The 72,089-nt window shown below is 33.7% G+C and overlaps 1 protein-coding gene across 2 annotated transcripts; it reads left to right on the top strand.

Moving 5' to 3' along the window:
• The first annotated feature begins 18,131 nt into the window (after positions 1 to 18,131).
• Positions 18,132 to 32,019, top strand: LOC113874694 (ATP synthase subunit gamma, mitochondrial). 2 transcript variants are annotated; one of them, XM_027512911.1, is made up of 9 exons: positions 18,132 to 18,337; positions 18,482 to 18,525; positions 18,644 to 18,796; positions 18,991 to 19,104; positions 26,141 to 26,268; positions 27,058 to 27,180; positions 27,394 to 27,513; positions 31,379 to 31,500; positions 31,675 to 32,019. In XM_027512911.1, exons 1-9 carry the CDS (start codon positions 18,255 to 18,257, stop codon positions 31,742 to 31,744), a joined length of 957 nt encoding a protein of 318 aa, XP_027368712.1. In that variant the 5' UTR covers positions 18,132 to 18,254; the 3' UTR covers positions 31,745 to 32,019. The 2 variants fall into 2 exon arrangements, with proteins under 2 accessions (XP_027368712.1, XP_027368720.1); XM_027512919.1 differs by having other exon boundaries at positions 18,644 to 18,784.
• Positions 32,020 to 72,089: the final 40,070 nt, after the last annotated feature.

Here is a 72,089-nt window from a genome sequence, read left to right on the forward strand (position 1 = left end):
TAATCTAAATAAAAATTTAAAATTTATTAAATAAAACTAACCTGATTTTCTTTGGCTTGCTATTCTCCAATGTAAAATTAGTCTTGGTAAGGATGGTTATTTATATAGATCAAGTTTTGCCATATCATTTGCGTAATATTTCAACGAGGGGGCACGTGTCAGGTTCCTAGTGGTTTCGCAGAATGAATGGTGAAATAGGAACAAAATTTCGCTACTGCAAATGCAAAATTATCCAGATTTAGACACATGGCAGGGCCCTTTTGTTTTGCTAATTTTGTGGCAAAAATAGATGAAAATTTCGCCATTACTTTTGCAAAATTTACCATAACGTGATATGTGTCAATATATAATTAATTTTACTATTCTGTTGGCAAAATTTATTTTAAAATAAAAAAAAATATTTCACCAGCTGTTTTGATAAAACCTTTTTGCCACGTTGGCAAAATCACCCCAAACAGAAAAATTGTTTTAGAAACAGCATAATTTAATAAATTAATTTTTAATTAACAATATTTAAATAAAAATACCCCATTGTTGCATTACTTTTCAAATATATCAACTAAATAATTTTTATTTAGTCATTCAACTAAAATTTAGGTAAATTATGTGGCACCCTTAAAAATTTTCAAGGTACCGTACATAAAAAATTTTAATCAATAATATTTAGACAGGTGTTTAAATAATAAATTATTATATTTGTTATAACTAAATTATATTTAAACAATTAAAAACTAAATAAATTAAAAATTAAAAATTAAATAATAATATTATATTAATATATTTTTTATATTCTTAATTATATTATTATCTTAATATATTATGTTATAACTTTGTTTATTTATAATTAATAGATATTATATTATATTCCAAACTAAAAATATTCATATACGTGTTTAAATTATAAATTTATTTAATAATAAATTATTATATTTGTTACATTTAAATAAGTTGAAGAACAGTTAAGTCTTTGAACAGGAATATGACGTAATCAAAATTAAACGAACTAAAATTTAAAAATAAAATAATAATATTATATTAATATATTTTTTATATTCTTAATTCTACTATTATTAATTTTTAATTATTTAATTATTATATTAGTATATTATGTTATAATTCTTTTTATTATAATAAATAGAAATTACTTAAATATTATTATATTTTATTCAAAACTAAAAATTTATAAATAAAATAAGAAATTCAATATAAAATATATTATAATAATAATAATAATAATAATAATATGACTATGTACTAAATAATATAAATAATGTAATTGTAAATAAATTATATATAATAATATTTTTTTTAACTTGTCATGTATTTCTTTTTTTTGGTATAAATTTTTTAGGTATGATACTAAAAAAAAATTAAGATTTAAATTAAACTATTAATATTGAGTTGTCAATCATACTAAATTAATATTAATTCTCATTCATTTTATTGTTGCATGATTTTTTAAACATATAAACTCACTAATTCTTATTTATTCATTCTATTATTTCTCATTAATCAGACGCTAATTACTAGTTTCTAATAATAAAATTTAAAATAAATCATTATTAAAATTCAAAATTGTCTTAAACTTTACAAGAATAAATGTATTAAAATATTAATATTAAAGTTAAGAAGAACGTATAAATATGTTAATATATATATATATATACACACACACTAAATAGAATACAATTTCTTTCTTTATATTAAATATTTTACGTCTGTTCATATAGCTCTCATTTGATTATTCATAATAGATTCAAATGTAAAATACATGACCTTTTAAATATATAAACTCATTAATTCTTATTCATTCATTAAACTATTCATCATTAATCATATATCAATTATCAGTTTATAAGAAAATTTAAAGTAAACCATTAATATTAAAATTTAAAATTGTCTTAAACTTTGCAAGAATAAATGCATTAATATGTTAATATTAAAGTTACAAAAAAATAGGTAAATATATTAATTGGACTAATATAACCTGACTAATATAAGGAATGCATTTCATAATGACAATGAAGGACTTAAATTAAGATGTGCTAAGAATTTTTTTAAAAGAACTTAAAAGTTGAATTTATATATTCAAAAACTTGTTCACTCACATAACATTGATAGAGAATACCATGATTCAGATATATTAAAATATTAGCAAATAACACTAAACTTCAAAATAAAAAAAAAAGTAACATAAACATATAACTAAAAAGGAAAAAAAAACCTATTTGCAAAGAACATCTTAATGAATCAAATCTATGAAAATTACACATTTAACTCCTTCTTAATGATGACTTTCTTAAAGTCTTTGTCACGACCTTTTCTTGGAAAGGATCCATGACATAATAATACAATTTACCCATGTATAAAATTTTCGCATTTTAGAAAGATCCGAGACTTATTTCACAATAATCACCGAAAAATAAAAGGTCATTGTCTCAATAATGAAATAGGGCTTCAAGGTATCATTACATAATGATAAACATATGCATACAGAATTGTTCTGTAATAATATTTACATAAGAGTTACTCAATATAGAGCTCAAATACAGATTATAAACAAAATTGCATGTCTCAAAAATTATGGCTAAGTAGTTTAGACTCGCTGTGCAAGGCCTACACTAACAAAATAAGTAAGGTTATAACTCTTCCAAAAAGGCATGTTAAACTTCAGATATCCCTCAGGCAGACCTTCCAGCATCAAGAGTAAATGCATCACTTGTCACATTTGCTTAGGTACCACCGTACGGTCATCGTAATACACATGCTAGTACAAACGAAATTGTAAGGGTGAACTTATATAATCAATAATCATAACTACAAATTATAAAAATATCAGAAGTATTTATAAAAATTTTACAGATCTCAACAAGTTACACAACAATCACAGCCAATTAATGCAGCATGTTCAACCCATTTCCAACCTATCTAATGCAAATGTAGTAATTCAACTCCAACTGGTTTCACAACTCAAATATTCTAGGGGAACTATTTTCAGTTTGGGAGCGACCCATCCCAGTATCTGGATCTAGACATAGCACAACTTAACCTTTCTATCGTTACATGTCTAACCACCTAAACATGTAACTCAACTCTAGAATGATGAAAATTAGCATGATACAACATAACTTATATATGTATTCAGACTCAGCAATACAGCTTTTAGGTATTTACTAAGCTAATATCAGCACTTCAAAGTTTTATCACAACTACAGCCAGCATAGAATATCAGCATTTACCAACTAATTTTAGCACATCATATTACAAATTTCAAATATAAGCAATTCCACAAGACAGTAGAAAACCCATCACACACATCAAGCTTATTACATCCACCAAACAACAATCAATCCATTTAGCCATGCTTATTCATGGGTTCTATCCTAAGGTTTGTTTATACATCAACTTATCCTCAGCTAGAATAAGATTCACATATGGTACTTCACAGCCAAAGAACAATAAAGGTCATCTAATGTCAGGCCTGTGTTGGGTGTATTCCTATTTTCTTTAGAACTGATGATATATTCATTTAACTGCGGCATCTCTATGTTTTAAAATGTGATGTGGTGTGTTGGTTGGGGTGTGTAATTGCTTGAAATTATGTAGGTATAAGTTGTGTGGTTGATGTGTAAAAATTTGATGCATGTTGTGTGAGTTGGAGGGTTTTAGTTAAAGTTGAGTTGTAGGATATCTCGATGTAGGGAGATATCTCTCACTGTAGTGACAATGTGTTGTCTAATATAAGGCATTATGGAGCTCTCTTGCTATAGCGAGGAGGTTCTCGCTACAGCGAAAATGATAGACAGCCCAAGGGTTCCACTGTTTGGTATATTTGGCTGTAGCGAGAGATGCTCCCTATAGCGAGAATATAGTAAGCTGAGGGGTATTTAAGGAGTTTTTGAGCGAAAAATCTTTATTTCTCACTAACCCACTATTCTCTCTCACTTTCTCTCCATTCTCTCACCCTCTTCACTCAAAGAAAACCCTCTTGAGGTCAAACTTCTTCCAGATCCAAGTGAGAACTTCCACCTAGTGCAGATATAGGTGAATTTTAGAGTGTGGTTGCCCTATTTCATCCCTCTTTTCTTGATTTCCTTTCTCAATGGGTCTATATTTCGTGGTAATAGGGAGATTTAAGGATTTAAAGCCTTATTTTCTCTTGGAAACTCGTGAAAGCTTTGATTTACAAAATCTCATTCTAGGTAAGGGGAGTTTACCTGAATTGGCCTTTTTCATTTACTAGGTATTGAGATATTTGTATATGAATAGCTTCGTTTAAATGAGTTTGAGCTGATGTAGAGACAAACCCCAAGATAAAACACCAAATATAGAAGTGTTTGGCTGTGAAAGTTAGATTGTTGTGCTGAGACAAGTAGACTGAACTATTTATTTAATAAAATAGATAACACATGCTGTGAACATGTGTGTTGAAATGAATGAATGAGTACTGGTATGATACTATAATAAAAGCTATAAGTGTATTACTGTGTGATATATGTATTATTATTGCTAAGTGCTTTTTGAGCTATAAAATACATAATTGTGGCTGAGCTGTATTATCATGTTGATATTAATCATTCTAAAGCCTAGTTGCATATTATATAGGGTAGGCATGTATCGATTAGATAACATGCTGAGCTATACTGTGCTGTACATCTGGATCCAAGTACTGGGATAGGTCGCTCCCAAACCGAAGAATTATAGGTTCCTTCTGGATTAGTAAGGCTGGAAAACCAATTGGAACTGAGCTGTTACATTTGGCATTGGACGAGTTGCATTGATGTGCTGAGTGCTGAAAATGTTGAGATAATTAACTGTATGAATTCTTATATTCACATCTTACTTCTATAACTACAAATTTTACTTCGTAAGTGATGATGCGAGATTTTGCTACTCGTTATGTACAAAGATTGTCGTTAATCCTCATCAAATATGCAAAGAAATGTATGCAATACTAGGGTGTTGTCCTAGGTTGTCTCCAAGGAATTTTTGGTTGGGAACATACATCGAACAAGTGTAAACATATATTTTAAAGCAAGTAAATTGGGGGGAGGTTTGTCAATTTCCAGATTTTAATCAAGATCAAAATGTAAACTAGTAAAATTCAATCAATTAAGAAGAGTAATCCCTAGTCAATCAATGAGTTCTATCACTATTCTTCCAAATGATTCAATAATCCCCTATTTTTCCCTTGAATTAAGTTAATCTAACAAACGAAAATTAACTTTAGCATCCCAATTAAAATCAAGCATCTTAATGGGCTCTAATCTCTATCCCTAAGATTAAGCAATCTTAAAGATTAATCAAAAGCAATTTTGGATTAGAATTTCGTTTGGGTAATTTAGGGTTCATTAAGCAATGTTCCCATGCAAATTTCATTTTATTCAAAGATTGGGGTTAATAAATCCAGGGAAATAAAGAGTAATATTGCCATTAAACCCAAAAATTCAAGAACCATGTGAGTTGACTAGGAATTACAAGAGAATTCAGCCCTCCATATGGATGGGCTTCACAAATGAAAGAAGGAAATGCAGAAACGTAAGCAATATTAATGTAAAATCAATAAGAATCAAAGGGAAATTAGAAATTAAAACCTATAATGGACCCCTGGCTGTCACCCAAAGATCCTAAGCTCTGCAAAATGCTCCAAAAGTGGCAAAAGAATCTAAGGAAATGTAAAAAGTTGTGTACCCTAATTTCTCAAATTCTATTTATAGTGCAGAAATTTTCGCCCAAAGTGACAACTATGGTTTCATAGTGATAACGCGCAGCGTTCCAAAGTGATTACGCACATTCCATAGTGATAACGCGCAAGTCCTGTGTTTTTTCCCTCTCTGGAGTTGTCACTTTGGCATCAGAGTGATAACTTTGGCTGCTCCAGAGTGTCTACTATGGTTCCATAGTAGCTACGCGCAGGATCTTGTACTTTTTGGCCTTTCTGGAGTTGTCACTATGGGTTCATAGTGATCACTCTAGTCTACCTTTCTGGAACAAGCTTGCTGTAGTGTTCACTATGGACTCCAAAGTGATGATTTTCACCTCAAACTTTCTCAAAAGCTAAAAATCCATGGAAAAAGTCTAGAAACTCCTGCACAATTATTCAAATGATCAAAATTACAAACTATATCTATGTAAATCAATGTAAATTAACCTAAAATTAAGAAATCTATTATAAATTGACCAAAATGATATTTTTATGTTATTTACAACCCTAAGTTTACTTTTTTCTATTAAGAAACATTAAAATAACAAGTAAAAATCCAATAAAATGTGGATTCATCAGTAAGCTCACCCTTGCCCTTCTGTCTATGTTGGTGTGTGTGTCTTGTAATGATCGTACTGTGGTACATAAGTAGATGTGATGGTACTGTAGTCACTTCTCAAGTTGGAAGGTCTGGCTGAGAAACGTCAAAGTTAACTTACTTTTGAGAAAAAATTGTAGCTTTAATTGTTTTGTCAGTCTAGGTTTTAGTGATTGGTCTAGATTGTTTAGCTACAACTTTCAAGAAATGTATTTATTATTCGAATACTTGTATTTTGTATTTTGAGATCTTCGCAGAGTAATTGTTGTAAATATATATATATATATATATATATATATGTGTGTGTGTGTGTGTGTGTGTGTGTGTGTAAATTTATGGATTATATAAAGATGCCCTTCAGGGCTTTGTTATTTTGTTAAGTGAGATGTTGAAGTTCAAATTCTGAAAAATTATATTCCCTATTCTATGCATGTATTATCTTACAAATGATAATTGAAATAGGAATGGTAATGCAAGATGGCATTGATCCTTTATAAAAAAGGGTTGTGACATTTAGTGGTATCAGAGCATGGTCTAGGTAAACCTATCAGGTGAGGTTACTAGGCTTTAGTTGTGTGGGCGAGGTTCAAACGAGGAAAGGCTTATGGTGGATACCTAGGCACCCAGAGATGAGGAGGGCCGTAGTCTGAGCAGGGAGTCTTAGCTACGAACCATAAGCCAAAGTTTTCTAATTGACTGATTATGTGGGAAAACGAGCTTGATCACCTTTGTTCTCTAACATGATAGATGTAAGAAATTTTGGCGTATAAGGCTTTGGTGGAGCTTTAGGGGAGTCATGTTATTTAGTAATATGATGTTGATTTGAGCTGTAATGTACTGTTGAGGCAGTGTGCCTATTAACTATTTGCTTGTGAATGTTGATATTGTGCTAAATAAGTTGAACTGCTATAATATGTTTTGTTTTAACGCACTGCTCTATGTTGAAATAGTGCATGAGCTGTGTTGCTATTATCAAATTATGATGATTTATATGTATGTTTTGATTGGTAGATTGCCTGTGTAGCCAAATAAGTAATTTAAGATAGAGCTGGCTATTAATATTCTAAGGTAATTTTTGTTGTGTTAAGATGGCGAGACCACCTAGGAGACCTACTTCATATCCCCTTCCATCTTACGTGAGCCAGATGGCTCACCCTATGGAGGCTATGTCAGTAGCTATAAGACAAAGCTTAGACATTGTTTAGCAGCAACGAGCTGCATATCAAGCAGCTCTGCCTCCTGAGTACCAGGGGCTATTTGAGTTTAGGAAGAGTGACCCTCATCAGTTTACTGGAGTTGATGGACCAGATGCAGCTGAGCTCTGGATCTGAGAGATTGAGAAGATCTTCCTCACCATGGGCTGTGCTGAGGAAAGGAAGGTTGTATATATGGCATACCTACTAACAGGGGATGCAAAAATATGGTGGCAGGGAACCCGTGATATGCTAAAGGCCATTACTTAGGACGTATTCAAAAGTAGCTTTCTGGAAAAATTCTTCCCACCCCATGTTCGTGTCGCGAAAGAAAGTGAATTCCTAAGTCTGGTGTAGGGGAACTCATCTGTATAAGAGTATGCAATCCAATTTGAGTATCTTTACCGATTTTATTCCCACCCAACTTCTGGGGAGTGGAGATGCCAAAGGTTTTTGGATGGACAAAGGACAAAGTTTAAGAGAATCTGATTCCATTTAGAATCACCAAGTTTGCTGACTTGGTGGACCAGGTTACCATTATAGAAAGTATTAATCAAGAGGATATTGCTGGAGTGGGAAAGGCTCAATCTAGCAAATAGAGCAATGATTTTGGGGGAGGTAAGGGTGCCAGGAAAGGCCCCTATAATAGACCGTATTGTCAACAACAACCGCAACCTTTTCACTCTGGGGGAGTAACATCATCATCTTCTTGACCATTGGAAACTGTCACTTCTACCCTCCAGTTGAGAGGGGCGAGTGTACCAGTGTTTAGATCTTCAGCACCTTCCACGGTTAGATGCTTCAGGTGTAAAGGACCCCATTACTTGAGCCAGTGCCCTTAGGCTAATAGTAAAGTTTGCTTTTCTTGCTAACAACCAGGACACCTAGTTAGGGATTATCCTAGCTCGTAGAATATAGCAGCGTTATCCTCCACCAGTGCCTTGCATGTAGTACGACCCACAGCGGTTAAGGCTCCACAGATGACTACGCCTAAAGCAAAGGCACGAGTTTTTACCACTTTGGTGATGGAGGCAACTTAAGTACAGGACCTTGTTCAGGGAACAAGAGTGGTGGCAAGTACCTTCATTTCCATACTCTTTGATTCTGGAGCTATGCACTCCTTCATTGCAAATGCTTGTGTGAAGGACTTAAAATTTCCTGTAAGTAACTTGAAGTGTGAATTGGTGGTGGCGACTCCCACTTCAAGTTTGATAACGATGTCAATAGTTTGCGTTGGATGTCCCATAATAGTTGAAGGGCAAAAGTATAAGGTTAATCTCATTTGTATTCCTATGTTGGGCTTAGACGTAATCTTGGGCATAGACTGGTTGACCGCCAATCATGTTTTGATTGATTACGCACTGTGACACTTGATCTTTTCCAAGTAACAAGAGTTAGCAAGAGTGACTTATACACGTTAAGTACAGACATTTATCAGTGAAGGAGCTTTATGCTTTGTTCTTTTAGTTGTGATAAATCTAGAGCGGGAGCAGAAGCTTCAGTCGATACTAGTGGTGTGAGAATTTTTTGAAATATTTTCAGATGATATCCTTGGAATACCCCCACCCATGGAGGTGGAGTTTGGCATAGATTTAGTCCTCGAAGTTAAACCAGTATCGGTAGCACCTTACCAGATGGCATTAAAAGAACTAATGGAGTTAAAGGATCAGATTGAGGATCAAATGGAGAAAAAGATAATTAGACTGAGTGTATCACCATGGGGAGTACCAGTTCTTTTAGTAAAGAATAAAGACGGAAGTTCTAGACTTTGCCTGGATTACCGCCAGCTGAATAAGCTAACTATTAAGAATAAATACAGTTGTCGTGAATTGATAACTTGATGGACCAACTGACAGGTGCTAAAATATTCTCCAAGATTGATCTGAAGTCTGGATATCACCAACTTTGGGTTAAAGATGATGACATTCCAAAAATTGCTTTTCGCGCTTGGTATGGACACTATGAATATGTAGTGCCTTTTGGAGTTACAAATGCCCCAACAATATTTATGATCTACATGAATCGAATCTTTAAGCTTTTTCTAGATAGGTTCGTGGTAGTGTTCATTGATGACATCCTTATCTATTCCAGTTCAAATGAGGAGTATGCTGAACATTTGAGGATTGTTCTTGGGATTTTGAGAGAAAAGCAGTTGTATGCTAAACTGACCAAATGCGAATTTTGGTTTGAGGAAAGTTCCTTGGTCATGTGCTCTCAGCTGAAGGGATTGCAATTGACCCTTCAAAGGTAGAGTCGGTGTTGCAATGGGAAAGACCAAAGACAGTCACAGAGATTTGCAATTTTGTGGACTTAGCAACTACTACCAAAGGTTCATAGAGGGTTTGCAAAGATTGTCTCACCTTTGACCTAATTAACTCACTGAGATCAACCTTTCATATGGACAACAGATTGCGAAAGAAGCTTCAATGAGCTGGAGAAAAGGCTGAAATCCTCTTCGGTGTTGGTTCTTCCCGACACTAACAGACCTTTTGAGGTGTATTGCAATGCTTTGCATCAAGGTTTGGGATATGTGCTAATACAGGGCAAGAGAGTAATAGCTTATGCTTCACACCAATTACAAACCCATGAGCGGAATCACCCTACACACGACCTCGAACAAGCTACAATAGTTTTTGCTTTGAAGATCTAGAGGCACTACTTGTGTAGGGCACAGTTTGATGTGTACAGTGATCATAAAAGCCTTAAGTATTTGTTCGATTAGCATGAGTTGAATATGAGGCAAAGGCGTTGGATGAAATTTCTTAAAGATTACGAGTTCCAACTTTAGTACCATTCAGACAAGACTAATAGTAGCAGATGCTCTGAGTAGGAGTGTAGTTTAGGCTTCCTCCCTGAGAGTTAGTGAGTCTCTTTTGGTAGACCAATTCCGGGACCTGAACTTGCACATGGACTTATTGCTTAGGGAGATTAGTTGTAGCAAGATTGTAGTGACCAGGGGATTCCTACAAGAGATTAAAGATAAACAGTTGTGGGATCCTAGGCTATGTCGAATCGTGTTTCTCTTGGGCTTACGTGACATGAACCAGAAGGCTCACCCTATGGAGGCTGTGGCAGCAGTTGTAAGACAAAGCTTAGACGTTGTTCAGCAGCAGCAAGCTGTATATCAAGTAGCCTCGCCTCTTGAGTACCAACGGCTATTTGAGTTTAGGAAGAGTGACCCTCATCAGTTTATTGAAATTGATGGACTAGATGCAGCTGAACTTTGGATCTGAGAGATTGAGAAAATCTTCCTTACCATGAGTTGTGCTAAGGAAAGGAAGGTTGTATATGCGGTGTACATGCTGACAGGGCTTTCTTATTTTGTTGAGTGAGATGTTGAAGTTCAAATTCTGAAAAATTATATTCCCTATTCTATGCATGCATTATCTCATAAATGATAATTGAATTAGAAATGGTAATGCAAGATGTCATTGATCCTTTATAAAAAGGGGTTATGACATCTAAGATAAGCTCCCCTTACCTGCAATAAACTTTCTTAGATCGAATTCTACGTGAGTTCCAAAGAAGTAAGAAGTAGAGTTAGATAACAAGATCCCAGGAGCTCACCTAGATCTACATTAAATGGAGGTTTCCACTTGGATTAGGAAGAAGTTCAGCCTTGAGAAGGTTTTTTCTAAGGGATGAAGGTGATAGAACATAGAGAAAATAAGAGAGAAAGACTATCTGGTGAAAAATGAAGATTTTTCTGTTCTGAGTTTCTTAAATACCTCTCCAAGTTCGCGCCCTCTCACTTGAGCGAGCCCTGCTTTCGTCTGGGAGAGCTCATCCTTATTTAGGTGAGAAAACTAGATAGTGAAACTACCTTGAGGGACATCTCGCCTAAGTAAGCTGCATCTTCCCTGAGCGAGATTGGGTCTAGAGAGCTATCCATTTTTCCTATGACTCCTTGCCCGAGTGAGGTCGTTTCTCACCTGAGCGAGGTGACAGTTAGGGAGGTCTTATCTTGCCTCGCTTGAGCAAGATCGCTCCAGAACGCTCAAATCAACACAAATCAATCTCGCTTGAGCGAGACACTCTACACCTAAAACTTCTTATTTTTCAAAGAATGAAAGTTTCACAAATCTTCTGCTACATCCCTGTGTTTTCACACACACACAACACCTAATGGTTAATCACAACCTCATTACTAATTATATCAAACACAACAATCACTCGACATTACAAATGCACAACTTTTATTTAGCAGCTATACAACTTACACATATATAACTCTAAGCCATTTCATACCATTATCAACATACAAGAGCATCATAGTAAAATGATTATAACATTGTCTTTAAAAGAAAATATGCATACATACAACACAGGCTTAGTCCTTGAACTTTGTGTTTGTGGTTCCTCAATAATTGATGGACTCATTTCATCATCATTCATTACTATCTTGAAGGGTTGCTTAGCCGTAGGAGTTACTTCAATAGAAACTATTTGGGAATCCTAACATAATTTAAATAATAATTAACATTTAAACTAACACTTTTTAAAATATTGTTACTCATTTGAAATCAATTCATTTACAACCTTTGTAATATCAATTGTTTGCTCATCTTCAACATTGCTCATGGTTAAGCCAACACCTTCATTCAAAGTCTTCATGCATCAAACATAATACAAATTTTTTTTTAGAGATTTGACTGTAAGTAAATTTATCAATTGAAATGGAATTTCAATTTAAAGACTATTGAATTTATTCAAAACAAATTATAACCTCCATTAATATGCAAGATTTAGTGGTTCTATTTTGAAAACAAAATTTGACACCTTAATTTCAATCATTAATAATTTTAAAAATATACCTTAATACCATGCAACGACTTAAATTGGTCATTTAGATCAAAATTATTAGTAAGTCTTTTAACATTGTATGAAACCCAATTGACATCTAAATTTGCTTGAGTAATTTCAACTTTGAATAGAAAGAACTTAAATAACATTGCATCAATCTCAAGAGGAAATCCATTACTCACATTTGTCTATAAGAGCAAAAAAACTATTTTAAAAATATTATTGATTAAAACAAATATAAAAAATTAAATGAAACCAATATCAACACAATCCACCTTAGTCATCTCTGTTTTCAATTGTTTTATAGACTTTCCAATGAACTGTGATAGCGGATTTTCAAATATTGTAGAAGAAGGATATCTAGTGAAATCCATAACATTAACATGCAGCTTAAACCTAGAAAAAAATTAGTGATAAATTCACTAAAATTTTTACTAAATTAGTTTTAAATTGCATAGTTTATAAGTAATAATGTTTATACCTACGAGTAGGAATGATATACCTTTAACAATTTTCACAAAAAAATTTATATCGATTTTCGTTCAGCTTCTTGAAACACTTGTTACATGAGTCATATTGCCATCCTTCGCATATTCAATTTCAATAACTTGGGCAAGAACAACAGCAAATCCAACCTTTGCAAAGCGAAACTTTAAATTATGATTTTTATAGATTTTAGAAAGAATTATCTGCATTTCACTTCATTATTTAATTACAAAACATACTTTCTAAATAAATAAATAAAAGAATAAAATAATATTATTTCTAATTCAAGCAAAAATTTCTCACTCAAGTGAAAAATGATCAAATTTTCTCACATATATTCTTGCTCAAGCGAGAAATATGTTGCTCGAGCAAAAATTCACGATAGAAAAGTAGCATTTTTTGTCTAGTTTTCTCGCTCAAGCGAGAATCCTTAAGAAAAATGGGTATTTAAGTGATTTAGACATTCTAAAAACACATATCTCAAAGAAAGAAACCATTCTCATCGTTTTCTCTGTTCTCTCACTTCTCCTTCTCAGAGAAAACATCTTTGAACTCTAAAATTTCTTTCAAATCCAAACTTTGACGTCTCTTCCTCTTAATTCCAAATAAGTTTGTTAGAGATTGATCTTGAAATCTTACTTCTATTCCTTCATTTTCTTATGCTTAGGAAGATCTTGGTCTTTTTGACAACATCTTCCATCGCAACCTTGTAGCTTTTCCTTTGGATCTTAAGATGAACCATATCATAGAGACATCAACCTCCATCTCTCTATTGTGAAAGACTCATTTCCAGGTCAGGTGAGTTGATCCCAAACCTTAAGTTCTATTTTTATGTTTTAGCTTAAAAAAACCCAAAATACCCTATTTTGAATAGTAGATTTGAAGTATTTTCTTAAAAGTATGATGTTAAAAATGGATCTTTGGCACGAAAAACCTATGGTTTGATCTAACAATCTCTTAAACAAAATTTTATTGTCATAATTATGAACAAACAATGTTTTAAGAAGTTCTATGATTTGGCTATTAATTATCATCTATATGAATAATATATGTATTGGAGAATGAAAATTGTATTTGCAATAGTCAAAACTCGCATTTCGAGAACTTTGTGTACAACTGTATTCACTTAAGATATGCAGGACAATCCTTAAGTACTCAGCGTGTTCTTCATTATTCTTTGAATAGATCAAGATATCGTCGATGAATACCACCGAAATTTGGTCCAGATATTAATGAAAGATATGATTCATGTAATCCATGAATATCGTTGGAGCATTAGTCACACTAAAGGGCCTAACTAAGTACTCATAATGGCCATAACTAGTCCTGAAAGATGTCTTGGGAATATCTTCATTCTTCACTCAAATCTAATGGTAGCCAAATCGTAAATCAATCTTTGAGAACACTAAAGCTCCTCGTAATTGATCCATTAGATCATGTAATAAATCCAAATTTTGTTGGATTTATAGTTAGTTTTCTAGGAACTTTTTGATAGAAAATTGTAGTTTGGAAGATGAAAACCTCATAAAAAATATAATTATTTAATAAATTCTATTTTTATTTTTAGTAATTCATAGAATTCTTAATTAAATTTTGTTGTTGAATTAGTTATATAGAAAATTCTAAGGAAAAACACATGAGCTAGAAGCATTAAGAGGTCAAATAGGTTGAATGTAGTCACTTTGAATACAGATAGTGAACAGTATAAAGGCTTGGAAGTTACTGGAGGCTTGGCGTAATCACTACTAGCAAAGAAAGTCAACATTTCAGAGACTTAGAGAGTAAAATATAATGAGCATAGTCACTTTCACCACCAAAAGTGAGCATTGTAGAGGTTTTAAAGAGGGTATATGGTATGCATAAGCACTCTTATCACTTAAAATGAGTCTTCCAAAGACTTAGGATAAGAAATATCCTGTGTGTGTAACTCTTGGTGCCAAAAGTGAGCTTTCTTGAGCTTTAGTTAGAGAAAACCCTGTGCATGATCACTATTACCATCAAAAGTGCAAGTTCTAAAAGTTGTCATGAGAAAGAATCTGCGCGTAACTAGTCTAGGTATTAGAAGTAATTACGCCAGAAGCATAGGAAACTTATAAATAGCCTTAAACTTGGAGTTTAAAGAACTTTTCTCAATTTTTTCTTTTCCACACTCTTAGAGAGATAGATAAAGAGGTTTGGGGACGAATTTCAAGGCTTAGTTCTTGAGGAATCAACCTTAAGACTTCGATTCATTGAGATCTTCTGTACCTTCTTTTCTATTATTTCTTTTTCTCGTTTTTTTAGAATCATGTTTTGAATTTATTTTGTTAGGGATTGATGGATCCTATTTGAAAATTATAAATTGATTATGGATCTGAGTTTTAGATTCTTGATTGTATTGAACATTCATTTCTTTCCTTAATGCAATTCTTGAATTAGCTATTCAATTGAATTGAACTTAGAGATTTTACATCAATGGAAGTTGAGTAAGCATCTCAGATCTAAATTGAATGTCAAGATTTATGATATCTTAGGAAAAATTATTCATTATCTTGTAGTCTCTTAATTTATCATTTTAATGCAATATTTGATTGATTCACACCTAAGAAATTAGGGAGATTAAGAAGATATTAAGATAATTGAGTCAAGAAATTGAACTTCGATTAACCTGGTGAAATTGATCATCAACCAATTAAGGACTTAGGAATTCATATCGCAATTAATTTTGCAATTGAAGAATAGGTGAAATTAACCCTAACTTTATTTGAATAATAACTTCCTTTTGAAACCCTTCACTCTATTTGTTATTTCTTTCTAGTTTACTGCAATTTTATGTTATTGTCTCAAATATTCAAACCTTCTCAAAATTTGATTAATCACAAATTTTTAATCTTGCAAATTGGTAATTGATTGTTTCAATTCCAGAGAATGATATTCAAAACTCACTATTCTAATTTTATTACTTGCTACAACTACGTAGTACACTTTGTAAATAGAATGTTAAAGCGAATAAGTTTTTAGCCCTGTTACAGTGATTAATTTACATTTCAATATCATTAGTAGTAGAGAAATTACTATATTGAACATTTTTTTGGTTGTTTTATTTCCTAATTTTTTTGCATAATTTTCTCCATAATTTATTTTTACTTTTGAATAATTTTTTAGTTTTATTTAATTTTTTTTTTACTTTGTTGTTGTATGAAAGGAAAAATAAAGAACAAATTTACTCTATTGTTTGACCCTGATATCGACAAGAAGAGGCTTAACCTTCTAGGATTTCTAAATCGTTTCTATGGTAGAAGAGTTTGAGCAAATTTTGAATTTATCTTTACAAGAGAGAAAGTTGTATGAATATACAATAATAAATCATGCTTAAATCTTTACAATAGCTAGTGTTTGGGTAACCCAAAATAAGCATAGAGTTATAGGGTTCTCTAAACAATACTTAACACAACAATTAACTTAATTAGTTGATGAAGTATATTAAAATATATTCATGGATGTATTTGCTTTCACTATCTATGATATAATTCTGTTTCCTAATATTGATAATATGATTGATATGAGTGCAATTAATGTGTTCTTATAAAATTTAAAAATCAGGTCAAAACCTCAATCACAATCATCTTAAGAAATGTCGATAAAATCCTACATTTTTACCGTATAAAATATGTGGTTCATGTATTCGAGAAGTCAATTCAAATCAAATAAAATATTCAATCACATATTTATTAGGCAAATTAAATATTAAAAATGGAAAAACAGTGCCATTAGCTTGCGTCAACTAATATCTAAATCGTGTGAAAATTATAATTAATATTATAACATGAATAAATATTATAATTATTATATTTAATTCTTTATATCTAAATTATACGAACAAATATTTATAAAATTGAGTTACTTATAATTAATATTTACTTTAGATTAATTTTCTTTTATCTTTATATTTAATTTCATTCAAGATGATATGGTTTTATAATTTATTTATAAATTTTTGCACATTCCTACCATAATTATTTTACACCTCCAATCATGATTACTATCTTATGTAGATAAAAAATTCAAATATTAAAAAATATATTTTTATATGTAATATTCTAAATTATATATATATATATATAAATGTTTTTTTTAACATTAATAGTAAAGCTTTTCTTCACTTATATTATTTTTTTATATTTAAAAATTACATAAAATATAAAGGTAAATTCTATGGTGCTCTAGAAAATGAGAAAATATTTTATGCTTTTATATATGTGAAACAATCATAATCATAACTGTAATTGTTGATTCCAGTGATAGAATTAATAGTATTTTTGAAAAAAAATGTAAATATCTTAATATAATATATAAGTCTCTGCAATTGTACAACTAATTACCCTTCTCCTTCTTCATTTCTTTCTTTTTCTCTCTTTCTATATATATATATATATATATATATATATATATATATATCAATATCTATTAACACTTTAGAAAATTTATATAATTTAATAACTTTTTATAAAATATAAGATTAATCAATTTACTCAACTTAAAAGTTCTTAATTAATTTAATACAATTTTTATATAAAAACAACATAAATTGATATTTTATTTCAATGTGTAATATTTTTCTTAAAATATAAGTAAATATTTAATTTTAAATATCATATTACAAAAATTAAGATTTATTGACACTTAATGTTAAATTTAGACACACACTTTTTAATAATGTTTATAAAATGCAAAATTGACAAATCAATCTTTAAATTATTTTATGTCATGTATACTAAATTTTACATAATTTAGACATTTGTAGGCGTGTTATTTGTAATTTAATATTTTTTATATTTTAAAAATAATTTTTTTAATAGATTTTTGTAATGTTGATTTGCTTAATAGGAACTTCAAAATAACGGTTGAATTGATTAATATCATTTTAAAAAAATTATTAAATAATGTAAACGTCTAAATTTGACATCTAGTGTAATAGATTCTGACTTTACCTACAAGTATCAAAATTATGTGAAATTTAATATTTATAATTATAAATATAATATAAAAAATTAATAAATAAATTAGTTAATCTTATACTTTGTAAAAGATTATCAAAAGATGTTCAAGTTTAAGTTTCACATTCTAACTCTCCCTTTATATATTTTATGCGTATCTTGTTTTAATAATTTAGCTATTTTTTCTTTATGTTTTAAAACCTTATTTTGCTACTATTCAAATTAAAATCCAAGTAATCACCAGCAAAAATCCAACACGAAACAATTCTTTTAATTTTCAATTTATTAATTACTAATTTTTACATAGCTAATTTTTTTTTTACCCAGTAAAACAGTAATAGAAAAGTGCGTGGGGTGGTGACAACACACAACACAGCTCAAACCTCTTCCTATAGTGAGAAAAAGCGAAGGCAGTGTGTTTCGTTCCTCAACCAAACAAATAAACTTGGGTTGAAGCGCTAGGGTTTCAGAAGTGCGATCTGATCAAGGAATCCATGGCCATGGCTGCTGCTCTGCGTCGCGAAGGGAGGCGTTTGGCCCATCCCATCAACGCTCTCAATTCTTCTCTCATTTCTCCGTAAGTTCCGTTCCCTCTCTCATTTCTCAAATCTCAAAATCACTCTTTGGTTTCCTTCATTTCCCTTCAATGTAACATAGATCGGACTAATTGCTCACTTTTCTTTTTCCTCCACTGATCCCTCCAATTTCTCTTTGTTTTCAGAGACCTTGCTCCCAATGGGGCGCGTTCTATTTCCACTCAAATAGGTACGATCCATTTTCTTCTCTCATTCGCCGTCTCTAAGTTTTGTTCCAGGTAAGTTTTATTTATTAATTGTGTTACTGTTGGATTTGAATGAATGTGGATTTGTGTAATGAAACGCAGTGAGAAACCGAATGAAGAGTGTGAAGAATATCCAGAAGATCACCAAGGCAATGAAGATGGTTGCCGCTTCAAAGCTACGTGCTGTTCAAACCAGAGCCGAAAATTCACGTGGCCTCTGGCAACCATTCACCGCTCTTCTAGGTGACAATCCCGGTATGTATGTATGTATATATTTATGTATGTATTATTATTATTATTGTGTCTTTGCGCCGTAGGATCAGAACACGTTCAACTGCTTTATTAGATTTCTATGAATTAGCTGTGTGGTACATTAGTATGTATATTGTGTGTGGATTTTGTTTTTGTGATGCCCTGACCTTGTTTTTCGGTTTTGTTTTTGTTCTAAGGTGCTTCTGTCAAGAAGAGCGTTGTTGTTACTGTTTCTTCTGACAAAGGTCTTTGCGGTGGGATTAATTCCACATCCGTCAAGATAAGCAGGGCTTTGCACAAGTTGAATTCTGGTAATTTTATTGTTTTTTTATTTTTGTGATGTTAGATTCAGCTTTTGTTTAGGTGAATTGTTTTTGGATATTAAAAGTGAAATGTATGGAAATGGAAATTTGTGTTGGATGGTTTTATAAGCTGAAATCTTGATCATAATCTTGAATGTTTTGTATATTGGTAACTGTAGAATGGGAGAAACGAGAAAATTTGTAATCTGATGAAGCAAGATATTTTTTCAGATTGAGTTTCAACTTTAGTGACTAAAATTTTTGGATCCTTTTATCCAAACAATGGACTTATCCACTGTGCAGAACCCTTTTGCCATACCTTTGTGATTGTCAGCAACTCTCTAGACTTTTGCACAAATGAGACAGAAAGGGAAGAAGATCCTTTGATGCTTGCACCCAAAGTATTATTTCGTTAGATAATTGGCATATAATGATATGTTTATGCTACTTATTCAGTGGTGCATTTGAATGTAACATGTGTGATGTATCTAAAATCTCGTAACAAGTAATATTAAAGCTAAATATAATAGACATTTGGGTGAATATGAAAAAAACTACAAGAATGGTTAAAAGGACTAAATGTATAGTGATGCAATACAGAAGTAGTATTTTTTTGTTATAAATAACTATAATTGAGATGTTCATTAGGAAGCTGTATAATTGTTTTATTGTGGTCTTAATCATTTTTTTAAAAAATTCTGTTCTCTTGTGACAGCCATGGTTTGATTTTGCTTGGTTCTAATAAAAATTGCTTGGTTCTCTAGTGGCATCATGATGTCTTGTGGCCTTTGGTTGCTATGGAATCCAATCTCAGAGCATATTGGCTTTGTGGATGTTGTACCTGCCATTACAACAGAAATTCCAGATATTTGCAGCTTTTGTGGCTGCAATTGTGAATCAGTGGCTATAACCTGGAGCCCACCTTTTTCTATGTTGCCCTACCATTTGTAGGGTTATTTATTGTGATTTCATACTTTTCATTAGTAATGTAATGGGTATGGAGAATCCTTGCTTGTAACTTGTTGGGTCCAAGCTAAATGGGCCTCCATTAAAAACATACCAGAGAAAGAGGGGTAAAATAGACAGAGAGGCCGAGGCTGTTAGGGAAGATTCTAACAGAATATCAAACTGAATGACGTGGATGAGTGAGGTAGCAGCTGAGGGGAATATAGGGTGAATTACCAGAGGTGTGAGGTAGGAAATATTTGGGAGGTCATTGGGGGTAGCTGAGGCTATAGGAGAATTGCTCTTGCTAATTACTAGCTCGTTAGATTGCTGTACTTTGTTCCATTTTTACTGCTTGTAATCTCAGGGAATTTCCCTGTGTTGGTTCTGTTATTTTAATACAATCTCAGTTCCTATCAAGTGGTATTAGAGCTCCTGATCCTTGGAGCGCTTGATGGTAACTACTAGAATGGAGAATAGGTTGGAGAACGTCGAACGTAGGTTGGAAGGCATGCAGGTCGCTATGCAGGAGGAGTTTAGAAGGCAAATGGAAGAAATGATGATGAAAATGACGACCAGGTTAGAGTTGGCTTTACAAGTTGTGAGGGCAGAAAGGGAGGGTACGAACAGTAACCAAGAGGGTGACACTTGGAGAAGGGAGGAAAGGGTGAGGCGAGCTGAAATGCCCTATTTCTCGGGGGAAGATCCTTATGGGTGGGTGCAGGGCAGAGAGATATTTCGAAGTAAATGGTATTCTAGAAGCGAGAAAGTAGATACGACGGTGGTGTGTTTGGAAGGGAAGGCACTCAACTGGTACCAATGGTGGGAACTGCAGGTCCCGACGCCCTCATGGCCTACGTTCCGACAAGCATTGTTGGGGCATTTTAGGTCCTCTTCCTCGTAGAACCCCTACGAAGCCTTCATGGGGTTAAAACAGAGGGGAACGGTCTTGGAATATAGGGAACAATTTGAGTTATTTTCTGCCCTGCTGCGTTTTGCTGATGAGGAGTTTATGATCGGAGCTTTTCTCAATGATCTGAAGGAAGAAGTCAAGGCCAAGGTAAGGATGAGAGACTCTGGGAACTTGAGCACAATGATGGAGTTGGCTTAGAGGGTTGAAGAGAAGAATAAGGTATTGGGCCTGTCATTTGGGCTATCCTCTAAAGGGAGCAGGTCAACAAGTCTTAAGCCATATTGAGCTGAAACAAGCGGAGTCCAATACACACCTAGACAAGGCTGGACCAGAAGGAACAAGCCCACTTCTCCTTACGGGCCTAGGGTTTCTAACTTACCCAGTGGCAGTCGGGTTGTGCCGCAAAGGAGTCCAAATGCTTCTCGTGATCTGTCGCCTCCTCACACTACAGAGGCCTCAACTTCAAACGATTGTTTGAGGAAGAGGAGAATGAGAAGCGACGAAGGGGGCTCTTCTTCCACTGCGACGAGAAGTATTCACCCGCCACGTGTGTCGCAATAAACAGCTCCATGTCATCCTATTGGGAGAAGATGACGCGACTCAGGATGACGTCTCCGGGGAGGAGGAAATAGGGGATGTAGTCTCCAGCTAAATGCAAGTAGTATCGCAGGTATGACCTCAAAGAATTCCTTGAAAATGTGGGGAACAATCGCTGGGAAGAGGGTAATCGTGATGGTGGACTCGGGAGCCTCATAATTTTCTGTCACCGAGTCTTGTGGAAGAGTTAAAAATTCCCACCGAGGCCTTTTGTGGAGGTAGGAGATGGTCAAATGTTGGGCAGCCAAGGTGTTTGTAGGGGAGTGGTGTTGGAACTACCCAACTTGTAAGTCATTTAGGACATTTTCTTATTTGAGTTGGTAGGGGTGGAGGTGATACTGGGATATGAGTGGCTCAAGAGCTTGGGGAATTCACTGCTGATTTGTGCCAACACTTGATCGAGGTGCACAAAGACGAGAAAATTATTGAGGTGAAAGGGGACGTAGGGCTGTCTCGAACAGTGGCTTCATTAAAGGCCATCAAGAAGGAGCTTAAAGGGGAGGCTGAGGCTTATTATGTAGAACTGGGTATGATTATAGTGGGGTTTACAGAATTGCCCACTCAGGTGACACTGACAGCTCCAGAGGCAATGAAGGAACTCCTGAGGGAGTTTGGTGAGTTGTTTAAGGAGGGAACAACCCTTCCTCCTCCACAGGAATGTGAACATGCCATCGTTTTAAAGGAAGGAGTTACCATTCCTAATATTCGTCCTTATCGGCACCCTCAGCGCCATAAGAGATCGACAGGTTTGTGGGGGATATGTTGGCAGCAGGCTTGATCAGACCCAGTACCAGCTCTTACTTGAGCCCATTTATTCTAGTCAAGAAAAAAGATGGTAGCTGGCGCTTCTTTGTGGATTACCGAGCCCTTAATAGTATTACCATCCCAAACAAGTTCCCAATTCCGGTCATTGAAGAACTGCAGTTTGAGGGATTTCTTGGGTTTAACTGGGTACTACTGCTGCTTAGTTAGAAATTATGGTGTTATTGCCAAACCTCTCACTCAGCTGCTTCAGTTTCAAATGGATAGAGGAGTCACAAATGGCTTTTGAACAACTCAAACAAGAGATGGAGGTTCTGCCTACTCTTGCTATGCCTAACTTTGATCTTCCTTTTGTGATTGGGACAGATGCATCAGGGTATGGAATAGGGGCAGTTTTGATGCAACAAGGTCGACCTCTAGCCCTCATTAGTCAAGCTCTATCAGACATAAATAAGGTGAAATCTGTCTATGAACGTGAACCAATGGCAATCGTGTTCGCTGTTCAGAAATGGTGCCAATACCTGCTGGGCAATCATTTTGTTATCCGAAACGATCAAAAGAGCTTGAAGTTCCTATTGGAACGTGTTTTGGCAAGAGAGCAGCTGAAATGGGTAACCAAACTGATGGGTTTTGATTTTGAGATTCAGTATAAACCTGGGCTAGAAAACAAGGCAGCTGATGCACTATCTAGGGTGCTGAGCTATAATGCTTTGTCCATGCTGACTAACGCAGACTTAGTCGATTTGGCTGAGGAAATCCTTGGAGATGAAGTTTTGAAGGGAACCATGCAGCAAGTAGTGGCATACCCCAACTCCCACCCACATTATTCAGTTTCTCAGGGTTGCTTGTGGTACAAACAGCGCTGGTCCTCCCTAAGGAGTCTGTCCGCATTCCATTATTGCTGACCAAATTCCATGCAACAACACCTTGGGGGGGCCATTCTAGGGTCACAAGGACCTACAAAAGGTTGGCGATGGCTTTCTATTGGATAGGGATGAAACAAGATGTGGAAAAATTTGTTGCTGGCTGTCAGGTTTGCCAACACAGCAAACACGAAACCTTGAGGCCTGCCGGATTACTGCATCCGCTGCCCATTCCAATGCATGTATGGGATGACATCTCAATGGATTTTATTGGAGGACTTCCCAAGACCAAGGGAGCTGACAGCATTATGGTGGTGGTTGACAGACTAAGCAAATATGCCCATTTCATTCCCTTGCTTCACCCATATTCAGCTAAGGAGGTAGCCACTGTATTTGTTAAAGAAATAGTTCGTTTGCATGGATTTCTGTTGTGTTCACCAGAAAAAGAGGATAGAGAGAGACAATCTTTATGAATTCTTTATTGAATTACTGAATATTGTGTATACAATTCTGTTTTTCCCAGAGCAAAGCTCCTCAGAGAATTTTTGCTGCGTAATTTCAGAAACTACTTTTAAAAAAAAGACCCCTCACTATTCTCCTAGCTATTATTTATAACTGGCCTTAAAACAAAAAACTAACTCCTAGCTGTTACTATTAACTACTAACTACTAACTAACATTATTAACTGTCCTCTTTCTTCTAGAGTACACCAGCCAAGGTTTGGCCTTATCTAAGTTAGTATTTACAAAGATGTTAAGGTTAAGACCCTGACTCCCATCAATTTCCTACATCCATAGTCTTAGAACAGGATAGAATCTTCATCAGTTCATTTTGGAAGGAGTTATTTTGTCTTTCGGGCACCAAATTGAAGTTCAGCTCTGCGTACCATCCTCAAACGGATGGCCAAACCGAAGTTACCAATCGCATCATTGAAGCTTACTTGAGATGTTTTGTGGGTGATCATCCACGCCAATGGGTGAAGTGGCTGCCATGGGGTGAATTTTGGTTTAATTCTTCCTTTAACACTTCCATTAAGATGACCCCCCTTTAAGGCTCTTTATGGTCGTGACCCTCCCTTGATTATCCCTTACTATCGGAACAGTACTATGGTGGCTGAGGTGGACCAATTACTGCTGTTACGGGATAGCATAATTGAGGAACTTAAACAACATTTGCTTAGAGCACAAATGAGAATGAAGGAGCAAGCAGACAAAGGGCGATGAGAGGTGGAATATCAGATTGGGGACTTGGTGTACTTGAAGGCTAGACCATATAAATTGAAGTCATTGGCAAAAAGAGCCAATGAGAAACTGAGCTTGAGATTATATGGCCCCTTTCTTGTGGAAGAAAAAATAGGGGCCGTGGCTTATAAATTATCACTGCTAGAATCATCCCAACTGCACCCTATTTTCCATGTTTCCGAACTCAAGAAGGCCCCTCCTACTAGTCCGGTCAGTCAGGCACTACCCTAGTTTTTAATAGAAGAATGGGAGCTCCAAGTTGAGCCCGAAGAGGTGCTGGATGCCCGGAAACTCCTGACTGGTTGTTGGGAGGTCCTGATCAAATGGAAGAAATTGCCTAGCAAAGACAGCACTTGGGAAGAGTTCGATATGCTGCAGGCCATATTTCCACACTTCAACCTTGAGGACAAGGTTTCTCTTAGTGTGGGGCGGGGGGGGGGTGTTATTGTTGGGTCCAAGCTAAATGGGCCTCCATTACAAACAAACCAGAGAAAGAGGGGTAAAATAGACAAAGAGGCTGAGGCTGTTAGGGAAGATTCTAACAGAATAACAAACTGAATGACGTAGATGAGTGAGGTAGCAGCTGAGGGAAATATAGGGTGAATTACCAGAGGCGTGAGGTAGGAAATATTTGGGAGGTCATTGGGGATAGCTGAGGCTATAGGAGGATTGCTCTTGCTAATTACTAGCTCGTTAGATTGCTGTACTCTATTCCATTATTCTTTTATTTCCATTTTTACTGCTTGTAATCTCAGGGAATTTCCCTGTGTTGGTTCTGTTATTTCAATACAATCTCAGTTCCCATCATAACCCTTCTCCTAACAACTATAACATTCTATGTTTTGATACAATCCCTTTGACTAATTGCTTGCTGGCATAGTCCCCACAAAGGTTGGCATTTTCCAGCCAGGCCCTGCTACCTCTTACTCTGTTCCGTGTTTTACTTTTTTCTGCATATCCTCTATAGAACACCTCAGTTTCCATCATTCCATGTGAATATTTTTACTCTCACTGGGTCTTAGGTTTGCCTATGTTCTTATGTTGTGGTTGTTAAGATGTCCCCACATTGTTAGGAATATTGTTATAATACTCCTTATAGAACTTGGGTAATCCTTCTCTTTGAGCTAGCTTTTAGGGGTTGAGTAGGCTTGGATGATTTTTAATATGGTATTAGAGCCTAACTATTCTATTGTTGGGTTGGCCACCAGTTGATGTCCATTCTTCCAAACGTCATAATGTCTAGTCTTGGGCATGAGGAGGTTTGTCAAGATGTCTTAAATTGGTTGAGAATATGGCCAAAAAGCAAAAAGCTCCTCATAAGATTTAGACAATCTGGTCTCCTTAAAGCTAGCTTTTGGGGTTGAGTTAATCATGGTCCATTTCTGATAGTGGGGTTGCTCACTCTAATTTCTTTTTTCTTTTTTTTGTGCCGAGTTTACTATTTTACTTTAAGCCCAGGCTTAAACTTATTTGATTCCTCATTTTCTTGACGTGTGTTATTATTGATTTGTGTATTTAGCTGAAGATATGACTTTTAAATATCAACTATGAATATATCTTAAATTTTGGATTTTTTTTGAGCATTTATATATGTGTACTATAAAATATGTAATTTGTATTTAAAATCTTCAGAATTGTGACCATCCTATCCTACCCGATTTATGGACTGTCCACTACATTGTGTCTTACAATGTTTTCTAATGAAACATATTTTACCACTGTAGGGCCTGATAAGGAGACAAAATATGTCATATTGGGAGAGAAGGCTAAGGCTCAATTGGTCCGTGACTCAAAGAAAGACATTGAGCTCTGCCTAGCTGAATTGCAGAAAAACCCCCTGAATTATACTCAGGTTAGCTGCTTGTGTCTCTGCCACCCAATGGTTGAAACTTTTACATAACTATATTTTTGCTTCTACATTTTCTGTCAAGATTGCATTTGTTTTAATCTACACTGAAACCTGAAATTAACTTTTGTTTGACTTGATTAGTTCAAATATAATCACCGTAGAAGACCAAAATTACAAGGACTTTGACAGGTTATATTTTTTTGGCAATTATTTTTAAGGAAAAGGGAACTAAGCATTAGAAAATAAAGAGGTTGAGATAGACCACACTAACAGAATATCCTGTAGATGTAAACTTTTAGTGTGGTTTTGAATACACTAACAGAATATCCTGTAGATGTAAACTTTTAGTGTGGTTTTGAATCTTAGAGTCTTGTGTTTAACATTTTTATGCACAATAAGGTCTAGGCTGATCCTAAAAATTAAATCATTGGAAGGAAGATTGAAATTATGACCTTGCTCTAAATGGTTTTAATGACAAATTTTTTTCTGATTGAGCCCAATATTGTGATTGGTCAATGTAGCTATCCTGACGCAGGTTGTCTGTACTTGAAGAATTAAACTTAGCACGTTTGGTTCAACAATTTTTTGGGGAAAAATTAATTCTTTCTCAAGCAGCAGTTTAAAAAAAAGGTTTTTGGGCTGCAAAGTAAGCTAATTTAAATGGCACATGTTGATTTTGATGATTTCCAGTCAAAATTGTCTCCCGTCATAGATAGATTTTGAATATGATTGATTCACTCAATCTTGCACTGAAATGATGTCCTCGTTGTTTTATTCTATTGGATTTTTCAGGTGTCTGTATTGGCAGATGACATTCTAAAGAACGTGGAGTATGATGCATTAAGGATTGTCTTCAACAAATTTCATTCGGTTGTCTCATTTGTGCCAACAGTGTCAACTGTACTATCTCCTGAGGTACTTTCATTTATCAATGTCATATTTTCAAATATTGGCTTTGATGTCAAAATTTTATCCACTTAGTCCTAACATCAAGTCTTGGCAAGATTCTGGGTTTACTCTTGGTTTTATACGTAGAAAGGCCTGAAGGAACTTGTTGTTTGCAATTACAGGCTTTCTTGTTATGCCTTTTACTTGTTCAATGTCTTAAGTGAGTTAATTTTCGTGTAGGTTATTGAGAGAGAGGCTGAATCTGGAGGAAAGCTTGGGGAGCTGGATTCCTATGAAATTGAAGGTGGTGAGACAAAATCAGAAATTCTTCAGAATCTGGCCGAGTTTCAGTTTTCATGTGTAAGTATAGTTTTCAAAACATCTTGACAAGCTATCTTTGCTGCTGGCTTTTCTTTCTTCTTTGTCCTTGAATACATTAATTGAAATTAATCTAAACACCTTAGATGTTACTGGTCAGATTGAAATTTAAAAAACTACCAATGCAAGGAAATTTACACTGAAAAGTAGTTTTCGGAACATTCCTATCTTCATGCTGATAATATTTCTTCTTTGATTTATCTTGTAAGAAATGATGTTTCAGAATATTTTTTTGTACATGTCCCAGTAATGGAAAAGAAAGTATCTTTGATGGATTCATCCAATTCATCAACTTTTCCTAAATTGATGGGAAAGAAGTTGATAAGGCCCCATTCCTAAGTGGGTCAGTTGAGCCTTTGGCCCATGAAGGGAAATCCAATTCCAAGTAGCTGTTAGTGTATTCACGTAGGAAGAGAGGAGCTGACGTGGCATGAGAGATGAGGGGAAGGCAGTTAGAGGACAGAGAGAGAAAATAAGAGATATTTCTGTTATATAGAAATCATGAGTGATCAGCGGAGATCATTCTGTTTTGTTGCATTTGGGTAGAGGAAACATATTTGTTTCTCTATTAGGAGCACTGCTTTGGGCAGTAAGGAGTCTTTCTCCTTTCTGTATGTTCTTTATTGCAATTAATACAGAATCATAGTTATTCTCTTCCTCTTTTCTTTGTTCTATTTCATATTTGCTGTTGGAAACTGTATTATTTGGTCCAAACCTGCCGGATTATCTAGAAGGTGGATGCCACCAAAGAAGAAAGGAGTACAAATGAAATCAATTGAAGAAATGGATGCTCGATTGGGCAAGGTCGAAGGAGACCTGGACAAGATCAGAGCCTCGATGGAGACCATTCAACGTCAATCCTCACAGAATCATTCTGCCATTGACGCCATGAGGAGGGAAGCTGCGGACAACCAGATGAAGCTCATTGAAACTCTGCAGAAGGAAGCGGTTGAGAACCAGTCCAAGCTGGTGGAGCTTATGACGAGGACGCTCAATAGAAGCAGTCATGATGATGGCGAGAACTCGGTGGGAGGAAGGAAATCAGGAGACCCGAAAGGGAGTAAGAATACCTTCGTATTTGGCGCTGGAATGAAGTCCTTGGAGGGCAAAGCTTTGGATGAATTTTGCCAACCTGTTAAGAAGATTGAATTACCAATGTTTTACGGCTTAGATCCTTCAGGATGGATAACTCGAGCATTCGAGTACAAGAAACAAGTGAGCAGGTGAAGTTGAGCTTGGCTCAAATCTGTATGGAAGGTGGCACACTACATTTTTTCAACGTGTTGTTGAGCGATTACGAAGAGCTGACTTGGGAAATATTGAAGAAAGAAATGCTCCAACGCTACGGTGGTTTGGGAGAGGGGAGTGTGTTTGAACAACTTACCTTTCTGCAACAAACGGGAAGTGTAGAGGAGTATCTTCAGAAATTTGTGTGTTTGGTGGCTCAATTACATCGGATGGAAGATGAACAGTACTTCGCATTCCTCATCCATGGGTCATACTTCTCCAAATTAGATTTGAGGTAGACATCCCAAAAACGGCGTTTAGGACCCACGAAGGACATTTTGAGTATCTCGTAATGCCTTTCAGGCTCACAAACGCTCCCTCCACATTCTAGTCTTTCATGAATAAGGTATTTTGTAAGTTCTTGAGAAAAGGGGTGTTAGTGTTCTTTGATGACATACTACTTTATAGTGTGTCTTGGGATGATCACTTGAGACATTTGAAGGCTATTCTGGAAACCTTGAGGCAGCAACAACTGTTTGTAAATAAGGAAAAGTGTAGTTTCGGGCAGACCAGTGTGAAGTATCTGGGCCACCTGATTTCAGCCCTAGGGGTATCGGTAGATCCTTCAAAAGTGGCTAGTGTGATGGAATGGCCAGTACCAAAAAATGTTAAGGGAGTTTTGGCTTTCTTGGACTCATACTGTAAGTTCATCAAGGACTATAGAAAAATCGCACGACCTCTCATAGAGTTAACTAAGAAGGATGGATTCGGTTGGAATAGCAAGGCACAAGCAGCTTTTGAGGAACTCAAAAAGAGAATCACCACAGCCCTAGTTTTGATTTTACCCAATTTTGAGGAAGATTTTGAACTAGAATGTGATGCATCAGGCTTGGGCATTAGAGCAATTCTCATGCAAAACCGCAGACCAGTGGCATACTTCAGCAAGACTTTGGGAAGTAGAAACTTAGCCAAATCTGCATATGAAAAGGAGTTAATGGCAGTAACCTTAGCAATTCAACATTGGCGGCCTTATCTTTTGGGAAGAAGGTTTAAGGTGTATTCAGATAAAAAAAAGTTTGAAACAATTGCTGCAACAGAGGATTACCACGGGAAACCAGCAAAATTGGCTTGCAAAACTGCTTGGGTACGATTTTGAGATTATTTACAAACCCAAGCTGGAAAATAAGGGAGCAGATGCGTTATCTAGAAGTGTGGATGAATCTGAATGCAAAACATTGATGTATGTACCTGTTTGGCTTGATAGTCAAGAGATCATAGCAGAAGTGCATGAAGAAGGTAAGTGAAAAAGTATTATTGAAGCATTGTAGCAAGGAAAAGAAGTCAGTCCAGATATTTGGATTTGGATTGGTGACATCCAAATCACAAGGCAACAATCTTACTAAATCTTGCCCTCAACTATTGAAGTTATACTAAAGAAAAATGAAGATATTAAGCGATGAATTTATATTATAAATAGAGCAGATAGCCAGATATTCTAGTTAAGGAATTTATTCTTTCAGTGTGTGGTGGTAGAAGGGATTAAATTATACTAGTGCGAGTTACATTGATTCTTACATCATTAATAACTTCATATAGAATGTGAATTTAATCAATCTAATCGTTGAGTTACCTTCTTACCTTCATACCTTGATTATTTGTGTGAAACTGTCAAAATTAAACAACTATAGAGTATAATTAATACATTTCTATTTTCATATATTTTATATGTATTTATTATATTAATTTGGACAAACATAAATAGGTATCAAATTTGCAGTTATGATGTATATGAAAAACTTTTAACCAATGGTTTGTTTTAGGATAAAACTATATAATTAAAAGTTATTTTGATGGTGTAAGATTAGGGGTAACTTGCACAAGTGTAATTTGATCTCTCATCAGTGAATCAATCTATTATATATATATATATATATAAACTGGACTAAATGATGAGTAACAAAAAATACTTGCTAAAATATATGATCCTCCTTTAATGGACTGCTTTGTGGACGAATCCTAACTTGTTTTTCATACACAACAAAAATTGAAAGATACACATTTTGATTACTCAGATTCATGTATTAGGATTTACAGCGAATATAAGTTTAGTTTTAAATTTTTCACCCCCCTTCCTTCACACTTGTTATTGTACACTTCTTGTGATGGTTATTTTAATCATTCGAACTGTAAGGTTTTTCACTTCCATTTGACTGACAATTTCACTGTGGCTTTATGATCAGATGATTCTCTGAAATAAACATTCGGAACTTCCCTTTTTTTTTTTTTTTGAGCAGTTATATAGACTATACATGTTTTCCTTTTTCTTTGGTATGCTTTTTACCTTTTAATGCTTTTTGATTGAGAAATTTCATATTGAGGATTCCCATCAGTTTAATTGTGAGGCTTCTGGCAGTACATCAACCTGAAAATGTGGGCTCATGGAGGGTTTTTCGATTCTGTACTCTCTACATTCGTTTAAAGCCCTGTGTACCTTTTATTTTTGGCGCTTTTTGGTTTTGAAAATATGCTGAATTCTGTTTTAAATAAAATCTACTGTTTGAAAATAATGTCTTTCTTTCTGATCATAGTTTGTTTTTCTGTATACACTACTTTGCTGTAGACCATGTACAATGCGGTGCTGGAGAATGCTTGCAGTGAACAAGGAGCAAGGATGTCTGCCATGGACAGCTCTAGCAGGAACGCTGGGGAGATGCTTGATCGTCTCACCCTCACGTATAACAGGTCTCTTTTTCTCTTTCTCTACATGCATTTGTTAATGCCTTTCAACATCAATCTTCATTGGGACATGTTCTATCCTAATCCTATATGGTTGCATTATTATCTGTCAATTCAGTGTTGTACTGCGTTTGAAGCTATGGTTTAACTTGACTGCTCTCGCTGTTCATTTTGTGACAGAACTCGTCAAGCATCAATCACCACTGAATTGACTGAGATTATCTCTGGAGCTTCAGCACTGGCAGGTTAATTGCAGGAGAACAATCCGTGTATTATATTCAACAGTGGCGATATCAAGATTATATCGTTGGGTTCTTTGGAAATTTCTGGTGCTACATTTTTTTCAATCTTCGACGTCTGTAATAATTGTTCCATGGTCAAACCCATTTTGGGGATTTCCTGGTTGACGCGATATTTCTAGCAATGTGGTTTTGAGGTCGAGACTTGAGATGGAGTCTGTCTTTTTAACCCGAAATGACTCTTCTACAAGATTTTCCAATTCTAATAATAATTGGGCCTTCTTTCTCATACTAGTGTTTTAATTGTGTTATGTTAGGGAGGTGCTTTCTTGCAACCTTTTTTATTTTTTCCTTTTCACACCCATTAATTTTCTTTTATCATTTTTATTTTAAAAATATTCTTAATGATTATAAAAGATATTTCTCGATTTTCTTATACGTTCTTAATTTTAGTGCGGAATTTAAAGTTTGAAATGTCTAAAATTGACATTCTGGAAAATAAATTTTGGAAGCTTGTATTGAAAAATGTTTTTGGAAATTGAAGTGTTGAAACATGTAAAAATGAATAATTTTGGGAGAGTAGAAATTTAATTTTAGAAATTTATTTTTATAAAGTATGGAATATTAATTTTGAAAACTAATTTTTAGATGTGTAAAATTTTAATTTTGAAGATTTATTTTTGAAAACGTAAGATCTTAATTTGGTAAACTTAGTTTTGAAAATAGTTGATAATTTTGAAAATTAATTTTTAGTAGTATGAAAATTTAAAATTGGAAATCAATTTAATTTTAAATAGAATCTTAATTTTAGAAACTTAAAATTTATAATTTTAAAAATTAATTTTTGAAAGTGTGAAAACATAAATTTAAAAAATAATTTAATTTTTAAAATTTAATTATAGAAGTGTAAAATTTTAATTCTAGAATACATTGATTAAAAGGTCTTAATTGTTGTTAATTTATAATATTAATTTTGATATTTTCTTACATTGTGATACATAGTATGTCCTTGAAACTCTAAATATTTATTTGAAATCATTTTATAAACGGGTTTGACAAAATTTTTAGCAGTTTAATAATATAAAAAAAAATCGTTAGTAAATAATTAAAGTAAAACAAAATCACGCATTCCATTTATAACATCAACATTTACCCATGTTCTTCTACTTAAATTAATTTATCTGTAAATTTAATAAATTTTATCCTAATTAAGTAAACAAACGGTAAAAAGCAAGGTCTTACACTCTTCTACTTTTTTTGTTGTCTAACACATTGATTCTCTAGAAGAATAAAAATAAAAAAGATATTAACCCTAACAATTATTCTTTTATCATATAAAATATTGAAAACAATAATTATAAATATTTTATAGCATTTTTTTTAATTTTAAACAATAAATATAATTTTAAATAAATATAATATAAAAATATAATTAAATTAATAATTAAAATAATAACATATTCTGATATATAATTAATTATAATGTTAAAATCTTAACCATGCCACAATATTTTCTTGTTTAAAATACAGGTCAAGTTATTTTATTTTTTATAATTTCTTTATATTTAGTGAAAAAATTAAAATTTCATGATTTCTATTTGTTATCTTTATTGTATCATAACGATATGACAAGAAAAAATAAATCGATGTAGGAAAGGTTTCTTAAAATAAGATTATTTATAAAAAGCATTATTGTATTCTAAAGCTAAAATTAATAGGTAAACAGAAACTATTTCCATACTTTATATTTTATATAAAAAATATATAAAAATGTTAATTTCAATTATCCCTTCGTCTTTATAGTGTAAAAGATAAAAATAGATGCAATGTAAGAAAATCAAAATAAAATATTTTTGAAACGAGTCTATTTTTATATATGAAAGTGATTTATAAATTCTTTTATAACTTTTTATTTATTTAAATAAAATATATAATTAAATTTGATAAAATAAATATTGGGTTAACTTTTTCTAATCTAAATGACATTGCAAAGCAATATTTGAGATTTTTTCGTTGAGAGAATGAAAATAAAAACAACACCCTTAAGAAAAAAAAAAAGAGATTTTATTGATATTCTAAAAAAGTGTATAATTTGTTATTTATAAATATGTTTACTAAGACAAATCTTATTACAAAGCAACAAGTAACAAAATTAGTAACTAACTACAGAAGCAAATTACTAATTATACTTAAAAACATATGATGCAGAAGCAAGCTAAATTGTAATTGTTGAATTCCTGTAAGTACTTGCCTCCTCCACTAAACACTCTCCTCCAAGTTGAAGTAGGATGAAAATATTCAACATACACAACTTGAGAAGGAAAAAAGTAAACATTTGTAGTAAAAGAGTTTTGATGAAAATATCATAGATTTGGGCAGAGAAAGCAATAGAAAAAAATGCATAAGACCAAATTGAGTCTTCGCACAGACTATAAGACAATTGATGAGTGTGAAATTCAACAAATTTTATTCTAATTTTTAAAAGATTTATAAATAATAATAAATAAGGCCGAATCCACAAAAATTAGTAAAATTTTTTTCTTTAACAAAAGTAAAAAAGGAATTTTATATGAATTGAATTAAAATAGAAAAATAAACAAATAAAACATTAAAACATTCAATGAATAAATTTCTAGTTCAAGGAGTAATTATAATATTGATTATTTGAATTAATCACCAACATACAATATAATTCTTTTATCCTTTAATAAATTAGTTATAGTTACTACAAAACTTTAGCAAACAATCTCTACTTACTTTCTTGATAACCAAAATAAACTCTTTGATTATTTTTCAATTCTAGTCTACAAACTCGCAAGCTTGATTCATTTAGACTAGATTATATGCCACATAAAAATAGACCAAATACTAATTAGTGATATTCTACCTTATTAACTCTGCAATAAACCTTCTTTCCATCAATCATGTAACGTCCCTAACACAGACTCAATGGCCCACTTGGGTGCCTTACGCCTTCACGCGGGAAGTGGCATATATGCATGTTTAGGTAGGTAATTTACATGTGGTGAATAAGAGAATTAACGTGCATAACACATTTACACTTAATAAATCATCTTAGTATTCATGTATACAAGGTATATACTTGCTGTATTGGTACACGACACTTGGTCAGAAATTATAAATCATACATATAAGTACATGAATACTCAACAACTCTTATCATTCATAAGAATACATATGGAAATCCTCTTCTTTCCCAAGCATAAACCATGATTTGAAAATAACACTATCATAGGTAGATACGTAAATAATCATTTAATACAAATTAATCTTACTGTCAATAAAAATACAATAATTGATACTTAGAGAACATAAGGTATAACTCAAAATAGTTATTAACTCTATTTAAGTCTAAGAGCAGTCTCAACACTATAACTATACAAAGGCGATAATCACAAAAAAAAAAAAAAAACAATAAGAGGAAGTGCGCTCCTCTGAAGAATTCAACCATGCACGCCTTAATGGACTCCATGAGTTGAACCCAAGATCATCATTTCACGAGAGATGTACCATCGCTAGGCTAAATTGTAGAACCACATGTCTTCCTTTAATACTAGAATATACACATAGATCATCTATACACACATAGATCAAACAAGCAAACAAAGAAAGACACAAAATATACAAGAGGGTGAATCCATGTAACAGATAGAACAAATCAAGTCACACAATAATCCATACAATGGGTTTATTCTCAATCACATCCATAACACCTAATACCAATCAATTCGACAAATCAAACAACATGACATAGCCAAACATATGCTGGATGATGCATGATGCAAGATCCTTATGAAATTCACTCTTTATTTAGTCACATGATGCAATGCATAGGGATCCCAGTCTCTCGGAACATCATCGTCGTCATCATCAATTTCTTTCATTTACCGTCAGAGGTAGTTAGAGGACTCCATTCCCTACTCCACATCACATTATAGCACAAGTTTCAGAAAAATTTAATTGTCGACAACCCATGCTTCAAGAGCGTTCTTCAGGAATGGACCTACCACGACCCTGGTAATGCTTGCTCACATTTGGATTAGTGAAGGTTTGCTGGCGATGTGTAACGCCCCAATTTTCGTAGCCTAATTGTTATCTTATAGAGTCGTGAATTTCTCGCAGTTTCGACCTGCCACTGTCGGGATAGATAGTTAGATATTAGACTCGAATCGATCGTCTCAATTCGTAGAGAGCCCTGCATTTTAGAATGACTACATGCATGATACTCAGTCCCAACATCGTCCAATAATCCCTAATCTTGTTCCGTTGTGAATTTCGAGAAAACGCTTTGAAAATTGTGCCAAAAAGTGTTTTTACCTTTACTTTTCAAAAAAGTTACTTTTGCCTCAAAAGACGTGCAAAGATGGTAATGATTACTTAGATTTTGCCATAATTACTTGGATCCTGTAATGATTGCACTTTTCACCGTAATCATTACTTAGTCGTCGCAATGATTGCACTTTTTCATCGTAGTCAGTGCTGAGCCGCTGCAATCATTGCGCCGAATCTTCCAAAATCTATTTCTGGCCAATAGAATTTCATGCAAGTGTCTCGTTTTCCGATTCGAGGACGCCTTGAAATTTGAAACTTCCTTTTGTGTTTTTCGAGGAGCCGCCATTATAAATTTTACCTTTTTCGAAATTTGTACCAAGTCTCATCGCATTTATGACGACCAATCACATTGCATGCAATCTTAGTTTTAGAAAATCCATGCAACCTAAAAGTTTGAATCCTTGAACCGCATGCGTGATCTTGTGCTAACCTAGGCCAATTTCCATTTTTGGTAGCCGAAAATTCCACACTTGTTTCTTGCCGAATTTGTTCATTCAACCTTATTTTGTTAAAATCGTGTGCATAGCTTCATGAAATCCTATCCCTAGTTTTCATTGGCTGACCGAAAATTCCATGCTTGATTCTTGTCACTTTGCACACAAAATTAACACATTCTCCTTGCTTTTGGGAGCTAGAATCCGTGAGGATGGTTTCAAATATTCACAAGTCCCTAAATTACTATTCTCCTTGAAAGTTTGCACCCAATATTCCCTTGGACCCCTCACCCTTCACGTCCACTTTTGCACCATGGGAAACATGCAAATTTAGAAGCGCACTAAACCAATTTCAGCAAGCAAAGATACCCCAATTGGCCACCCAAAACCGTGAGCACTTCTTCCTCACTTTGCATCCATCACACCACCAAACACATGCGGACTACCTCACTCACCAAGGTAAGGGGGGAGTCCATTATAAATTAAAAATCCGTTCAATACTTTTTATTTGATAAAATATAAAATCTATGGTATGAGCAGTATAACATAAACTGAAACAATTTAACTATAAGACTAAATACTTTTGACTTTTACCTTCAGATATGTTTAATGATGAACTTGAATCATACATGTATCAATTTCACTTATGCATATTCGTAAATAGTGAACTTGGTGCAAGTGTGGCTACTATATGTTAACTCTAAATCTGCTTGAAAGTGTTTAGTACATGGATATGGTGGTACGTGACATTGGTGTGATAATTTTTACTCCTGCATGTTACCAAATCTGAATCTAATGAATGTAGAGTACAATTTGGGTACGACAGGTGAATTTGTGTAAGCAGTATAATGTGTGTGTGTGTCAATTTTACTACTATATAAAAGCCAATACAAAAGGAAACAAGTGTGAATAAGGTAATATTTAAACACTAACAACATCTGGGTGAATGAACAACATAATCACATGTGGTTGTCCTCGACTGAAATCACGAGATTACACCTTAAGGACGATGTTAAATCTTTAATTTACTAGTAATGTGTGTGCCAGAGTAATTGGCTTCTTGATATCTATTAATTGCAATAAAAACAAATAATTATTCTCTCTTAAATATTAAATTTTATACAGAAGTTCAGAATAGGAAGAGGAATAAAATTTCTCTACTTTCTCCCTAAATAATATTAAACCGTAAAAGTAGTTAAAAAGGACTTAAAAATGAATAAATCTCTTTGACCCTGTTATTTAGTGTAATGAGGTAGGAGTACATAAATTCTTGGTACAATGTTGTCTGATGTGCATCAAAATGTCATTGCATCACAATTAGTGATAGTAGGAAGAGATTGAGAAACAGATGATGACTTCAACTTCAACATGCAAATATATTAATTACATATGATGTTATTACTTCTGTGTGAATAGGATGTATCGAATCATCCACTTTTATATGTATGTACATGTCCTTTATTTAGATGTTGCATGAGGTAGATGAGTGATTACTGATTTTAGTTCCGTATTGATGAGAATAAAAAGCATGTACATATGTTAACCTTACCTCCAAATGCAGAATATATATTGATTTTGGATAAGTGTATATATTAATATATTAAGTACTGGTCTTCCTCTAATGACTAGTAAACGTTGAATAATATATATATATATATATAGCCCACATGACCGCAGAAAGGAAATGTTGTACTCTTTTGATGAGCAATGAACATGTATGTGTTCAATTTTATGAGATGTTAGACTGAAATGAAACAAATTTGCAACCCCTGTAAGTGAAGTATTGAGACTGGATGTTTATACGACATACTCAGATTAGAATATAATCCTGTAGGAGGAAAGAATACAAAATCACTTATTTCCTTTACTTTCCCTAATATAGAACAAGGTTTCAGCATAGGAGGTTAATAAAATAAATTGGAGAAAACTTGACAGATCAAATATAATATGTAATACATAGGTTCTACTCTAAGAAACTGATACATGGGTAGCATAAATAGAAAGGAACAAAACTAGGCAAAATTATAATTGATCCCTAGTGATGACTAACGAAATATATATATATATATATATATATATATATATATATATATATATATAGACAATAAATCAAAATCAAAATAAAAATTAATTATATAAGGAATCCTAGAATCTAAATTTGGGATAAAAATCCCTAGACAAAGAATAAATAAAACTAGTCCAGGATTCACAATAATCAATAAAAATACAATAGAGAAACCAAGAGCTATCGATTGAACTAACAATAGATAAATTAGAATGTATCATGTGTGCAATATCCTTTCTCTTATTTTGATAAGGATGAATATCTTGGTTTAAATACAAATAATGCAAGTGTAAAATTCTACTAAACTTCATGAATTATAAATTGAACTGCATGTGTGTATTTGCGTGGGCATAGTCTTGGACTGATAAATCGTTCATAGTGATAAATCTTTTTGCAAAACGAAATGATAAATCGTTCATCAGTGGTAAAGGAGGGGATGACCCAATGGCGTAGAGTAGCTCAGTGTGACTGGGTCACGTCGGTAGCAAACCCTTGCCAATCCTAACGTGAACACCCGTTATTAGGGTCGTGGTAGGTCCATTCCTGAGTAGGACGCCTTTTGCATGTATTGTCGACAAAGTGATATATGGTTTTAATGTGCTTGGATGTGAAGTAGGGAATGGAGTCCTCCGACCACCTCTAACATTAAACAGTTATGATGATGATATTGTAAGTGATTGGTTTCCCCATGCATTACATCATGTGACTAAACAAGAGAGAAACTCATAAATGACATCATGCATCATCCTGCATACGTGATTGTTACTCAATGATGAATTGTTGAGGTAGAAAGATTATGAATGTACATCTTGAATTATTGTATGGCTTGATTATTTTAATTGAGTATATGGACTTATCTTCTTGTGTGTTTTGTGCATTTTTCTTTGGTTGCTTGTTTGTTGCTTGTGTGGGTGTGTGTAGAGAAACTGAGACTTAATCGAGGTATATATCCTACTATTAGAAGAGAACACGTGGCTCTATAATCCAGCCTAGCGATAGTGCGCCTTTTGTGTGATGATGACCTTGGGTCCAACTCATTGAGTCATCCTTTAAGCACATGGTCAAACTCCTTATAGCAATGCACTACTTCTGTTTGAAATTATTGTGATTACTACTCTTATATAAATATAGGGTGAGAACTGCTCTTAGGGCTAAACAGAATTATTAAATATTTTGAGATATGCTTTATGTATCATAAGGGAGAGAATCTGCGTCGAAACAAATATTATTTTGTATTAAATGATTATGCAAGAATGCCAAGATGTTTTTATTAAGTAAAAAATAAAATAAAATAACAATACGTTATGCACGTTAACTCTCTTATCTATCTCATGTAGTTTATCTACCCAAGCATGCATAGAGATGTTACATGCTAGAATTCATATTTATGTTAATTAGGTAGACTAGAATTAGAAATCTAAAGTAAAACTTAAGTAAATACCAATGAGAAATTGGATGAATAAAAGATCTTCGGTTATAACAGAAACTTATATAGTTTCAGTAATTTAAATTATTAACATAAAATGATATTATATGCCCTAGATCCAAGGGTGGGGAAGCCAACCACCACACCTTGATCCAATGGCTCATAATCAATCTTGTGGCTCATTTGAGACCACAAGATTTATGAACCAATCAAAATTAGTCAAGTAACTCTATTCATCATGACCACTTGGATTGAGTTGGATTGAGTTAAAATAAAATTTGTTAAAAATCTAATATCTATTAGTTTGTACCATACAAATTTCAGAATCTAATTCAATTTGAGCAGTTCCTAGAATTTTTCCAAAGTTACCCTAATGTTGTTCAGTCAGAAACAGAGCAATCTATAACAACCAACTTTAGAACCTTATAACTTGGGTTCAATTTAACCAAATGAAATGAAACTTATTGGATATTAAAATTTCAGCCCTTAACTTTAAAATGACATGGATTTGGTAGTCATACACTTAGAATTCAAATTTTATGGTCAAGAATTCCCAAGAGACCAAAGATAGGAACTTATATGAGAATTAAGTGCATTATTATGTGATTTAGAGTGTTTTAGTTAACATTTATTCATTTTTATATTGCTTTCAATTACAACTATAAGTATTGTTAAGTCGCATGTATGATTCATGTTGGGTCTTTTTGACAATTTACTTAATTACTTATATATGTACATCATAATCATTATGATCTTGTGTATTACTAATGTTAAACTTAAAATTTACCTTTGCTTCAGATCATGTTTTCAATAATCATAATTGAAAGATTACCTTATTGGTTTACCAACCCTTTATTTAAATAAAAACCAAAGCAACTAAGGATGAAAGCGATGTCAGCATAGAAGTACATAACCCTACTGAGAATTTTTAAAAAAAATTCTCACCTTATTTAGTTTCCAATTCATTCTCAGATCTGCACGATGGACGTGATGGCAGTAATCTACATTGAGTTCCTAGATATACAGCTACACTATAATCCTACCTTTGATTCCTTATATATAGCCGGCTCATGTCATTTTAGGGTTTATTTATTTTAGTAACAGGAACTTTTCGGTACCTCTTTTTCATCCTGCCTTCGACCCTGCTACTCTATATTTTACATTTTTGCTGTCTGTGACGCATCCTATACCTATAGATCATTTAGAACCCATATTCGCTTTGCCTATGTGAGTGATCCCCAGAGATCTGCTTGACTCTGAGAGTGACCCATCAGAAGCTACAGACTCATCATCATCCTCCCCTGGGCCTAATGACTATATTCCTCTTGGGTTGATATAGCCAATGGCTTTTTGTCTGAGTAGCCGGTGAAGTAGCTAACTTTGTACAGAGTGGCCTTCTTTTGGTAGGATAGTTTAATAGGCCATGATAGTAGTTGTAGGACATTGACCTTAGTTCTAAATTTTCCTGTGAGGATTGCACTTTGATGACATGGGCCACCGATCTTTTTGTATATAGTGATCCTCATATGTATTTCTGACTGTATGTAAATCAGATGGTGTTATATATATATATATATATATATATATATATATATAAATGTATGAGTTAAATTAATTATTACATTTATTCTGATTATTCCATATTCCATATTTGATTTTTTATTTTATTTTTTATAATGTCTCACTTTTTTATACATCTAATAATTACTACTAATCAACGTGAAATATATTAATCACATAAAAATGTTATGGAATAAACAAATCTGTTACTAATATTGTAATGCAACTACTGAATTTAATATTTATGACTTAAGCATAAACTAAATACAGTAGGGTGTTACACATTCCAAACTTCTTAGTTCTCAATTGAGTGGGAATAAAGGGTTCTAAGGTCTTTTGGAGGTGCAAAATGGTGGATTATGGGCCAAGGAAAGAAATGTCACTTGTAGTTCTATCTTGTTTTTGAGTTATAAGAGAAGTTCTTGATGGTTTCTCTCAAATTTTCTCTCTTCTCTTACCTCGTGCTAGGACGAGGCAAACTAGAATGTGAAGAGTTTCCTTTCTGGTGATTAGGCATCAGGAGAGAGGGAAATTGTGGGAGAGAAAGGTTCATAATGCATGATTTGATTGGACCAATAAAAGTAGCATTAATGGAGATAATTAGCATTCAAAATACACTAAGTTCTCTCCTTTTTTGGCTCGAGTGATTCTTCAACTTCTCTAGGGTCAATTGCACTCATTCTTCTCCCAAGGACAATGATGAGAATATGAAAAGGTGACAATAATTGGAAATGCTTTCCCAAGGCCAATACATTAGAAGGGTACGTCAAAAGAGGTGTAATAATTAATGCCTTTATAAAGGTTTGTAGTGCTTAATTAAAAGGTGCTAAACACAAAAGGATGCTAATGACTTTCCTTAATCACTCTTAAGTTAACACATTAATGTGTCCCTTGGTGTCTCAAGCTACATAAGTACAAGGTTAAGCATATCAATAAAGATAAAGTTAAGTGGAGTATTAATTGCAAGGGAATTTTGAAGTTTCAAGATGAATGTCAAGAGGCACATGTGCAAAACACACCCCTCACCCATCAAAGCCATTAATTTGCATGCAAGGCTTAAGATTCAAATGCAATTTGGAGGGAAAAAGGGTTTGCATAGCTGGTTAAGGGGTCCTTATGGGATATTAAGAGTTTTTGACTCGGGTTGACCAATAAGAATGGGGTCTAGGGGTTAAAAGGGCTAGAGATTTTAAAAATTGCACCAAGTATACTACAAGGAATATCACATAAAAATGCATGCATGGCAACAATAAAAGAAAAATAACTTAAATTAAGATAATTACACCAACCAATGTATTAAGAAAATTTCTTATAGTTCGAAACCACAATTACCACTAAGGTCACTAAGAACCTCATGTTCCAAGTGATGCAACTCCTAAAATAATACAATCAAGGCAAACCTATTTGGATATTACTAATATGACATAATAAAAGATAGTAACGTGACTAAATGTCATGAGAGATGATCACTAGTTGTAAAATTGATGGCAACTAATCATAATTTTATTTTATTTTTTCACAGAAAAATAAGAAAGGAAAAAAGAAAAAAACTACGTGGGACAACATGGAAAAATAATTAATGTAAGATCAAAGAGTCAATATTTAATTCTTTGAATTCAAATCAATGACTCAACTTTAAAAAAAAAATTAGAAAAATGTGATGATTTAATTAAATGTGAGAAAAAGGTGCAAATTTAATAAAATGTCATTAAAAATAGCAACTAGACACATAAAAAACTTTTCTCTACTCCCCTGATTCTTTCTTAGCAAAAAATGACAAGCATATAATAATAATAATAATAATAATAATAATAATAATACTAATAATAATAATAAGTATTCTAAAAGTATTTTCAATCAAGTTATTTATTTTGTTTTACTAAATAACTCTAGTTATAAAAATCACAACTGGAACACTATGAGTTGACATTAGCATATCTTCTAAAAGCACGCGTTGCATATTCAGAAGACGAATCCATAAAAGTATTACTTGAATATATATAAAAAAGAAAAAGTAACTATATATCATAATAAAACTATCCATTTAACCATGATTAAAGAAAGTGTTGAAATAGGGGTAAAGAGGCTCAATGCTATATATATCTGACAAAAGAGCGTCCTGAGTGACAATCCGAGCTCTCTTTCTTGCAAAAACTTTCCAGGTTCCGGGAATGTCATCCTCCACGCACGAGCGCTTGTGTCGTTTCCCCTTGGACGGTTCAATCGTGACAATCCCGAGCACCAACTACAGGCACACGAAGAGGGTGGAGGCATTACCACAGAGCGAGGCCCAGGGATGGTTCCACATAGAGTTACACGTGGGAGGATGGTACAAGTTGTACGTGGAGCCCACAAGAGGGTCCTCACTCGTGTCAATGGAAGACGACTATATCGTATCACCCAAGTTCACTTACACTTTTAAGGTTCCTCTTTACCTCTTCTTCCCTCGTTCCTCTGTTCCTTTAATTTCAATCCTTCGATCTTTTGTCACCGAGGAGTTGGGGAAGTTGCCTATGTCATTGGAGCTGGTGCAATACCTGAACCCTCTCATCGTCAATAGCGTTCATGAGTTGGTTCCAAGGTGGTGCAGGACGGACTTTAGGTTGGTGTTGGAGGTGCAGGTTGTCAAAATTGACTTGGTGAACCACCTAGAGTGTGGTTTCTATCGCAGCCTCGGTCTTGTCTAGTGGAGAATTTTGTAATCGTTTGGCTTTTGGGGTTGGGTTAATAATGCAGTTTAGTGCATGGAAATGGTGAGGGTAATCGCTTCTGTTTGATGTTTTTCTCTTTAGAAATGGAAACTTTGATGTCTCTCTTTGTTCGTTTTATGTCTTCTAGTTTTCTCTTCTTAACCTTTGATTCAAACGGAAGAGGCCTTTGAACGAGAGCACAGGAGATGAGAGAAAAGAAAATATAATCCCAAAAATAACAATATTTTATTTTAAATTTTTTAATCAATGCGCCGAATAATTTTTATTTTTGTAATTTACATTTTTATCAAACGTGTCGCTGAAGTAAAGTTTTAACTGGTCGAAGAACTCCTGTAATATTATAAAATTAGTTTATAATTTTTTAGGTTTAAATATAATTATTTTATATTGTAATCAATAATTTTTATTTTATTCTCTTTAAATAATTTTTATGGATTTTAATTTTTAAATCTCTATTACTGATTAGTCTATTAAAATATTGTTATATGTTAATTTTTAATTGATAAATATCAACTAATTAAATGAAAAATAATAGTTTTTTAAAATATAAGAACTAAAATAAAAATATGTATTTACAGGGATTAAACCTATTTTTAAATATTATTTTCTGATAAATATTAACTAATAGTAATATTTTAAAAAATGTTAAAACTATTATTAGTTGTATCATTTTTACATTTTCAATAAGTGGTGTCATAAAATTGTTTATTAGTAAATTTCTTATTTTTATTTATATTATATTAAAATAAAATAAATAACATCTTTTTATTTTCTTTCTTTCAATCATTCTATTGTCAATTCTTTTATTTCTGTTTTTTTTTCCTTTACTCTTTTAAAAAAAATAAAATAAATAACATAACATTCTTTCTATCTAAGCAATTAATATTTTCTTTCTTTTTTAATTAATATGTTATCATTCACGAGAAAAATTTATTAAATATTATAACTATTATAAATTATTATATGAATTAATGTCCATATTCATAACTCCTTTTTATTTTTTGTAACTTACGATTTTGTAACAATTTATTTAATTCTCATTCAAAGAAATACGATTTTTCGGTTATAGATTTAGGCTTATAAATAAATGTTTCATTTGTATTGAGAATATGTAAAATAAAATTGATATTCTCTCATCCTCTCTATATTCTTCTCTCTATTTTTTCTTATAATTTTACGTTTATTTTATAATATATTATTAGTACGAGACTCTAGTACACACTTTTTCAAGAAAGCAAGATTATTGAATAAAGCACAAGGCTCTAGTACACACCTTTTCAAGAAAAGAATAGTTGAATAAATATACGATATTATTTCATTTTTATATTTCTTATAGAAATATATCATTATTTAATAATTTTAATTATTGTATTTATAAATTTGTGTCTATAAGAAATTTTAATAGTAATTTTATCTCAATTAAAATTGTGTGGAGAAAAGGTTTCTGATGAGGATAGGTTAGAGAAAAAAACATTGTCGACTTTTCATGCATGTGCTCCTACAGTAGCAATATCATGAAAAATGATTAAAAAATATTTTGAATTTATTTCTTGTTTCTTCTTGGCTGAATAAAATAATGAGATTTTGATAAAAATTATGAACCTCGTCTAATTGGCATTACTCTATTTCTAGAAGTGAATGTAACAACTCGTGACTGTTGTAACTATGCACAAACTTACTATCATGGTAATGGTTATGGACATGATCGTGGTGATAATCAGAAATATAAATTTATTCACACAAAAAGTAGGAAAATAGTGAGAAAATTAAAAAGGGTAAAGGTACCCAAAGTGGTACAAATATGAAAAACATATGCATTGTGGAAGCAAAGGTCACTAGTCATGTATTTGCCGTACACCAAAGCATCTTATTGATCTTTATCAAGAATCACTTAAAAATAAAGAAAAAAGATAGAGACATTTTATGTGTGAAGATGATAATGATTCTATTTATGATCATATGGATGTTACTCACTTAGATATTGCTAATTGTTTTACTGATCAAGATGAAAAAAAGATTGACCATCTCATCAGTGACGGAAATGTTCAAAAATATGTTTATTATTATTTTAATTAAGTAATTTTTTTTCTTATATGTTAATTTATGTTTAATATTTTTTCTCTCTCTACAAAAAAATAGTAATTGATTAAAATAAATTGTCATGTATTATAGTTGTTCTTTCACTAATATAGTTGTTATTTAAATTATATTTTAATATAGTTAGTGTAAATAAAGAATAAAAATTAATAATTTTCACTATTTTTTTAGTATCTAATTTATTATTATTATTATTATTATTATTATTATTATTTACTTTTGCAACGAAGAATGAATGTTCTTATTGGTGACAACAACAATAAAGACATATGTCTTGTTAACAGTGCAACAACTTATACAATTCTTAAAAATAAAAAAAAATTTCTCATTTAGTGGTGCAACAAGTGAATGTGAGTACTATATCTGATAGTACAAAGATTATTGAAGGCTCTAGTAGAGCTAATATATTATTGCCTGGTGGAACAAAATTACACATTGTTAATGTATTATACTCCACTAAATCTCATAGAAACTTATTTTCAAAGATATCCACAAAAATGGATATCATATTGAAACAACAAATGAAGGAAGAGAAGAATACATGTATATCACAAAAATTATCAAAAATAAAAAATGTGTTAGAAAAATTACCTTCTTTTTCTTTTGGTTTATATTACACACATATAAATATAATTGAAACACACACTATTGTAAACCAGAAGTTTACAAATCATGATAATTTTTTTTATTTCGCATGAACGATTAGGCTATGCTAGATCAATCATGATGCAAAAATAATTGAAAATTCATGTGGACATTCATTGAAGAGCCAGCAGATTCTTCAATCAAATAATTTCTTATGTGTTAGTTGTTCCCAAGGAAAACTGATTAGTCGACCATCACCAGCTAAAATTGGAAATGAATCTATCATACTTTTAGAATGTATACAAGGTGATATTTGTGGACCAATACACCCATCATGTGGACCATTTAGATATTTTATGATTTTAATTGATGCATCAATAAGATGGTTACATGTTTGTTTGTTATCAACTCACAACCAGGCATTTGTGAGATTACATGCACAAATAATTAGTTTAAGAGCTCATTTTCCTGATTATCTAATTAAAAAAATATGCCTTGATAATGCTGGTGAATTTACATCTCGAGCTTTTAATAATTATTGTATGTTTATTGGGATTGATATTGAACATCTCGTGGCACATGTACATACTCAAAATGAACTTGTTGAATCATTGATCAAGTGTCTAAAATTAATTGCAAGACCATTATTAATGAGATCAAAACTTCCAATTTCTACTTAGGGACATGCAATCTTGCATGCTGCAACACTTATTCGCATCAAACCAATAAGCTATCATACGTTATCTCCTTTGTAATTAGTTTTTAGTCAACAACCAAATATTTCTCATCTTAGAATTTATGGATGTACAGTGTATGTTCCTATTACTCCACCACAACGCACTAAGATGGGTCCTCAAAGAAGGTTGGGAATATATATTAGCTTGAATCTTTATAATAAAGTACCTTAAGCCAATGATATGATATTTATTCACTGCTCGATTTGGTGAATATCATTTTGATGAATAAATTTTTCCTATTTTAGGGAGAGAAAATAAGCATTTGGAAAAGGAGATAAGTTGGAATCAATTATCTTTATCTCATCTTGATCCTCGAACAAAATAGTGTGAGTTGAAAGTTCAAAAGATAATTCATTTGTAAGGTTTAGCCAACCAACTACTAAATGTATTTACAAATTCAAAAATAGTGACTAAATCATATGTGTTAGTTGCTAATGCTCCAATCAAAATCAATGTTCCGATTGGACAATTCAATGTTGCAAATCAATCTGGATCACGTATGAAGCGTGGTAGACCTTTTGGTTCCAAAGATAAAAGTCATCGAAAAAGAAAAGGAACAAAGAATCAAGGCGACCAAAATGAGGATGTAAAGACTCCAGAAATTAGACATAATTAATATTTTAGTTCCTGAAGAAACACAAGTATCTGAAAATGATGAAAATAAAGATATCTCAATAAATTATGTCATGAATAGAATACAATGAAACTGAAATGAAGTCAATGTTGATGATATTTTTTCATTTAATGTAGCATTGGATGTGATAATTGTTATAGAGGATTATGAACCCAAATCAGTCAACGAGTGTAGACAAAGAAGTGATTGGAAAAATGGAAAGCTACAATTGTGAAAGAATTAAAGTCGCTTGCAAAGCGTCAAGTTTTTGGACCTAAAGTTCGTAACCTGAAGATGTAAAGCTAGTTGGAAATAAATGGTTTTTTGTGCGAAAATGAAATGAAAAAGGTGAAACTATAAGATATAAAGCATGACTTGTTGCTCAAGATTTTTTGCAAAGACCTGGTATTGATTTTGAACAAACATATTCACTTGTAGTGGATGCAAATTCTTTTCGATACTTGGTCAGTTTAGCAGCAAATGAAGCACTTGATTTGCGATTAATGGATGTTGTTATTGTAACGCCCTAATTTTCATCAATTAGCTAGTAACTCTTAAATCTTAATTGTTTGTTAATTCCAGTTGGTTAATATCGGAATAATTTATTAAATGCTGGAAATGTTTTATTTTTATTCTCTAAGGAGAATATTGACTGATCATTAGAGTTCTGCATTTTAGAGTAATTGCATGCAATACACTTAGCTTCAGTATCATCCAAAATTATTCTGATTGTGTTCAGCTGTACTACCCAAAATACCCCTGAGAGTCTTGTCTGAAAAGATGATTTTTGTATTATTTAAATTATTGTCAAATCATAATTATCTATCTCGAAAAACGTGAGATTTTGTAATCATTGCATTAGATTTTTAATCATTTCTTAGCCGTCAAAATTATTAACGAAATCTCACGAAATCTAGTAATCATTACCTTAAAGATTTCCCAATCTAGTATCGGCCATTAGATTTTCATGCAAAATATTTTTGTCTCCTAAATCACCGACATCATAATTACCTAAATCTTCCAAAATCTAGTATCGGCCACTAGAATTACATGCAAGAAAATTCTTGTCTCCCGATTTGCAGACATAATCATCTATGTCTTCCAAAATGCTAACACCATGATTACCAAAATTAATTGCCTTTCTTGAATTTAGCACCATGTCAAATGTCTTGTCCACATTCCTTTCCGGCCAATCAAAATTCATGCATTTGCTGCCTAAAATCTTACCCTTGGAATTTTGTGTCAATTTTTTTTAGGAATTGTATCATCAAAACTGTGTGCATGCAACCCTGCACTATTCCACTCACTTTGCTTGCTAAAAATGTACAAGTTTTGCTTGCAAGTTTCCCTAAAATTCATTACTCCTACTGGAAAAACTGTAACACCCTTCTTGTACAATTTTTACCCATTCTACTTCAATTTTATCTCATTTGAACCATGTACAATTTTGGAAATTGAAAACCTTGACCACCAAGCCAAAACCGTAAGTGTCAAATTGCAATTGGCAATTAACACATTAACCCTCCATATAAATTGATTGGATTATTCCATTTGCTCATTTTGCAACTCAAAAATCAAGACCTCTCTCTCATATTTTTCTCTCACTTTGCTTCATCACTTCTCATCCTCTCAAAGTCTCTCACTCTCTCAAACTCTCTCAAGGAAACCAAGAGGCTCCAGCCTATAAACCTCACAAATCTGTCATCCAAACTGCACACACACTTCACTATTCCTTCACCACCCTATTCCTCCACTATCTCTTCAAATTTCGTGTTGGAGGAGCTCACTTTGGAGGAGGAACTTGAAGATTTTTGGTGCTGTTTTCTTGGTCCAGCAAGCAAGCATACCTTAGAGATCCACCAGTTCCAGCCCTCTTCTCTTCCATTTCACGCTAAAAAACTCAAAGGCAAGGGGGGAGTTCTCACCTTTCATCCTTACCTTACTTTCCTTTGGTCGAACTTGTGAAAAATCTTTCGAAATATTTCATTTTTACCTTCAATATTTTTGGATAAGATGATTTTACCACTTGCATGTTGAGTTTCCACTTGGTTTTTCAGTTTTAGTACTTCTAAACTTTCAATTTTATGCTTGGATGAAGTGATTTCTTAAAAAGCTTGAAATTTTATCACTTGCATGTTGATTCCTCCTTGTCCACGTCTCAGTTTTGTATTTGCTTTGTTGGATTTCTTGATTGAATAATGATCCACCCTTGAGGCCATAAATCGTGAGCTTGCATGTTGCATCCCTTCACTTGCATGTTAATTTTAAGCTTTGAAATGTCTAGGATTCTCCTTGTGCATGCCTCGGATTTACACTTGTTTTGCTAAATTTCTTGTTCAAATGGTGGTCTACCCTTGGAACCATGAAACCGTAGACTTGCATGTAAATTTTTCCCAGTGCATTTTGAATCCGACCTTAGTACATCTCGGTTTTCCATTTGTTTGGCCAAATCTTCATTTTAACCATTGAGTTTCTATTTGAATGTCAAGATAAGGTATTTTCGTAAATCTCCTATTTTTGCATGTCTCAGATTTCGTTTCCCTAAAGCTTGATCCGCAGTGAATTAAGTTACTTCCAAGGCTTGGAAGAAAATTTTAAGTGTTTGAATGCTAGTTAGACTTTGAGTTGCCTCGGTTTTGCTCTTGGAAACATGAACACCCTTTGGAAATAAACCCCTACACTTGGATGATGTAACCATGTATTTGCATGTTAGTTTTTCTCTACTTTGCCTATTTTGGACTTGACGAAAACTGAGTTATAAGGCTGGACAGTTTTGATTCTTTATGAAAAAGGCTGGAGCTTTTGTATTTTAAGGTCTTAAAATTATTTGGAAAAGGTTGGTATAAACTATAAAAAGGGATTATACAAAAGGAAGTGTTAATTCTAGTGGACAGCCTCGATTTTGACCTTTAAGAAATTGCAAAAAGTTGAACTATACCTTGCATGCTTTGTTTTAGGCGTAAGGAAATTAAATGGAAGTGAATGAGTTATACTATGGCTTGATTGATTGAACCGTGCTGGACTTTGCTTGTGTGAATGGTTGATTATTGCTTGCAAATTTGTATGATTGACCTTGGATGAGAATAAGTGCATGGCTTGAGTTTTACCTTGCTGTGGTGTTGGAAAATGTTGAAAATTACTTGTGAAAATTTGTTGGAAAAGTGTGAACGATGTGAGATGAAATACTATTCATCCTTGGCAATTGCTCTTAGAAAACCGTGAAGGAGCATGATGTGATGCATGGCTGAAAACTTAAGCTATTTGCTATTTACTATGATTTATGCCATGGAATTACTACTTGATAGCATCACATGCATCATTTGCATCTCACTATGAAAGACTTGATGAATGATGATAACATGCAGCGAAAATGATTATATAATATTATGATCTAGTGCCCTTGAGGGCTGTTTGATGGAAATGGACCATGAATATGATTGGACTTATTGGAAATGCTATAATCTAGTTGTGTTGTGAGTAATTGAGTATGAAGAATGAAAAATCAGCATGTGACCTGAGAAAAAGTGTGATAAACCTAGATGATAGGACTTTGAATATTTGTGAATTAATTTGATTAAGTTGGTGGTATAGAAAGAACCTAAGTTTGACTAAACTTCCCTAATGGAGAGTGAAAAATTGAGAGGTGATAACCTTGGGTACTTGTGAATGAACTTGACTAATTGATTGTTTAGAGGAAATTTAAGTTTGATGAATACTTCTTTTATAGAGAGAAAACCGAGAGGAAAGAATCAAGAGAGCAAGAGTTTGAGTTAAATGATTTATGGTTTAGAAGGTGTTAGAGATTGATGGAAATAAATGAAATAGTTAGGATGAACTTGAATGGCGAGATTGCAAAGATTGAGAAATGAGATTGTACTAAATTATAAGAGAGATTAGATTTGAAATATGAAAGAAAAAGAGTAAATTGAGAAAGAGGAAATGAATCAGGAAGGCTTGAATGAATTGCCTAAGTTAAGGTCCAAAATATTATATGTTGTACTAAAGTTTTCCATGAGTATGAATCTATTAAACCATGAGATTATGAAATTATGATGAAAGATCCATGCTATGCTTGAGTTCCTGAAAATATACTATTTTGAAACTATTATGAACTCATTGAGAATTATTATGAAACTCATGGAATCTATCTATCCATGCTACGACATGTGACTCATGGAGATTATCTCTCCATGTTGCTAAGTCTATGATGACTTCTAGCTCTATTCTATATGCTATGATTCTAAGCCCATAATGGCTTCTATTATTACTGTGCAATAGCCTCCAAGTGACTAAACGAAATGAATTGAGAAAACTATCACAAGAAAACTGAGAATACTACTTCATGCATCATATTATCTTGTGAAACGACTTAATGGCATAACAGAGGCACAGCTGTAGGTATTGGAAGTTCGGTCCAAAGTAGACCTTACGGGGGTGGCAAAAAGGGAACATCCGACCTAAGTGCCACATGGCAGCTGAGCTCCCTGTAGCCGGGTCATGACCCACTTGCAAGACCTTAGCCAAACCTGATGGGAACTCCATAACACTAGGGTCGTTGAGGTCCATTCCTGAACGTGCCGAATGGCACTACACATCGACTGATGTGCTATTATTTTATTTCTATCTATGATATCACTGTGCAGAGTAGGGAATGGAGTCCTCCGATCGCCATACGACTTGAACCTATCTATCTATCTCTATGCTAAAAGCTGGGCAAGTCACCAGTCATAGAGGAATGGGATCCCCATGCATCATTTGCATGCTATTGACACATGGGTGACTATATGGGTGAGATCGAAACCTGCATTCATGCATCATGTGCCTTACTATTAGGGATGATTGAGTACTTGTGAAATTGGCTATGATTATGAATATATTTATCACCCTACTATCTTATTGAATGTTCAATGACGCTGAATATTGATTGTGGGTCTGAATTGTGATTGTGACGCCGCCTTCCTTAGGGTATGGCTATTGAATGATGTTTGTGTTTGGAGAACTCACCCCTTTGTTTGTGTTGCCTTGTGTCGTTCTTCTTTTATTTAGATAGATGGACAGGAACAAGGTGAAGGTGTGGATCCTTCCTTCTGAGGAGGATATGTGGGTGTTCGACTCTGCGGCTCAGCAAAGTATCTTCTGCGGATTCGCTCGAGTGATTCATGAATTGGAGAGTAGAGGTTCGTGGATCACCGAGTATACTATCGAAACCCCCATTGAGATTGTCTTTTCTGTTCCTTCTGGTGACACTCAGTTACCTTACCCTGCCTTGTCTGCTTCTCCGATTCCCATGTCTATTGACCCTCGTACTCCTATTACTAGGCCAGTTTCTGCACCTGTGCCATTTCCTTTTATGCCCCCTACTTCTCCACCTGTGCCAATGGAGAGGTTTGTCCATGTGGTGGATCCTCTATTAGGTACACTACTATACCATCTTATATGCATCCTGCTTACCCCTCTACTTTGTTACCTACTGCGGATACCCGTTCACCTCCTCGCACTGCTGGACGGATGGAGGAGAACGGTGGAGACTTTGTTGCTACTGCTTCTTCTAGCTCTGCTTCCCCTACATCTTCTGAGGAGTCCAATCCCATTAAGGATTACTCTCCTTATGATTGATGACTGTTTTGTTTATCTATGTGTTAGGGGAACTGCTCTTAGGATGCCTGGTTTATTTATGTTATGTTGTATCTGAATAATGTTTATCGTTCTTAACTTTGTTCAAGTACTTGACTATTCTGCTGAACCGAAGTTTAATATATTTGGATATTATCAGATTTTAAGTTGTGTTTAATCTTGTTCTATTATTATGCTATCGAGATTGAAGTATAGAATGATGAGATCAGAAAACTATATGCATGTTAACTCTCTCAGAGAAGGGAGATTATACTTGTGATTGTATGAAGAAAGGAAAAAAAATATATTACCAGATTTTGGTGTTTTCTGAACTATTATGTTATAAAAACTGGCATCAGTGTTTTTAGTGATTTTGGGTCGCTACAGTTACAGCCTATTTGTATGGCTCACTTGATAATGACATTTATGTGAAACTCCCTGAAGGTTTTAATTTATCAAATGCATACAATTCAAATTCTAGAGAAGGATATTCAATCAAGTTGAATAAATCACTTTATGGATTGAAACAATCTGGACGCATATGGTATAATCGCCTTAGCGAATATTTGTTGAAGGAAGGATATAAAAATGACTCTATTTGTCTATGCATTTTTATAAAAAGATCTTGTAATGAATTTGTAATAATTGTTGTTTATGTTGATGATTTAAATATCATTGGAACTCCTGAATAGATTTCAAAAATAGTAAATTGCTTAAAGAAAGAATTTGAAATGAAAGATCTTGGAAGGACAAAGTTTTGTCTTGGATTACAACTTGAATATGTAAAGAATGGAATTTTTATGTATCGAGAAACTTATACCTCAAAAGTGTTAAAATGATTTTATATGGATAAATTACATCCCTTGTGTACTCCAATGGTTGTAAAGATAATGCTGCGTTTATTACTCAATTGAAAGAATGGTACATTAAAGGAGATAGAAAAAAGTATATTTCTCCAAAATTCTTTTTTACCCATAATCTTCAAAAGAATGGTGATATAAATATTCAACAAATTTGTTCATGTGAGAATCTAGCAGATATTTTCACAAAGTCACTTCCAAGTAAAACTTTTGAACAACTAGTTCACAAGATTGGACTTTGTCATCTTCGAAATGATTGTTCACATGAGGGAGAGAATTAAATATGCTCTGCACTTTTTTTTTCCATAGCTATGGTTTTTTCCATTGAGTTTTCCTGACAAAGTTTTTAATGAGGCAACATGTAATAGCGTATTAAATAATAATATATTTTTCTTAGGTTGTTATCCAATTGGGTTTTTTCTAGTTAGATGTTATGAAACATATTCTCAAATAATGGACATTCAAGGGGGAGTGTTATGATTTATTATATGAGTGAATGTCTATATTCATAACTCCACCTTATTCTTTATAACTTACGATTTTGTAACCGTTTTGTTTAACTCTCATTCAAATAGATATAATTCTTCAGTTATAGACTTAGCCCTATAAATAAGTGTTTCATTTGTATTAAGGATATGTGAAATGAAATTGAAATTATCTTTTCCTCTCTATATTCTTCTCTCTATTCTTCCTTATAATTTTATGTTTATTTTATAACAATAACTAAATAGTTCAAATTTTATACAAATTAGAAAATAAAAAAATTCTTGATAATTAATTATTAAAATTTAATTATTTTAAAATATTAATTTACTTCTTTACTGTCACAGTTTTATTTTGATATTTAATATAAAAACTTAATTATTAGTGAATAATATTTAATATTAATAAAATAGAAAATCATTCTTTCATAAATTTGAAAGACATGTTAAAGAACATAGTTTATATTATAAAATTAAAAATATTAAATAATATTAACTAATTCTTTAATTAACATAATTTTACATTTTTTCTTAAAAAAATAATTAAAGATTAAAAATAATTCACTGTTAATGACAAATGAAGTGCTAATAAAGACAAAAATTGTTTTGCTTCAACCATTATCTTGGAAGCATTACATAGATTTCCGTTAATCACTTTAGTTGCATGAATTTTTCATAATTAATTTTATTTAGAATAATATTTAAAATATATTATTTCTTGTTCTAATAATTTTATTTTACATCTTAATTTTTATTTATATTTTAAGTTTTGAAGATTAAAAATTATTACTAAACTTTTTTTCATTATTTTATATAAATTTTAAATTCTTCATAAATATTAATATTAACATTTACAAACTTATAATATTTAATATATTATTTATAATCTTTAACTATGTTTTGAGAAAAGTAGGTTACAGCTTATTGACTTGATCAATAAATTTATAAATTTTTTTTATAAAAATAAAATAAAAAAAACTTGCAATTTTTGAAAGCTAGCTTTTCAACTTTTGAAAAGTTATTTAAAAAGTATTTTGTATCGTACGTATTTTATTAAATACTTATTTAAATTGTGATTTTTTTTTTCTAAATTGTATTTATGTTAAAATTTTAAGATAAGGATTAACAATATATAGAATAAAGAATTGTGAAAAACTAAATTTTTAAGGTGAATTTTAAATTAAAATCAAGTACAAGTCGAGGTAACTAAATTTTTGAGAGCAAGCTAACTTAATTCTCATATAATAAATATATATATATATATATATATATATATATATATATATAAATTAGGCATGAAAACAAAGAAATAAAAATAAAAGGTCCAAAACTACATGAATTTTTTAGAAATTAGCTTAATAATATCCTTAATTATAGCTCTTTGTCCTTGTAAATAGTTAATACTAAAATATTTCTAAAATTTTATTACATGATAACTTTTAGATTAGAGGTCAAGGATGTGTAGAACATGCGCCAATTAGCCTAAAAAAATCTCAAAACAGGAAACCACAAAAGCTAGGCTAAATGGATAGTACTTAGGAAGTAAAGCATAGCAAATTTCTAAATTTCTCTAGAACCCAATACATGACAGTTCCAAAATGAATAAGATGTTAAGGGATAAGATAAACTTGAGCATAAAAATCTAGAAAGCCAAATCAGTTAGGAAGGACTAATGAGAAAGAGTTTGAATCAAGGTGAAATTCCAAGTTATTAAATTAAGGGACAACTTATCAAGCCACTTAACCTACTTGAATTTAATGCAAGATGAAGCCAATTTGAATAAGTAATTGAACTCTTTACAAAGTAGGACAAGATGGCATAAGGATATGAGAAAAATCTTGTAAGGGGATAAGGCTAAGAAAGGATAAGTGAACACTTGACCAATATTACAAATCATGTGTAATTATGAAGAGACTAAGGGTATGTTTGATTTCTCTTTTAAAAAGAGATTTCTATTTTTTTTTTTATAACTGAACACTTGACCAATATTACAAATCATGTGTAATTATGAAGAGACTAAGGGTATGTTGGATTTCTCTTTTAAAAAGAGTTTTCAATTTTTTTTCTAAATGTAGTATAACATACTCTAACTTTTTCAAATAAAGTCAGCTATGACTATAACTCCTCGAATTTTGTAATATAGTTAAATTATTAATATAAGTGTTTACGTGGACTTTCATGTATTGTGTATTTATTATATATATATATATATATATATATATATATATATGTATGTATGTATGTATTGTAATGAGGACATATAAGTGGTGATGTAGACTTGCACGAGTGTATGGATGGTTGGAATTGGACTAAAAATTTGGCTAAGTGTTTGGTGTAGGGTGTTCTTGCTATAACGAGACTCTCGCTGTAGTGAGAGGTCCCTCGCTTAGCGACAAAACAACAGTTTGGGATGCATTTCTAGGTACAGTCTCGCTACAGTGAGAATCTGCAGAAACCAGGGTGCAATTTTCTCTAAAATTTATGTTGTAGAGATAAGGGGCGTCGCTACAAGGAGAGATGTCTCGCTATAGCGAGAGTGTCACAAGCAAAGGGGTATTTGAAGGGGCTAAGATTGGGGAAATTCATTTCCCATCTTCCCTCTTCAAAATCTCTTCAATTCTCTCGATCCAAAATCTTATTTTACCGATCAAATTGCCTCCAAAGCCGTTTGGGAGCTAGATTGAAGGTTGGATTTATGTTGAGAATGCTTGGAGGGACGAAATTCGTGTGGGGGTTCCTTTGTGGGTCGTCAATCTGAGGTAAGGGGGGACTCTACCTATCTTATTATGTTTTTATTGTCATTTATTTTGTGAAATATTGCTATGTGGCTGAAATAGAGAGTAGGAAATATGTGATGGATGAGAATTATCGTTTGTTTGAATATAATGTGGTGTGTGATGAAATAGTTGAGCCCATTGTGGGTGATTGTGTACTATGACATGTCACTCATTGATGATTGAATAACGTAATGGTTCGAAATAGGTGTGAATGACATGTTGAATATAAATGTGAATGTTGTTTAAAATGGTGTGATAGAATATGGGCACTTGTGCCGTGTGTTGTAAATGAATGTGGGCCTATGTGCCGTGTAATGTGAATGACTATGGGTACTGTGTCGTGTGCTGTAAATAAATGTGGGCAATGTGTGTCATATGCGAATATGAATATTGTGTGAAAGTGATAATATGTGTGAGTAGGGCGTGCAAGACGCCGTTGTAATGATGCTATGACTGGTTCAGCCATACACTGGAGGTGTGGAAGATGAGGACGCTAGAAATACCTTGAGGAAGAGAGAGTGGTGGTGACACTAACAGTGAGCGTGGGTGCATCACAGGCCACACACTCTCGTCTTGACTAGAGCTTTGACCAATACCTTTGTCGAGCGACTCGTGACCAAGCACGTGGTATCCATGATGTAGGGGTAACTGGCGACCATCCATGGTGTGAATCTGTGATCACAGTGTCACAATGAGCCTGACTGCGTGCGGTGAGTGCACGCGTGTAAAATGTTTTGGTGCCGTGAGTGCATCGATCATGAATTGAAATGAAATGCTTAATGATGTTGCTTGTGATTGAATTTACTTGTTTGATTGTGTTAGAAACTATGTGAAGGGTGATTGAGGGGAGTCTCTATGTTGGATAGTGTAGAGTACTCACCCTTTCAGGTGACTAAGACGATTAGCACCAGGCTCAGTGAAAGAATGGATGAGAATGCTATAACGCTCTGATTTTATTTTGAAATTTTAATGTATTTGAATTAATCCTGTAACAATTTCCTTGATCAAAATTTGTAAACACTTATTATTCAAAATATTTTGTTGAACCGCGGGTTGGAAAAAAACCCATTTAAAAATGAAATTTTATTATTCCCATTTTGCAAAATTAATATTTTGAAATTAAATTTAAGGTGTTACAATTTTGGTATCAGAGCAGTTCATCCAAACAGAACTAAGGTATCGGGCTGAAGCGTCCAAGCTGAGTGTTGATGTGTTTTGATTGCCTGAAATTTAAATGTTGTATTAATATGATAAATTCAGTATAGTTTGTTGCATTGTGGTTAACTTAGCTTAGAATGACTGGTAGAGTTAGAGGTAGAGCAGCAAGAGACACCAATGACTTAATGGAGCGCATGGCTCAAATTTTGGATACCTTGGTGCATAACCAAGGCGGGGAGCCGGCTAAATATTGAGGGTTGTCTGCCCTAAAATTTTAGGGAGGTTTCAACCCTAAAGGAGCCCAAAGGTGGTTGGCGGATGCTGATAAGGTCTTCAATGGCATCATGGGGTGCTGTGAGGAGCACAAAGTTGCCTATGCCACCTACTTGCTGTGTGGAAAAGCTGAAGACATGTGGAGGTTTGCTAGTCAAACCATCATAAGAAGATGGCTATTGTAACGCCCCAAAATTCGTCAACTAAGCTAGTGGCTCTTAGATCTAGTTTGGTTGCTTTTTATGGTTTGCTAGTATAAGAATAATTAGCTAGATGCTAAATTTTCTATTTTATTCACTGAGGAGAATAGTGACTTGATCTCTAAGTTCTGCATTTTAGAGTAACTGCATGCAATACACTTGGCTTTGATATCATCTATGAATTGTCCTGATTATTTTCAGCTATACTGCCCAAAAATACCCCTGAGAATCTTGTTCAAAAAGCCATATTTTGTCTTATTTAAATTATTAAAAAATCATAATTATTCGTCTCGAAAAATGTGAGATTTTGTAATCATTTCATAGATTTTATAATCATTACAAAATATTCTATAATCATTTGAAAAGATTTTATATTTATTTCAAAAAAATTTATAATCACTGTAAAAAGATTTTGTAATCATTACATAGATTTTATAATCATTACAAAATATTCTATAATTATTTCAAAGGATTTATATTTATTTCAAAAAAATTTATAATTATTGCAAAAGATTTTGTAATCATTTCAAAAGATTTTGTAATTATTATTTAGTCTTGTAATCATTACTCCAAGTCTTTACAAATCTAGTATTGGCCACTAGATTTTCATGCAAAATATTTTTGTCCCCTAAATTGCAAACACCATGATTACTCCAAATCTTTACAAATCTAGTATCGACCGCTAGATTTTCATGCAAAATATTCTTGTCCCCTAAATTGCAAATACCATGATTACCCGAATCTTCCAAAATCTAGTACCGGCCACTAGAATTACATGCAAAAGATTCTTGTCTCCTGATTTGCAGACATAATCATTTTGGAACATTCTTTTCTTGTCTTCCAAAATGCTGACACCATAATTACCTTAATTAGTTGTCTTTGTTGAAATTAGCACCATGTCAAATGTCTCGTCCACATGTCAACCTAGTCATGTCACATTCCATTCCGGCCAATCAAAATTAATGCAAATGTTGTCCAAAATTTTCTCTTTGGAATTTTGTGCAAATTTTGTGATTTGTATCACCCAAAACCGTGTGCATGCAACCCATAAAACCATTCCATTCATTTTGCTTGCTAAAAGTGTATATGTTTTGCTCGTAAGTTTTCCTAAGAGTTACTATTCCAATTTGAAAATTGTGACCACCCTTTCTTGTATGATTTTTACCCATTTCACTTCATTTTTAACATTTTGGAACCTTGTGTAATTTTAGAACCTACAAGGCTTATCCAACAAACCAAAAGCTGTGAGCCTAATTGCATTTGGCAATTAACACCTTGGCCCTTTATATAAATTGGTTCATTCATCCATTTCTTCATTTTGGCTACCAAAACTGAGACCCTCTCTCCCTTTTCTCTCTCACTTTTGCTCCCTAACCTCTCACTCTCTCAAAACCTTTCATCCTCTCAACTTCTCTCAAAGAAACCGAGAGGTTCCAGCCCCAAAAACCCCATCATTCTTTCATCCAAATATTACAAACACTTCACCACTTCCTCACCAACAAATTTCTCCATCTTCTCTTCAAGTTTTCGTGTTGAAGGAGCTTGCTTTGGAGGAAGATCTCGAGCCCTTTGGTGCTGTTTTTCTCGGTCCAATAAAGCCCTTGGAGATCCACAACTTCTAGCCCTCTTCTCCTTCATTTCAAGTCTCAAACTCAAAGGCAAGGGGGAGTTCTCACTTACTTGTTCTTAAATTTTCTTTCCCTTGGCTGCACTTTGTAAAAAACTTTGAAAAGCTTGTATTTTTATCTTCGATGACCTTTGACAAGGTGAAATTATCCTTTGCATGTAAAATTTTCCTTTGGTACTTGATTTCTTTTGCCTCTCAATATTCAATTTCACTTTGGAAGAAGTACTCTCTTTGAAAGCGTAAGTTTTTAATGATTGCATGTTGATTTTTCCTTGTGCATGTCACGGATTTGCCTTTGTCCTTTTGATTTTGTGTTCAATTAATAATCTATCCTTGGAGTTATGAAATCGTGAGCTTGTATGTTAAGTTTCCTCACTTGCATGTTGATTTCAATCCTTGTATGTTTCGGTTTTCCATCTCCTAAACTTGATCTTTATTTTCAATCAAAAAAATCTTGCACTTGAATGATAAAATAGTGTGTTGCATGTTAAGTTCCTACCTTGCATGTCTCGGATTTCCTCTTTCCAAGCTTGATTCCTTCTTGGAATAAGTTTGTCTTTTGGATCTTGAAAGATTAAGTGTTTGAGTGCTGAAAATTCTTATATGTGCCTCGGTTTTACCCCTTTCAAGCATGAGTCCTTGTTGAAATAAAAGTTCGGCATTTGGATGATGAAGCAATGTGTTTGCATGTTGATTTTTCTATCTTACATGTTTTGGATTTTGGTGAAAATGAACTATAATGCTCGACAGTTTTGACCTTTATGAAAAAGGCTACAGTTTTCATATTTTGATGCCTTGAATTATTTGGAAAAGGTTGGTGTGAACTATGAAAAGGAATTACTCAAAGAAAAAGGCTAAACCTAGTTGGACAACCTCGATTATGACCTTAAAATATTATAAAAACATGAACTTTACCTTGCATGCTTTGTTTTGTGTAAGGAAACTAAATAAAAGTGAAAGAGTTTCATCCTTGACTTGCTTGTTTGAACCATGTTGGACTATGCATGTGTGAATGGGCATTGTTGCTTATAAACTTGAATGATTGACCTTGAATGAGAATGAGTGCATGACTTGATTTTACCTTACTAAAGTGTTGGAAAATTCTAAAAATTACTTGTGTGAAAGTGCTGGAAAAATGTGAATGATGTGAGTTTGAATACTATTCATTCTTGGTATTTGCCCTTAGAAAATTGTGAGGGAACATGATGTGATGCATGGCTGAAAAATCTATGTTACTTACTATTTGCTATGAACGATGCCATGAAACTACTATCTAGCTAGAATCACTGCATCATTCGCATTTCACTATGAAAGGCTTGATGAACTATACTAATGTGTAGCTAATTTGATTCTAAATCTCTATGATCATGATGATTTAGTGCCCTTGAGGGCTGTTTGAAAGAAATGGACTATGACTATGTATGAACTTGATGGAAATTCTATGATCTAGCTATATTGTGAGGGATTGAGTATGAGAAATGAAAAATAAGAGAGTATTCTATGAGGAAGAGAGGAAAACCAAGAGGAAAGAACCTTGTGTGCTTGAAAATTAATTTAATTAATTGATGGTTTAAAAGGAGCCTAAGATTGATTGAGACCTCTAATGGAGAGTGAAAAACCGAGAGGTAATAACCTTGGGTGCTTACAAATCAATTTGACTAATTGATGGTTTAGAAGGAGTTTAAGTTTGATTAAAATTCCCTAGTAGAGAAAGAAAAATTGAGAGGAAAGAATTAAGTGAGTTAGAATTTAATTTGATTATTTGATGGTTTAGAAGGTGCTAGAGGTTGATGAAAATGGATAGAATGATTAGGATGAACTTGAATTGCGGGGTTCAATGGATTGAGAAATGAAATTGTACTAAGGTTGATGAAAATGCATAGAATGATTAGGATGAACCTGAATGGCAGGATTCAATGGATTGAGAAATAAAATTGTACTAAATCAAAAAGAACTAGACTTGAAACATGAAAGGACTAGAGCGAACTGAGAAAGAGAATATGAATTATGGAGGATTGAATGATTTGACTAATTTAAGGTCCAAACTACTAAATGCTGCACTAAAAAAAATTATCCATGAGTATGAATCTATAAAACCATGAGACTATGAATCTATGATGAAAGATCTATTCTAAACTATGAGCTCATAGAACTATACTACTTTGAAACTACTTGAAACTCATGGAATCTATCCATGCTACTAAATGAAATTCATGGAATCTATCCATGCCACTACTGTGAAACTCATGGAATCTATCCATGCTGCTACATGAAACTCGTGGAATCTATCCATGCCACTATGTGAAACTCATGGAATCTATCCATGCTACTAAGCCATGTGATGGTCTCTATTCTACTGTGCCCTAGCCTCTAAGTGGCTACATGAAATGAGAAAAGTATCAAAGAAAACTGAAAAATACTATTTCATGCATCATACTATTTTTTTGAATGACTTGGAGGCATTTCCGCGGCACAGCTTGGAGGTGTTGTAGGTTCGGTCCCGAGTAGATCTACTGGGGGTGGGAAAAGGGGGAACAGTCGACCTAAGTGGCAACAGTGAGCGCCTTTGTGGTCGGGTTGTGACCCACTACAAATCTTAGCCAAACCTGACAAGGACCGCACATTCTATGGTCGTTGAGGTCCATTCCCGAAGAGACCCATCTTGGGCCAAACACCAGTGGTGTTCTACTAAAGCTAAATGCTACTTCTATTCTATTCTACTATGCTAATCTAAATGCACGGAATGGAGTCCTCTGATCTCCTTATGACTTGAATCTATCTATCTATCTATCTATGAGACTCTATGGTAAAAGCTGGGCAAGTCACCAGTCATAGAGTGATGGGATCCCCATGCATCATTGCATACTATCGAAACATGAGAGACGATAATGGGTGAGGTTGAAACCTGCATTCATGCATCATATGCATTACTACTAGGAATGATTGATTGATTGTAAAATTGGTAACGAATATGAATATTCTTTATTGCTCTACTATATTACTGAGTACTTGATGATGGTGAATGCAGATTGTTGAAAGTGCTTGTATTTGTGACGTCGCCTTCCTTGGGATATGGCTATATGATTATTATTTGTGTGTGGAGAACTCACCCCTTTGAATTGTGTTGTATTGTGTCGTTCTTCTCTTTTATCTATATAGAGGTACCAGAACAAGGTGAAGGTATGGACCCCACCTTCTAAGGAAGATATCTATCACTCGTTCATCTCCTCGCACTACTGGATGGATTGAGGAGAGTGGTAAAGATTATGCTACTGCTGTTGCTGCTTCTAGTTCTTCTGAGAGGTCTGATCCTATTGAGGATTACTCTCCTTATGACTGATGCTTTTATTCGATTATGTATTAGGGGAACTGCTCTTAGGGAGTCTAGTTATATTATTTACTGTATTTGGATAATGTTGTCTTATTTTAAACTATGACTAATTTTCTTGTTGGATCAACTGATGATTATAATATATGGAGCCACTTTCAGATCATGGTATTATGATTGATTTCACTCTACTATACTATCAATTATGAGATTTTGAGACTATAATTCATCTATGAAGTAACAAGGTGTTGGATGTAATTCAAATATGCATATTAACTCTCTCTTTCTAGAAAAAGGGAACCTATACTTATATTTGTATGTATGAAGGAAAAAAAATATTTACCAAAATTTGGTGTTTTCTAAACTACTATGATATAAAAGTTGGTATAAGAGTTTTAGTACTAAAAAGGTCGTTGCAGCTATATCCAATGGGAAGCTTTCAAGGCAATTTTCCTAGGGAATTACTTTCCCCAGAACTTGAAGAAGCAGAAAGCCCGAGAGTTCCTTGAGCTAAAACAAGGGAGTATGACCATGGGGGAGTATACCGCCAAGTTCCAAGAGCTAATGAAATATTGGCCTCACTATTAGCATGGGGAAGGAGAAGAAGACTTGTGTGCTCAGTTTGAGCATGGGCTGAGTCTAGATATCCAAGCGGCAGTCAGTGTGTTCCAGTTGACAGACTTGCCTACTCAGGTGAGCAAAAGCTGAATTTTTGAAGTCGATCCAGTGAGGCAAGATAGAAGACCCTTAGATTCTCAAATGGGCCATACTCAGGCTCAAGTAATTCTCAGTCCAGAGAGAGTTCATCACAAGAGAAAAGTAGTGGGAGCAGCTCAGGATCAAGCTCTTTCAGAGGACCGATCAAGTGCTTCAGGTGTGGAGGGTCACACATAGTGCGAGACTGCCCACAACCACGAACTAACTACAACAACTATGAGAAGTTAGGCACACTGCCAATGTGTGTTGGGTTGCCAAGAGGAGTGGCAGTATGAGTACAACTTAGAGGACTGAATTTAGAGGAAGCACGGGGCCGAGTACAGGGTCGAAGCCGAGTATCCCTGGGAGAGTTTTTGCCATGAGCGGAGCAGAGGCTTCACAACCTGAGGAGCTGATCTGAGGTAAATTTGTAATTAAAGGCAGATTGCTTGATGTGCTGTTTGACTTGGGTGCCACACACTCTTTTCTTTCCGTGGATTGTGTGCAGAGTCTGAGTCTGTATATGACTAAATTGCCATGTAATGTTATGGTGACTAGCCCTACGGGTAAGCCGGTTGGGACATCCTAGGTGTGCTTGGGATGTTCAATAATGGTGCATGGTAGGGAGTTTGAGGTGGACTTAATCTGTTTACCTCTTTCTCAACTGGATGTGATTTTGAGGATGCATTGGCTTGCTACTAACCATGTGCTGCTGGATTGCAGGGAGAAGACTTTGATCTTTGGTACGTCGATGTAGGAAGTTCTGAAGTTGTTAAGTCATGGGGCATGGGAGAATGCAATAAATGCTAAGGCCTTTATGGTCATGTTTTCCATAGAGGCTGAAAGCATGGTGGATCCGAAGTATATCCCGGTGGTGAGGGATTTCTTGGAAGTTTTCCCTGAAGACATTTCTTAGTTACCGCCTAAAAGGAAGATAGAGTTTGCTATTGACCTCATTCCGAGAGCAAGCCTGATTTCTGTGGCACTTTATATGATGTCACCAGTGGAGTTAGCAGAGGTCAAGAAGCAAGTAGAGGATTTGTTGCAGAAACAGTTTGTAAGACTGAGTGTATCACCATGGGGAGCGCCAGTGCTCTTAGTGAAAAAAGAAAGATGGGAGCATGAGGATGTGTGTGGACTATCTATAGCAGAACAAGGTAACGATCAAGAACAAGTATCCGCTTAAGAGAATCGATGATTTGATGGATCAATTAAGAGGAGCTGCAGTGTTTTCTAAGATTGACTTAAGGTCAAGGTACCATCAGATCAGGATAAAGGATGAGGATGTGCCTAAGACAGCGTTCAAGACGCGGTAAGGTCACTATGAATACTTGGTGATGCCGTTTGGGGTGACCAATGCGCCTGCGGTGTTCATGGATTATATGAACATGGTCTTCCACGAGTTTTTAGACAAGTTTATGGTGGTGTTCATTGATGATATCTTAATATATTCAAAAACCCAGGAAGAGCACATCGAGCACTTGAGGATTGTTCTACAGATTCTGAGGGAAAGGCAATTGTATGCGAAATTCTCGAAGTGTGAGTTTTGGTTGTCAGATATCCAATTTTTGGGGCATGTAGTGTCGAAGGAAGGAATTATGGTGAATCTCGCAAAGGTGAAAGCAATGACTAGGTGGCTGAGACCGACAAACGTGACTGAGGTCCGTAGTTTTCTGGGACTAGCGGGCTATTATAGAAAGTTTATTAAAGAATTTTCTAAGATAACGTTGCCCTTAACGAAGCTGACCCGCAAGGGAAAGGAATTTAAATAGACCAAAGGGTATGAAGCTAGTTTCTTAGAGCTGAAAATAAAGTTGACATTATTGCCCGTGTTAGTTCTGCCCGACTCAGAGTGGAAGTTTGATGTATATTGTGATGCATTCGAGCACAGACTTGGGTGTGTTTTGATGCAAGATGGGCGAGTGGTTGCCTATGTCTCAAGACAGTTACGCCCGCATGAAGTCAACTATCCAACTCATGACTTGGAGTTAGCTGTGGTGATTTTTTCTCTTAAGGTATGGAGGCACTACCTGTATGGAGCGAGGTTTGAGGTGTCTAGTGATCACAAGAGTTTGAAGTATTTGTTTGATCAGAGGGAGTTGAACATGCGGCAGAGGAGATGGATGAAATTCCTCAAGGATTACGATTTCACATTGTCTTACCATCCTGGTAAGGCAAATGTGGTGGCCGACGCTTTGAGCCAAAAATCATTGCACATGGCAACAATGATGGTGAAGAAGATGGAGTTAATTGAGGAATTTCGGGACATGAATCTGGCCATGGAGGTAAGGCTAGATGCTTGATTTGCCAAAAGGAGAAAGTAGAACACCAGCATCCATTTGGGTTGTTGCAACCGTTAGATATCCTCGAGTGGAAATGGGACAGTATTTCTATGAACTTTGTCTTCGTTTTGCCAAGGACAAGGAATAATCATGATGTCATTTGGGTGATTGTGGATTGATTGAATAAGGCTGCACACTTTCTCCCGATTAACATAAAGTATAACTTGGTGAGGCTTGCAGATTTGTATGTGAGGCAGATAGTCTGACTGCATGGAGTGCCAACTAGTGTGGTATCCAATAGAGACTTGAGGTTTACCTCGAGGTTCTGGGAGAGCTTGCAAAGGGCGTTGGACACTAATTTGAAGCTTAGTTTGGCGTATCATCCACATACGGAAGGTCAGATTGAGAGAACTATTCAAACTCCAAAAATCATATTCTATTAATATTTTGTAGAATATTTCTATTTCAACATAAGCAAGAAGGAATCAGACCCTAGGAAAAGAAAAAAATCCCTCCTGAAATAAGCCTATTCTTAGCTTAGTTTCAATTTTTTCCAACTTAGAACTTTTATGACATATAATATTTTTTTTATTGGATGCATATAATATAATACGTAGTGGACAAACAAAAAAGAGAAGGAATTAGGGAATTTTATTGACCAAATCCAATTTCTTCAATTAATTTGTTTATAAAAAAAAAGAATTCAATCATGATTCGATATCATTAAAGACTAAAATAGATTTCGATCTAGAGTAAGATTCTATTAGTATAGTATAGAAAAGGCTCGATTCACATGATATTTGATCGGTATAATAGATATATATATATCCATATGAACATTAGAAATACAATAGAATCAAGTTTGGCATATCATCCACATACGGAAGGTCAGATTGAGAGAACTATTCAAACCCTGGAAGACTTGTTGAGGGCTTGTGTGCTCAAGCAGCAGGGAACTTGGAAAGAATGCCTGCCACTGGTGGAGCTCATGTACAATAACAGATATTATGCCAGCATTAGGCTGGCGCCATTTGAGGCTTTGTATTGGCGGAGGTGTAGAACTCCATTATGTCGGTATGAAACCGAAGATGCGACTCTATGTGTGCCAGATTTGATCATAAGGCAGAAAGAGCAAATCAAGATGATCAAAGAGAAAATGAAGGCTACCCCAAGATCGACAGAAGAGCTACTACGATAAGAGAAGGAAGTTGTTGGAGTTTCAAGTGAGTGACCATGTGTTTTTAAAAGGTCTCACTTGTGACCGGAGTTAGGAGAGCTATGAAATTTTGAAAGCTATCTCTTAAGTTCATTGGGCCATTCGAAGTACTGAGTAGAATTGTCCTGCTGTATACCGGAAAACATTGCCTCTGAATCTCTCAAGTTTACATCCGGTGTTCCATGTATCAAAACTCAGGTAGTGTGTCGAATCCTTCCTATGTGATTGATCTTGACCCGATTCAAGTGAGAGAAGACTTGTCTTATGACGTGTATCCGGTGAAGATAGCGGACCACTGTGTTAAACAGTTGAGGGGCAAAGAAATCTCATTAGTGAAGATGATATGGAACTCAAGTGATGAGGGTGATGCCACATGGGAAATGGAGAGTAGAATGAGAGAGCTATATCTGAGATTGTTTGTATAACTTGTGTGTTTTGGTTGAATTTCGGAGACGAAATTCCCTAAAGGATGGGAGAGTTGTAACACCCCGAATTTTGTAATATAGTTTGATTATTAATATAAGTGTTTACGTGGACTTTCATGTGTTGTGTATTTATTATATATATATATATATATGTATGTATATTGTAATAAGGATATATAAGTGGTGATGTAGACTTGCATGAGTGTGTAATGGTTGGAATTGGACTAAAAATTTAGCTAAGTGTTTGGTGCAAGGTGTCTTCGCTGTAGCTAAAGATGTCTCACTGTAGCGAGAGGCCTCTGGGAGGAAGGCGTGAAACTGTCATCTTGTCGCTGTAGCAACGGTCCCTCGCTGTAGCGACTGTAACAACAAAGTAATAGTTTGGGATGCATTTCTGGGTGCAGTCTCGCTGCAGCAAGATCCTCTCGCTGTAGCGAGAATCTGCAGAAACCAAGTGCAGTTTTCTTTGATATTTTTGTTGTAGCAACAAGGGGCGTTGTTGCAGTAAGAGATGCCTTGCTACAGTGAAAGTGTCACTAGCAGAGGGGTATTTGACGAGGTTAGGGTTGTGGAAATTCATTTCCCATCTTTCCTCTTCAAAATCTCTTCGATTCTCTCGTGTTGGGAATGCTTGGAGGGATGAAATTTGTGTGGGGGTTCTTTTTCATCGTTGATTCGTGTGTAGGTCTTCAATCAAAGGTATGAGGGGACTCTACCTATCTTATTATGTTCTGATTATCATTTATTTTGTGAAATATTGTTATGTGGCTGAAATAGATAGTAGAAAATATGTAATGGATGGAAATTATCGTGTGATTGAATATAATGTGGTGTGTGATGAAATAGTTGAGCCCATTGTGGGTGATTGTGTACTATGACATGTCACTCATTGATGAATGAATAACGTAAATGATTAGAAATGAGTGTGGATGACATGTTGAATATAAATGTGAATGTTGTTAAAAATGGTGTGTAATGGAATATGGGCACTTGTGCCTGTGTTGTAAATGAATGTGGGGCCTATGTGCCGTGTAATGTGAATGACTATGGGCATTATGCTGTGTGCTGTAAATAAATGTGGGCAATGTGTGCCGTATACGAATATGAATATTGTGTAGAAGTGAAAATGTGTGTGAATGGGGTGTGTGGGACGCTGTTGTAATGATGCTATGAATGGTTCAGCGATACACTAGAGGTGTGGAAGATGGGGATGGTAGAAATACCTTGGGGAAGATAGAGTGGTGGTGACACCAACAGTTAGTGTGGGAGAACCACAGGCTACACGCTCTCCTCCTGACTAGACCTCTAACTACTACCTTTGTTGTGTGACTCGTGACCGCGCACGTGGTATTTATTATGTGGGGTAACTGGCAACCATCCATGGCATAGATTTGTGATCACCTCGGAAGACTGTCTCGATGGAGTTTTGAGCGAATTACTTGCAAAAATGCCATTGCGGATTCAGGCTATCGATATCTCGGATTGGATGATGATCTTGATTCTGAAGACCTTGCTGTGATAAAGGGATGACTAGTATCTTTTTCAGCCTTTTGGTGGATAGACTGCTCATTACGACTTCTTATATTTTGTATCTTATAAATGTTATAAATGAGTCCTAATGTATTTTTTCTATGTATATTTTGCTAATGATAACCTCTTGTAAAGTCTTCAAAACAATGTATATATATATATATATATATATAAATATATATAATTTTGATGTTTCCTCTTAAATTTGTTTAATTTCTACTACTTTGTTATTTAAGTGTTTATAAGTTTGAGTAAAATAAACAAAATGTTTTATAATTCCACGTGACATATTCGGCTGGCAAATGGATTCAATTTAAGTCTTTCTTTCCTAACTATGGAATTATTTTCTTATTGTTTTGAATAAAATAAGGATGTTACACTTAGTCTTAGAGACCTATTTCTAGGTAAAGGGAGCTAATCTTAAACCCTAAGTTTTATTTGTATATTTAGCTTGAAAAACTCAATATACTATATTTTGAATAGTAGATTTGAAGTATTTTCTTGAAAGTAATGTGTTAGAATAGATTTTTCATAGGTAAGTTACTCAGAATACTTTATTTTTCATAAACTTTAGTGGGGTAAAGGATGTTCACCTTACAAACATTTCCAAGTAAAAGAAATAAATGAAGATGCATCCGTCCTAGGATCATACTCGCATTAGACTATAAAGAAGGAAACTGCTTTTTTAGGGTTTAGTTAGTTTGGAGAAAAGTATATGGAATATTTAGTAGTTAATTGATTTAAAATTTTAATTTATATTCAATTTTAGTTAAAAATTTAATTTACTGAAAATAGATTGTTTGTATCATGAACTCAAATTATAAATATATATATATATATATATATATATATATATTATAAAATTTTAGCTTTTGCACCGGTGCAATGCACAAAATATTTTATAATATCAAATTTTAAAATTTTGATTACTAGAAAAATATAAAATAAATTTAAACTATTCAATACTTATATTAAAAAATTATTTTAGAGTATATTAAAATTAAAAAAAATACATTAATATCACTAATATTTAAAAAATAATTTTATTATCATTAATTTTATTTTATCATAAAGTTATTATGATTATTAAAGTAAGCGTTGTTATTTTGTTATAAAAGAAAAAAATTATTCTAATAATATATAACTACTATTTTTTAAATAACATAATTTTTTAATATTATAAATAAGATAAATTTGATATATGATGTAATAATAAATATTTTGTCGATAATTTTGACTTAAAATACATATATACATAGCATCAGGGAGCTGCTCATCATTATTAACAATGGCTTTTCCTTTGTCATC

This window comes from Abrus precatorius, unplaced genomic scaffold (genome assembly GCF_003935025.1).
Source record: "Abrus precatorius isolate BTA unplaced genomic scaffold, Abrus_2018 Scaffold10, whole genome shotgun sequence".
NCBI classification, from domain to species: domain Eukaryota; kingdom Viridiplantae; phylum Streptophyta; class Magnoliopsida; order Fabales; family Fabaceae; genus Abrus; species Abrus precatorius.

Excerpts from the sequence above, each read along its gene's own strand:
- LOC113874694 (XM_027512911.1), top strand. The coding sequence starts at position 18,255 with ATGGCCATGGCTGCTGCTCTGCGTCGCGAAGGGAGGCGTTTGGCCCAT. Across the intron at positions 26,269-27,057 it reads ACCCCCTGAATTATACTCAG|GTGTCTGTATTGGCAGATGA; the intron begins GTTAGCTGCTTG and ends TGGATTTTTCAG. Across the intron at positions 31,501-31,674 it reads CTCACCCTCACGTATAACAG|AACTCGTCAAGCATCAATCA; the intron begins GTCTCTTTTTCT and ends ATTTTGTGACAG.